This window comes from Mirounga angustirostris, unplaced genomic scaffold (genome assembly GCF_029215605.1).
Source record: "Mirounga angustirostris isolate CCGP_5_RB_7025 unplaced genomic scaffold, mMirAng1.0.hap1 SCAF_7, whole genome shotgun sequence".
NCBI classification, from domain to species: Eukaryota; Metazoa; Chordata; class Mammalia; order Carnivora; family Phocidae; genus Mirounga; species Mirounga angustirostris.
In genome coordinates, this window is record NW_026991715.1 from 950,068 (window position 1) to 1,021,692 (window position 71,625).

General features: G+C 48.8%; 1 protein-coding gene and 2 long non-coding RNA genes across 3 annotated transcripts; 1 reads left to right on the forward strand and 2 right to left on the reverse strand.

Moving 5' to 3' along the window:
- Positions 1–30,366: 30,366 nt before the first annotated feature.
- Positions 30,367–36,486, reverse strand: LOC135365317 (uncharacterized). Its single transcript, XR_010412923.1, has 3 exons — positions 36,221–36,486; positions 32,530–32,617; positions 30,367–31,713 (listed from the first exon to the last, which is right to left on the reverse strand). It is a non-coding gene; the product is annotated as an uncharacterized LOC135365317 (long non-coding RNA).
- LOC135365316 (olfactory receptor 2AJ1-like) lies at positions 34,383–35,171 on the forward strand. The gene has a single exon (XM_064595653.1). The coding sequence runs from the start codon at positions 34,383–34,385 to the stop codon at positions 35,169–35,171; it is 789 nt and encodes a 262-aa protein (XP_064451723.1).
- An 8,884-nt stretch (positions 36,487–45,370) lies between the features above and the next one.
- On the reverse strand, positions 45,371–52,307 carry LOC135365228 (uncharacterized). The gene is made up of 4 exons (XR_010412865.1): positions 52,068–52,307; positions 47,667–47,836; positions 47,113–47,332; positions 45,371–46,189 (listed from the first exon to the last, which is right to left on the reverse strand). It is a non-coding gene; the product is annotated as an uncharacterized LOC135365228 (long non-coding RNA).
- Positions 52,308–71,625: the final 19,318 nt, after the last annotated feature.

Below are 71,625 nucleotides of genomic sequence, written 5' to 3' on the forward strand. Positions count from 1 at the left end.
TGTGTCTCTTCTCATAAGCATGCTAATCCCATCATGAGAGCCCTAACCTTGTGACCTAACTCAACCTATGTTCCTCCCAAGGTGCCAGGTCCAGTTTCATAGGGTTAGAACTGAAACATGGGAGTGGGATGGGGGATCAAATTTAGTCTATATCATGTGTCTTGACAGATGTCTTGGGGTTCCCTCTGGGTTTTGTTCATTTTCTTCAATTTTAGGCTCATGTTTTATGTCAAATTTGGGAGATGATCAGCCATGTTTTCTTGAAATATTCCCCCCTTTTTTTTTCCCTTTACATTTCCTTGAAATACTTTTTAATCCCTCCTTTTCTTTTTTTCTCATTCTGGGATTCTTGTGACATGAATAGATTTTTGTTTTTGTAGATTTTTTTTCTCTCCATTGTTCATATGAGATACTTTCTGTTGTTCTACCTTCAAGGTACTGACTCTTTCCTCTGTCATCTACATTGTCCTACTGAGCCAATTTACTGCGTTGCAAAAATTTTAGTTATATTTGTTTCAATTCTAATTGTTAATTATGTTCTTTTTATATCTTTCTGTCCTGAGACTTACTTTCATTTGATTCAATCCCAACTGCAATAGATTATTGAAGCATTTTTATAATGGTTCCTTCCAAACCCATTGGAAATCCCAACATCTAGGTCATCATTGATCTTGGCGATCTTTGGATTGTGTGACATATTCAAGTTGACATTTTTCTGGACTTTGGCATGGTGAATGTTCTTAATTATCCATCTTGCATATTTGGGGTGTTATGTCATGTGACTCTGGATCTTCTTCATTCTGGTGTGTGAGCAGGTGGTGGGTCTACAAGAGTGTGGCTAGTATGGGAAGCCCCAGTTATGTGCTCAAACCAGAAGAAGCAAACTGAAGGCTGGCCAAACATAGCCATGAGTTTACAGTGTACCTGTGGGGAATGTCACATCTTCCTGTCATTCTTACCAGAAGCCAGAGATGAGGGCACATGACAGCTAAAAACATGTTGTTTGCTGAATTAATTTCTGTGCATGGATGAGGCCTTTGTAAGGACCCAAAGTCTACTTGGGAGGGGGAGATTTTAGGAAAAGTGTGTTCCGTGTATGGACGTCATTTGAGAAATTTTGTTTATGTTGGTGGAAGAAGGATGGGCTTACTGAGATGGCTGGCATTGCTGTTGGGCTTGTTCAAAACTCAAGTCAAGGTGGCCCCTCTTACGAGTGTCCTCATCCTAGATATCGTCCTCCCAGGACCTGCTGAGGGAGCTCAGGCCTCATCAAAAAGGTGAGCCCGAGCTGGTGGGCAGCCTGGTGTGAAATGAGACACAAGTTCCCCTCCCTACTCACTTTTGCAAATGCCAGCTTGGGAATGACCTTTACCCTCATCCAAGCCATCACAGTGGAGTCACAAAGGGAGCATAGCCTGGTAGTCAGCTCACCCGGAAGGCCCAAAGGCTAGTCTCTCCCTCTCTCTTCATCAGCCTGGGGCAGCTGTGGGGTCCTCTCACATCCACTCTGGCACTCTCTAGGGGAAGCAGACCACTCACCACTGAACAGAGGACCAGGGGTCTCATGAAGTATTCTCCTTTCAGGCCTACCCCCAGGACCATTCCCAGGCCTGGTCCAGCCTCCTCTGGGCTGCAAGCCCCAGGTGCTTGCTTCCTGACTGGCAACCTCTTGCTCTGTTTAGCCAAAGCGAGCCTCTCCTCTTGCACTGGGGAACCCACATCACACAGAACTGCTGGAGTAGGGTGACTTTTCAGATCATCGCAATAAGACAGGATGAAGAGAATATCCTTGAACCCCCCAAAGTACGGATCAGGCATGTCAAACCATCTCTGCTTCTTCCAGAACAGCTCTCTCTACAGTCCATCATGACTGACCCCACAGATGGGGGAGTCCATTCATTCAGGGCAAATTAAGACATCTCTTTGGGAAACTCTGTTGCCAAAATTAACCCTGAACATTTCCTTCAAGGTGTGGGTTTCCTGAAATGGAAGTGAGCTCCTGAAACCACACTCTGAAATTCAGCATTTCAATTCCACAGGGGAAAACTGAAGACGGTTTAAACTTGCTCATACTGCACCCCTCAGTTTGGCAGCAGTGGGAGGACCTGACTGCAGGGTGGTGAGCTGGAGGGGCTGTTCCAGGTGCAGCTGCAGCCATGCCCTAAGTAGACTCGCCTGAAACAGGGTTCTCAGGGTGTCACAACACACAGTGAGTCTCAAGGGACTATGGTTGTGCTGCAACTTGTAGAAACCTCAGTAGACCTCTGCTTCCCACAGTGAAAAGGAAGAAAACCCTGTGGGACAATGCTACACAAATCCAGGAATGGTCTCCCCAGTTCAGCTTCATAAATGGCCCCACTCTCCTACTCGCTCATGCCCCAAACCAAAAGGCCCTCCTGGACTCCCTTCCGGTAAACACCCATCTGCCCGGGTTGCTCTTCTCTGCCCATTTAGCTGATGTCCCTGTGGAGGACTGAGTGAAAACTCCGCAATCCCCTGTATCCCACACTGGTCCTGCTCAGACCTCCTGTGGATTCCAGGACACATGTTCCTCGGTCGACTGCACCCTCTAGCCCCCCATGTCTGCACGTCACCACCTTTCACTACCTATGTCCGCTGGAGTGCTGCTCCCATACGCTATGCTCCTTGCCACTTAGGGTTGCCGCAGGAACTCCTCAGAGAACACCTCCCTCTACAAACTAGTCCATCGCCCAGTCCCCTCTGTCCATCCCCTGCGCTCACACACTGGTCCCAGGAGTCACCGACATTGCTTCACTGCACTGCGTTCTTTCTCTCAGAATGCTACCTCCATGAGCCCAGGGGCGGATCCCCTCCATCTGTTTAGTGTCCAGTAGGCCTTAGGCACTAGTGAATGCTCTGCTCTTGAGGGAAGTCACATGGGAAGAAACAATCCAACTCAATGTAGTGGTATGCAATATGAACAGGCAGCTATTTTATCTACTCTACTGCCTGTTTTACATAAGCTAAACGTTCCCTGCTTGTCACCATCTTGGATCCCAGGTTTCTTCAACTGCATGATCATGTGGGAAAGTTCTTGGACACTCTGTGACCTTTCAGGCTTCAGCAGGCCTAAGCTCAAGTGGCTGTTAGCAGCTGTGGGGGTGAAGAGCTTGCTGGGCAGGGCAGCCAGCTCACATCCTGGGGGATCCACTGCCAAACCTGACCCCTGCTGAGCCCTGCTTCTGGAGGGAAGGGATCTCACAGCACTGAGACCCAAAGACAGAAGCTCACATTCCCAGAGCCAGGGTGGCCCCCGGCTCTCCTCATTCCTCACCTACACGTCCCCTAAGAGAGCCAGCCACGACCCCACGGGAGATCCAGCACCAGCAGCATCAGTAGGAGGAGAGTCAACTCCTGAATGAAAACTCTAGTCCCTTTCTCTCCACATCTGGAAAAGCAAACACCGAACCTGGGGTTATCGTGCAGTGGGCAGCGGGCAGAGGGTGCAGGTGGACTGCAGCTGAGACAGAATGAGCTGGATTTCTTAACACTGCCATTTTCCTTGTCTCTGGAGAAAAAGAGAGGTGATTAACTGAGGTTTTAGCATTTCTCATTTCAGCAGATATAATCAAAAAAATAGTTGGAAATGGTCTTTTATGTGCACAAAGCTTTCCACATTTCTAGAAAGGAAAATGCTCAATTGACAGGGACTGGCAGAGCAGAACTGGATAGAGCCCAGGGGTCCTCAGGCCTGACATGCAGTCTGGATACGACAGAGCTTGGAACTGCTATGGAGTGACGTTGGAGACCTTTAAACTGTATTTCCAGGTGATAAATTAAGAGAGAAAGTTATGTTTCACAACATAAGTTTGTGGGTATTATACTCTAACCCTGTTCACTAACCCCCTTTTTTTCAGTTTTAGAGGTAGAATTTACTGATTCATCAGTTGCATATAACACCAGTGCTCATTACATCACCTGCCTCCTTAATGTCCATCACCCAGTTACTGCATCCCCACACCCACCTCCCCTCCAGCAACCCTCAGTTGCTTTCTAGAGTTAAGACTCTCTTATGGTTTTTCTCCCTCCAATTCATTTCTCTCCCTTCACCTATATTCAATTTTTTTGTTTCTTAATTTCTATATATGAGTGAAATCATATGATAATTGTCTTTCTCTCATTGACTTATTTCACTTAGCATAAAAACCTCTAGTTCCATCCCCCTGGTTGCAAATGGCAAGATGTCTTCATTTTTGATGGCTGAGTAGTACTCCAAGTGTATATAGAGCAGATCTTCTTTATCCATTCATCTGTCAATGGACACCTGGGCTCTTCCCATATTTGAGCTATTGTGGACATCTCTGCTATATACATTCAGGGGGTGCAAGTGCCCTTTGAATCACTGTATCCTTTGGATAAACACCTACTAGTGCGATCCTGGGATTTGGGTAGCTCTATTTTCATTTTTGAGGAACCTCCATGCTGTTCTCCAGAGGGGCTGCACCAGCTTTCGTTCCCACCCACAGTGCAGAAGGATCCCTTTCCTCCGCATCCTCACCAGCACCTGTTGCCTCCTGTGTTGTTAATGTCAGCCATTCTGACAGGTGTGCGGTCGCCGCTCACCGTGGTTTGGATTCGGATTTCCCTGATGATGAGTGACATTCAGCATATTTCCACGTGTCTGCTGGTCGTCTGGAAGTCTTCTTTAGAGAAATGTCGCTCGTGTCTATTTAACGTGCCTCTCAGGGAAACTCATCCTGGTTTTGATTTCAGCACAGCAGCTTCCCGGGCAGTGACTGTCCTCGCCCTTGACTCCGTTGCTTCAGCATCACAGGGTCGACTGTGCCCTAAGGCCCGAGAGTTCATTTCCCCTCTTTCTGCACCGGGCAAGCTCCTGACTTGAGCTCGATGGCTGACGTCTCCAGTAACCACCCTGCGGGCCAGACCACAAGACCTGCAGGCCCCTCCCCACTCAGAGGCGCCTCTGTTTGGGAGGATCTGGGTGGGTTTGCACACCTGCCCACTGTGCCCCTTGCCTTTTCTCTTCCTGTGCTCGGAGTTCTCGCACTGACGTTTAAGTTCATCAGTGAAGGAGGAACCCTAACCCCCGCCCCCACCCACGGCCCCAGCAACAGCAGAGGCCCAGCCCCAGGCGCTGTCAAGTCCAGGACCTGCAAGCAGCGCACCGTGGCTTCCCGCACGTTCTTGGGGAGCTGCAGCTACAGGGGCCCGGAGACCCCAGCAGCAACCCAGGGTGAGAGGGGCGGGGCCAGCTGCCTGCTGATTGGACAGGAGGAGAGGGGCGGGGCCAGCTGCCTGGCGAATGGCCAGAATGAGAGGGGCGGGGACAGCTGCGTGGTGACTGGCCAGGATGGGAGGGGCGGAGACAGCTGCGTGGTGACTGGCCAGGGTGAGAGGGGCGGGGCAAGCTGCCTGGTGAATGGCCAGAATGAGAGGGGCGGGGACAGCTGCCTGGTGATTGGCCAGGGTGAGAGGGGCGGGGACAGCTGCCTTGTGACTGGCCTGGATGAGAGGGGCGGGGACAGCTGCCTGCTGATTGCCCAGGGTGAGAGGGGCGGGGACAGCTGCCTGGTGACTGGCCTGGATGAGAGGGGCGGGGACAGCTGCCTGGTGATTGGCCATGATGAGAGGGGCGGGGCCAGCTGCCTGATGATAGGCCAGGATGAGAGGGGCGGGGCCAGCTGCCTGGTGACTGGAAAGGGTGAGAGGGGTGGGGACAGCTACTTGGTGACTGGACAGGGTGAGAGGGGCAGGGACAGCTGCCTGCTGATTGGCCAGGATGAGAGGGGCGGGGACAGCTGCCTGGTGACTGGTCAGGATGGGAGGGGCGGGGACAGCTGCCTGGAGAGGGGTCAGGATGGGAGGGGCGGGGACAGCTGCCTGGTAACTGGCCAGGTTGACAGTGGCTGGGACAGCCGCCTGGTGATTGGTCAGGATGAGAGGGGCGGGGACAGCTGCCTGCTGACTGGCCAGGATGGGAGGGGCGGGGACAGCCGCCTGGTGACTGGCCAGGATGAGAAGGACGGGGACAGCCGCCTGCTGATTGGCCAGGAAGGGAGAGGCAGGGACAGCCGCCTGGTGACCGGCCAGCATGAGAGGGCCGGGGACAGCAGCCTGGTGACTGGCCAGGGTGAGAGGGGCGGGGACACCTGCCTACTGATTGGCCACGGTGAGAGGGGCGGGGACAGCTGCCTAGAGACGGGCCAGGATGAGAGGGGCGGGGCCAGGTGCCTGGTGACTGGCAAGGGAGAGAGGGGCGGGGACAGCTGCCTGCTGACTGGCCATGGTTAGGGGGGCGGGGATAGCTGCCTGGTAATTGGCTAGGCTGAGAGGGGCGGGGACAGCTGCGGGCTGATTGGCCAGGATGAGAGGGGCGGGACAGCTGCGGGCTGATTGGACAGGATGAGAGGGGAGGGGACAGCTGCCTGCTGATTGGCCAGGGTGAGAGGGGCGGGGCCAGCTGCCTGGTTATTTGTCAGGATGAGAGGGGCGGAGACAGCTGCCTGGAGATTGGGAAGATGAGAGGGGCGTGAACAGCCACCTGGTGTTTGGCCAGGATGAGAGGGGTGGGGACAGCCGCTGGTGATTGGCCAGGTTGAGAGGGGCGGCGACAGCTGCCTGGTGATTGGCAAGGATGAAAGGGGCGGGGACAGCCGCCTGGTGACTGGCCAGGGTGAGAGGGGCGGGGACAGCTCCCTGCTGATTGGCCAGGATGAGAGTCACAGGGACAGCTGCCTGGTGATTGGCAAGGAAGAGCCGGACAGAGAAAGCTGCCTGCTGATTGGTGAGGGAGAGCGGGGTGGCGACAGCCGAATGGTGATTGGCCAGCGAAAGCGGGGAGAGGACAACTGCCCGGCTCCTGCCAGTGGGTGAGGGCGGGGACAGCCGCCTGCTCTTCGGGCAGGGACCACAGGTGAAGAAGGCTGCCTGGCGACAGGCCAGGGATTGGGGGGCGGGGACATCGCCTCCTGCTCCGCCAGGGCCTGGTGGTGACTTAGGGGTCCTGGTGCAAGCAGTCACCAAACCCAGGACCCCAGCGCTCCGGGGGGAGCGAGGACTCCACCTCTGCGCCCCGCCCATTCCCCCGGGCGCCCGAACGCACACACGCAGCCAGGAGCAGCCCGGCCTCCCTCACTGCGCCGTGCATGCGGGCCCACGTCCCTGCTCCAACCCATGTTTGCAGAACAGAGCCCACGCTCGTTAACGGGACACCGTGACCCACACGGAGAGCCGCCGACCCCCCTGCGCCCCTGCAGACGCTCCCCAGGCGGAGGCCGCCTGCCCAGCCCACTCCCCTCCCTCTGACACCCGCCCACACGCATCGTTGGTGCCCAGCCCCACGCTCTCCCTCGCTACTCCCAGAGGCCGCTTCTGCCTGTCCACTCAGCATCGCTGCCTGGTCCAGACGAGCTGGCTGCAAGCTTTGTGCACCAGGCCCCGAGCACCGCACCCCATACTGCCTTCCGAGAATGTGAGCCCGGAGGATGCACACCGTGCACGGGACGCAGAAACCTCCCCCTGCCTCCTGGCAACGCACCGTGACCACGTACTTGGCTCCCAAGTGGTGCCCCCATCGCCAAACAGGGAAGAAGTGGCCGCATGGACCCTCCCACCCCAACACAGGCAGTGACTCTGGAAGACACTTGGAAGATCAGGCCACGGAGCACAAAGAACCACCCAAACCAGAAAAGTAGGGCATCTGTACCCAGACGTGGGAAATTTGAGGCTACTACCCAGGCGCAAATCCCCCACTCCGGTAGAGGATCCAGGTGTGGGGTGTCTGTGAAGGGAAATGCCGTTCCCTCTCTTGGGGTCTTACTCCCTAATGTCAGTGATTCAGGGCTGGATGCCAAGACCTGGCTGGTGCTTGCCGCCATCCAGAGTGCCGTACCCATATTGGGTCACTGTGCCCAGATGCTGGTGCTTCCATGGCCTGCAGGCCTCTGGCCTGGGCTGGCTTCAGCCTGATGTCTTGGCTACACACCGCCTGGGCAGCCTTTTATCATTTGGGGTATTTTCTCCTGAGTGAGCCAAGGATGCCAAGGCTAAAGACAAGAGGAAGACCAGCAGCCGGGAGAGCTCACCTTCTCCAGATACACCAATCTCCACCTATGTGTACAGCAGATCCCCCCAAAGAACAACTGAGGGCAGTCGGAACAGCTTCTGCACAACAGGAGAGAAACAGAGACATCGTAGCAGAGGACCCCAGCCTAGCAGCCTGCCAACTGCCGTGGGGAGGGTTAGTTCTGGGGCCCGTAAGCTGATTTGTCTGCCTGGGGCCCAGAAATGAAGCTGCATTTTAATGCACAACTAGAATGTAAAAGATCCACCGCAAAAGCTCCCCGAAATGGGGAGGGGTAGTGCTGGATGTCTCTCTCTGCCAAGGTCCTGGCAAACACCATGGTCACATTCCACTCCACCTTGAGAACGTGGACAGAAGCAGGGTCTGAGCACCCCAGGCAGGGTACTACCTTGCTGAGCCCTTGGTCCCCAGCCCACTCTAGACCCAGCTGTGCCAACAAGGCAAACCCAGCTGGCACACACTGGGGCACCCTGGTCAGCATTCAACACAGCGCGAGACCTCACACCGAGGGGACACAGGTGCTCGGCACCCCAGAACACTCCAGGCCTACACGACTCGGCTTCCTAGGGCACCCCTGCAAGGAGGGCTACGGGACCTCCTGGGTCACTACTGCTTCAGCTCCAGGAGCCCTGCCAAGGAGCTCCCTATGTGGACAGCCCAGGACCACCCAGCCCAAATGCTGTCGAGGCTCTCGTAGGGCTGAAGACCCCAGGACACCCCAGCTTTCGCCCACTTGGCTTCAGCCATCTTTCTAGGAGATCCTGTGCACAGAGAACCCCCCCAATCCTGAATTCACTTCTGCTATAGCTACCATCCCAAAGTGCCTTCCCTGCAGAGAGCACTGGGACACTCCAGCACACACCCACCTCAGCTACAGCTGTTTGACCAGGCTACCCACTGTGCAGAGCACCCCAGAAAACCTCAGCTCCTGATCCATCTCCACTCCAGCCACCCTCTGCACAGAGAGCCCTGTGATGGCAGTCGTATCCAATTCAGCGTCAGCTCAACAGCGTGGGTGCCCTCGGTGTGAAGCTAAAGCACCTCTACGCTTCTTGTAGCAGGACTCCCAATAGACAAGGTATGGAAACAACCCAGGTATCCATCCAGAGGTGAATGAATGAGGGCTACCTTTCAGCCTAACAACCACCTCCCTGCTTGCCTAGCCTGGAGTCCCTGCCTGCACTCCCAGGTCCCGCACTATGCCCGCACACCCCAGGGTCGCAGGCCACACCCTGGTACCCCCACTCCCCTATGCCAATGAAGCCCCTGGAAGTACCTGCAGACCCTGGTCCTCCTCCTCCTTGGCAGCAGCTGACTCAGGACTTGGTCCAGGAAGCCAACATGCGGGAGAAATTCCACCTGGAAGAAGATGCACAAGACTCAGAATGTGGGTTTTCATGTGCTTCGTGAGGTCACACAAAGATCACCACATCGTCCCAACCCCTTCAAAGCTTGCTGTCTCTGATACTACAAGTTAGAAACGCTTCTTTGCCTTAGCAGCCCAATCGTGGTCCAGCAGCACCACTGTGGGAGAGCACAAAACAAACTTTGTAGGAAAGCTAGGAATTACAGAGTTCATAAATACACCACAGAGATAGGATACGTCACCCCTGGTACATATTTCTGAATTAGAGGCACATAAGATTGAAACAGGGAATGAGCTTTATCCTCAAGAAACAGGTCAGCCTTTAGTGATTATAGCTCCAGAGGCAAGGCTCTTCCACGCTGTACACTCATGGATCAAAACTAAAATCCACACAGAGCCAGTTATTGATCCTATCCGTGGAATGCACTTTATACACTTACCCACAAAAGAATCCTCAAGGTCCTCCAGAGAGGTGCTGTCTGAAGCCAGGGGATAGATGGTTCTCCCCATGAGGATCCTGAGGAGAAGAGCATGAACACCAAGTGAAGGGGCGCACAGGAAAAAGCTGGCAAAGGAAGCTGAAGCAGAAATCAGCAAAGAAGGGAATTGGAAGTAAGTTATGCAGAACTGGAGAGTGGAGTGTCCCCAAGAGACCAGAGTTACCTTCAGCCCTTAGACAGGCTGAGGGAGCCTAATTCCAGCTGGATTGCATTTGGGTTCCTGTCACTCCCAGACAAACTCAGTTCTCTTTTATATATATACTTTCGGACTCATTTTTTTTTTTTTAATTGAAGCATAGTTGACACGAAATATCATGTTAGCTTCAGGTGGACATGATAGTGATTGGACAAGATTTGCCTTATGCTACACTCACTACAAGTGTAGTTACCTCCATCACCAGAGATACAATTAAAATATCATTGACCATATTCACTACGCTGTGCCTTTCATCCCCGTGACATGTTCATCCCATAACAGGAACACCTCTCTGCTCTTTCCTCTTCTCTCCCCTAAGTTCCAGACCCTATGTATCTGCTCTGGGAGGAGACAGCTCCATCTGAGCTCACTCTTTCAACAAGTACTCAGTGGAAGCTTGCTGTGTGCCAGGTGGGAACAAATATGGAAGGTTCAGGAACACATTGCATTTTTGTTTTTTTTTTTAGTTTCAGAGGCTAAATTTAGGGATGCATCAGTTGTATAGAAAACCCAGTGCTCATTCCATCAAATACCATCCTTAATGCCCATCAACCAATCAACCCATGTCCCAGCCACCTCCCCTCCAGCAACCCTCAGTTTGGTCCCAACACTTAAGAGTCTCTTATGTTTTGCATCCCTCTGTGTTTTCATCTTATTTTATTTGCTCTTCCCTTCCTCTATTGTCATCACTTGTTTCTTAAATTGCACATATGAGAGAAATCATATGATATTTGCCTTTGGCTGATTTATTTCACTTAGCATAATACCCTCTAGTCCTATCCACATTTTTGCTAAGGGCAAGATGCCATTCTTTTTGGTGGCTGAGTAATATTTGATTGTATGTTTATACCTCATTTTCTTTATCCAGAGTTTCAAAAGTTCTGATTTTGCAAACCAATGCTTATACTACTTTGCAGTACTCTCCTCAAGCAAGCCCCCTCTCCTCCCCTGTATCCTCAGCTATGTCACACCAGATTCACGTCTCCACACCTCCTACCTTCTAAATGGTGGTCACTTTTCTACTTGTAGACTGGTAGCATCTGTTTTCTCAGATCTCTGACTCATTTCTTGGGTGTTCTGAATGATTTGATAAGTATGTAGTTGGATTTGAGGGAGGAGTTCCCCCCATAACTTTCTGATTGGACGCAGGACACGAGGACTGTGAACCTGGTGATAGGCTGGATTTTGTTGTCCCTTTCTAGGAGAGCTGAATGCTGTTTTGTCAAGCAGGTAATGAATTGTGATACGCCTTCATCTTTTCGAGGTTTAGGTGTATTGTGAGAAGATGTACCAAACATAACGCCTACCATTCTCTAAAATTCTATTTCAGCTTTGATGGGTTACTTGACAGTAGGATTTCCCTAGTGCCATGTTGTCCCCCTTACCCCACAGCAGTGATGTGTCATGGGGTCTAATGTCCCATGTCTTCACTAACATCGGTGTCAGCGTTTTAGGGAAAGGTGACTCTGTGTGACACATTGAGCTTTCTACTAGTTGAGTCTTTCAGCCTCACCATGACCTTCACTATGAATTCATCCCAAATAGGAATTTTTCATCTTGAAGGAAAGCTTATCTATTTTCCTTTAAAACAAGGTTTCTAGGCAATGATGTCAGGAAGGTCAATGAGATAGCCATCAGTCATTGGCCAGCCAAACTGCATGGTGATTGGCCACCCGAAGGAAGCCAACGTGACAGCGCCCTGGTGATTGGCCAGGGCATGGTGGTGACATCACAAGAAGGCATTCTAATGCCCCAGACCTGTTTTAAAAGCTCGGCAACAGCCACGGCTGCACAGAGGAGAGAGATGGCGCTTCAGCTACAGCTCTTCCTGCTATTCCTAGCATTCTCTGACCTTTTTCTGCCCTGCCCATGGCAAGCCCTCTGCCCACTGCCTGCCCTGGGCCGTTCACCAATACTCTGCAGTCCACCTTCATGTTTGCACCTACCTTTGCACCCCTGTGTGGTCCTGAGGTCCCCAAACCTTCATCTGGCGACTCCTGAACCCTCTTCCCACTATGAGGATGGCCCAGCTGCTCAGGAACACATCTCATTTGGCACATGGGAGTGAGACACTGGAAATCAGGTCACCATGGATTCTCAGCCAGCTGGTTCCCACACCTCTGGGTTCCCAACAGGGCTCAGCACAGGAAAGCTGAGTCCACATCCTGAGGGAGCACTGGGCACATTACTACTCTGGAGCCCTCCAAACCAGCTCAGCACAGGGACCATGAATGATTTGAACGTCCATACGTCCCTGATGTCGACAATGTTTAGAACGCCTACAGACACCAGGGAGAGCGGGACTTTTACAAAACAAGTAAGTACTGGGGGAAGGAATCACCACATCATTGGACACAGTGCAAGTCCTTGGACCACAAGTCCTGAGACCACAAGCTGGCTGAACCAGCTCAGCAGTAGACAAAGTAACCCCCCAGACACCTGGCTGACCAGGAGCCAACAGACCACAAACCCTCCAACAAAGTATAACAAGCAGAAAGTCAGTCCCCGTAAGAGAGCACCAACCAGGAACCCAAAGACTGGGAGTCTTCTGAACCAATTTAATACTACTGGGCAGATGAGTCCCACAGACACTGGGTGGACAAGGAGTCCTACCACAAACAGGCCACTCCAGTGTAGCACAAGGCAAGTAAATCCAGAAAATACCAGGCTTGCCAAGGGTCAAGAAACCACGAGTCCTGCATCCCAGCTCAGTATTGGGGAAAAGATTCACCTGAATAACACCATCACCATGTGCCCTTGGAACTGGAGTCCAAAAACTCAGCTCTCTACTAGGACAGGCAGGCCCCTGGAGAGTGGGCTTATCACATGCCCTTGGATCTGGAAACCAACACCTCAGCTCTATCCTGGGCCTAGCAGGCACCTGAACAGCAGGCTCACCATGTGCCCTTGGACCTGGAGACCAAGAAAGGAGCCCTGGGCTAGGCCAAGCAGACAACTTGACAGTGGGATCACCATGTACCCTTGGACCTGGAGACCAAAAACACAGCTCTGTACTAGGCCAGGAGTGTACCTAGAGAGCAGGTTCAACATGTGTCCTTCGATGCCAATAACAACAACTCAGCTTTACACTTGGCCAAGCAGACAGCTAGAGAATGGGCTCATCATGCTCCCTTGGACCCGGAAACCAACAACTCAGCTCTATCCTGGGCCAAGCAGAAACATTGATAGCAGGCTCACCGCGTGCCCTTGGATCTGGAGACCAAGAAATCAGCTCTCTATTAGGCCAAGCAGGCACCTGGACAGTAGGCTCATCATGTGCTCTTGGAGCTGGAGAACAACAATGCAGCTCTGCACTAGGCCAAGCAGGAACGTGGACAGCAGGGGCACCAGGTGCCTTTGGGCCCGGAGATCAACAACACAGCTCGCAATTAGGCCAAACAGGAACCTGGACAACAGGGTTAACATGTGCCCTTGGACCTGGCAAACAATAACAGAGCCCTGGGCTAGGCCAAGCAGATACCTTGACAGCGGGCTCACCATGTGCCCTTGGACCTGGAGACCAACAATGCAGCTCTACACCAAGCCAAGTAGGCACCTGGACAGCAGTCACACCATGTGCCCTTGGACCTCAAGACCAACAACTCGGCTCTTTGCCTGGCCAAGCAGGCAACTGGGCAGTAGGCTCACCATGTGCCCTTGGACCTGGAGAGCAACTACCAAGCTATCTGATAGGCCAAGCTCGTGCCTGGTAAGCAGGCTCACCTTGTGCCCTTGGATATTAAGACCAACAACTCAGCTCTGTGCTAGGCCAAGCAGACCCCTTGCGAGTGGGCTCACCATGTACCCTTGGACCTGGAGACCAACAGTGCAGCTCTGTGCTAGGCCAAGCCAGCAACTAGACAGTGAGTTCACCATGCAATCTTGGATTTGGATTCTTCATTTCCCCCAGAGCATAGAGCACCCAAACAATGGGCTTGCCACTTGGTCTCTCATTATGAGACCTCCAAACCTGCTCAGCCTTGCACCGATGTGTCCACTGGATCCATGGAAACCTGGGAGTCTTCAAACTGTGATTCCTCCATTCCAACCTATCACTGCGCTACAGAGACAAAGGGACACCAGCCTAACCCAAATTCCTCTGAATGGGTGCCTTTCCACTATGCAGACAAGGGGACATTGGAGTCCCTTCTCACCTTGGATTTACTTCAGCTTGATGTCCATGTGGCCTGCTATCTGTGCATTATTCATTTTGGGGGGAGTTCTCAGAAGAAGAAGAAAATGGCACCATGCCGTGGGAGATGAGATAGTCCAGTGGTTTGAAGACTTTGTATTAAAACTCAGGGCAGGAAAGGAGAAGGGGGGATGGGAGGGCATTGGGGAGACCCAGGCCTGGAGAACTATGGAGACATTGTCTGAGATCCTCCAGTTGAAGGAGAGGTGCTCCATCCTCAAGGGAGAGGTGGAGGTCTTAAAACAAGAGGCCAAGCAGTGCAGTGAGAGGCAGGCACAGCTCCATGAGGTGGAGAGGTTCTTCATTCAAATGAAAGTCTTCCTGGAAGTTTCTGCCTTACAAAGGGTGACGCCTGTGCACCCACCCAGGATAGCATAGAAGGGGAGTTGGGAAAAGTGTGGTCATGTCCAGGATTGGGGGTTGGTACAAATGTGAATATTAGTTTAATTAATAATAAAAATAGTTATTTTTAAAAAACAATTAAAAATGATCATTTCTAAATGAGCAATTTATGAGAACCATCCTTGGGGGATTGTAATGTGCAGCCTGGCTTGCAGTCACTTCTGTCCCTTCTGAGTCATCACATTCTCCTGATGCTGGGCAGGGGTCTCCATGGCTCTGAGAAAGGGTTGGTGAATCATGCCCAGCTGACACAGCATACCCTGCCTGCCCCGTCAAAACATTCAGACATACTTATTTCTGGATCTCAAGCACAGCTGTTGAGGTCAGCACCGTTCTTATTGGAAGAAAAGGAGAAGCAGTATGTCTATATCCAGGTATTTTTGCATGAAGCGTTTCTAGCTGAGACCCAGCCCATTGTTGCTAAACTTGAGGTTGGACACTGATGTTATGGCTTCAAACTGTGGCCATGACAGCAGGTGTTTCTCCGCAACAGGTTCCTGTGTGATACAGGCCTTTGAAGAGCAAATGTTACAAGGCCAGGGAACCAGGGTGAGGGAGTCCAGAGGCATGGGACCATTCCCTGTCTCTCGGTGAGAAGGTGTGGGGTCTGGACGGTAGGCAGAGTGGTGTGAGGGGCCAGGATGGTGGGCTCTGTTCTGTCCAAAGAAAGACCGCAGGAATTGGGGGAGACATGCGGGATTCACATTGGGTGCTTTAGGTGCCTGGCTGTTTGCACAGAGTAAGGCACAGTGCGAGAGAGGTGGGGATAGGTGCACCTTGCAGACTGTAGGGTCTGCTTGGGTATGAAGGAAAGGGACCACTTCCAAGAGGCAGAGCCAAGGTTTTATGATAAAGTGGACACTGGGGGTCAGAAGGGAGTAGGAAGGTGAGATTCTAGGGTGGCCCATCCTGGGAAATGTTGTTCCTCCTTAGCTCCAGGGATGTGCGCTGGGATGTGCGCTCAGTCAAGGCAGTGTGCTCATAGCAGCTGGGCATAAATTTATGGAGCCATGCAGAAGCGCCCTCTGGCTCCAGACCCCAGGTCTCTGGTTGGGGGGGGGGGCGGGGAATGATGATGTCCCTCTGGGGGGGACAAGGGGTTGGGAGGGGTTTCTGTGGTCGTCAAAAGCTGTGGGCGGTCCCCGCCCTGAAGGCCTGGTTTTAATCACTGTCCAGGCAAGTCACAGCCTGACTTTAACATACGAAAGGAAGGAAGAGGGAAAATGCTCCTTGCTGGGGCCAGGGTTTCTCCTTGGGTCCCGAGCCGGTTCCTGACCCTCCAGGACCCCTGGCAGTTCGTTTTGAATCCTCAAGTTAACAAGCAGGGTTTACCTGAGCAAACACACATGGGCCTGGAGGTGAAGCTTCCTGCCTCTCGGGGCAGGCTCATGAGGCGCTCTCGGGGGCGTCACCGCGAAGGGCCAGGAGGCAGCGGACGCCAGCACCCAGGTGTCCCCCCAGCAGGCGCGCCCCCGCCGCTGCGCGGCTGCAGGAAGGGCGGCACCTGCGCCCTGGGCACCTGCTGCGTAGGCCCCGCCCACCGCGCCGGCCGTTACTGCGAGCACGACCGGAGGCAGAGGTGTGTGCCTGCGGGAGCCGGCTGAGCGTTGGGCGGGGGGCGCAGCGGGGCTTGACCTTGCGGAGGGGAGCGGGCGCGGGCGGAGGGCGCGGGGTAGGGGTTGGGGGCCTGGAGGGTCGTGGAGGGGCGGGGCGGGGCGTGGGGGGCGGGGCGGGCGTGGAGGGGCGCGGACACGAAGGGCGGGGCTTGGCGGGGCGCGGACAGCGCATGCGCTCCGACCCCGCTGATGCCGCCTCTCTGTCTGGGGGCCGGGCGGGGCGGGGCGTGGAGGGGCGGGGCGGGGCATGCAGGGGCGGGGCGGGGCGTGGAGGGACGCGGGCGTGGACGGAGGGCGCGGAGTAGGGGTTGGGGGCGTGGAGGGGTGCGGACACAAAGGGCGGGGCTTGGAGGGGCGCAGATAGCGCATGCGCGCCCACCCCGCTGATGCCGCCTCTCTGTCCGGGGGCCGGGCAGGGCGGGGCGTGGAGGGGCGCGGACACGGAGGGCGGGGCGTGGAGGGGCGCGGACACGAAGGGCTGGGGGCGGGGCGGGGCGTGGAGGGGCGCGGGCACAAAGGGCGGGGCGTGGAGTGGCGCAGGTAGCGCATGCGCGCCGACCCCGCTGATGCTGCCGCTCTGTCTGGGGGCCTGGCGGGGCGGGGCGTGGAGGGGCGTGGAGTGGCGGGGCGCGGCGCGGAGGGGCGCGGGTAGCGCATGCGCGCCGACCCCGCTGATGCTTCCTCTCTGTCTGGGGGCCGGGCGGGGCGGGGCGTGGATGGGTGTGGACACAAAGGGCGGGGCGTGGAGGGGCGTACAGGGGCGGGGCGGGGCGTGGAGGGGCGGGGTTGGAGGGGCGCGGACACGAAGGGCGGGGCGTGGAGGAGCGCGGGCACGAAGGGCGGGGCGTGGAGGGGCGTACAGGGGCGGGGCCTGGCGTGGAGGGGCGGGGTTGGCGTGGAGGGGCGCGGACACGAAGGGCGGGGCGTGGAGGGGCGCGGGCACAAAGGGCGGGGCGTGGAGGGGCGCGGGCACAAAGGGCGGGGCGTGGAGGGGCGTACAGGGGCGGGGCGGGGCGTGGAGGGGCACGGGCACAAGGAGCGGGGCGTGGAGGGGCGCGGAGGGGCGGGCAGGGGCAGGGCGTGGAGGGGCGCGGACACGAAGGGCGGGGCGTGGAGGGGCACGGGGAGCGCATGCGCATCCATCCCGCTGGTGCCGCCTCTCTGTCCACTCAGGGAACGCGGCGCCCTGATACACGGAGCCTGGACCTGCAGCCGCTGCCGCCTTTGCAGGTGTGTGTTCGCAGCTCTGCACTGTCTCCCCCGGCAGACGCCGGGCAGCTGCGGTAAGAGGAGCGCGTCCTGTGCGCACAGTCCCCGCTCGCAGGGCATTGCTCCTTGGTGCCCTCCAATGCGCAGAGATGTAGCTGGGCCAGGCGACACGGAAATGAGAAGCTGGGTTGATCGACCACTTAGGAAAGTCACACTGGTTGGGAATCACATAGCATATTATCATTATTATTTAAGGTGGTTCCTAGGTTTACTCGGCCCCGACTGCTGGGTTTAAGTGTGTTTTCCAAACGGTGTCCTTGGAGGGCGCAGACTTGGGGGAGCTCAGCAGCTGGTAAGCAGAGCCAAGCCTGGCAGAGAGGTTGCCCACTCGATCTCCAGAGACTGCCCGACACCACGCCAACACCATCTCCTTAACTTTGAAAGGAGGAGGGCACCGGAGCAGGACGGGGACAGGCGTGGATGGCCAGGTGCCACCCTTTAGAGCCACCCAGGCAGTGCTCCCAGAGAAGGAAGGCACCTGGTAACCACCCTCAGACCTGCCAGGCATACGAAAAGCCAGGAGGGTGTGGAGAGCACATGGGGTGAACACTCATCTGTGAGAATTCTGAGCAGGGAGCAAACTCAAGGCACATGTTTCCCTTGTTAAACTCAGGAACACGAATTTCCTGGGTCAGAAAACAGACTTAGGAAAAGGAGGCACAGCATTTCCATCCCACATCCTGCGCCCTCTTCCGTCTTCCGCATGCTCTGCCTGGACTCCAGTGAGAAGCACAGTGAATGAAGGCACACCCCTTCAGCCTCTTCATCAGCCCTGGGGGCCTTGGCTGTGCAGGGAGCAGTCAAAGCTCCCAGACCCCCTTTTCTGTTCCTCCGTCCACCTTCTTCGACTCTGGCTGAATCCCACAGTTGAAGGGGATTTACTTCCTCATATCACAGCCCTTCAGCAGCACTCCCCACGCCTCTGTCCACGGTCAGGACTGCAGGGGAGGGGCGGCACCACGGGGGTGGACCCTCCAAAGCAGCGTCCTGCCCCTGCCTTCCTGGTGGGCCCAGGAGTGGAGGAGCGCACTTAAGGACTGCTCAGCTTCCAGCCCACCTTCCTGCCCCTCCCTCCCTGTGCTGCAGCCTTGGGGAGGATGAGCTGTCAAGAGATGCTGAATGAAGGTACAGCCCATCAGATATTACATCAAAGAGAATATGCAGATGGAAAATTAGCACAAGAAAAAATGTACAAACTCACTAGCCATGAGGGAAATGCAAATGAAACCCTGAGAGTTATCATGACTACCCACCTGTTAGGACAGCTGGTTAATATAAAATACAGTACTACATTTCGGGTGGGAATGTAAATGGAACAGCAACGCTGGTAGGACAGTGTGATAGGTTCTATAGAAGTGAAACATAAACCCTATAACCTCGCAAGCACTCTCCTGGACCTTCATCCCAGAAATGAAAATTTAAGATCCCGTGACTCACTCTGCACAATGGTTCACTGCAGGTTTATTTGTAATAGATGAAAGACTAGAAACAAACAAAGGGGTGAAGAGTGCCTCTGTGAAGGGACGTTTCTGAACTACCGGCAGCTTTCTGTGAATCTATAAATCGACCCCTCTACCTCCCTACCTCTCTGTAGCAGGTGCTCCACCTGTCAGCACACCTCAGAATAGTCCCTAAGACTAGCAGTCCCACCCTGGCTCTCTGGATCTCCAAGTATCCCTAACAGCCCCAGAACCCTAAGATGTGGGTGTCAGGCAGCAGTGAAAGAAGCAGGTAATTGTTCTCTGTTTTGTAGTTTGTTCCTGTCTTCTTCTTTTGCTGTCTCCTTTGTGATTTCCTGATGTTTTCTACTTATGCTTAGGTTCCTTTTTCTTTCTCTTTACTATAACTACTGGAGGTTTTAGCTTTGTGAATGCTACCAAGTGTACATAAAACATCTTAGAGTTATAACACTTCATTTTAGGTGATCAAAATTAAATTCAATAGTATATAAAACCTCTACAATTTTCCTACTCCTGCCCCACATGTTTTATTCTATTGATGCCAGACTTTATGTTCTTTTATATTGTGTATCCATTAACACCTTATTGTAGTTTGGATATTTTTAATAATTTTCTTGAAGGGCCTGTTACTAAGGACATTGCTGGGCTTGGATCCTACCTGGTCCCTGGGTGAAGTCATGTCCTCCAGGACCAGAGTCAATAAGAATGAAACTGGGACAAGGTTCTACTCCAAGGTACACAGTTGAGTCCACAGAAAGTGAACTATAACCAGGTTTGTGAATAAAGGATCCTTCCACAAGTTCCTGGGAGGTTCTTGTCAGGTAGGTGGACAGGTCCTAGTTCAGGCAATATTGGCCCCATACCATGGCTTAGCAAGGCAAGAATTGAGTCATGATGTTGCTTCAGAAACCAGAACTGGGACCAGTGTCTGCAACTTGTATCTGGGGGTACAGATAATTGTGCCCCCTGCCATGTTCTTGGGTAGGCAGGACTGTCCCTTGACAACAGAGCAGTGGGTAGGGAGCTAGGTCGTAGGGCTGATCAGAATACTCTGATCAAGGTCAAGGGGCCTGCCTATGGGGACAAGGATGGGTGTGGTTCCTCCCAAATCCCTTGGTGGATGATGCTGGTATAAGGACAAAGTCCATATACAACTGTAGCTGAGTCTACAGGGAGACTGGGTGTCTACAGAGGTCCTTCTCAGTCTATAACCAGGACCGTGGCAGGAGAATGTGACACATGGTTGTACATATGCCTTCTCAAAAAGGTCATTCTCAGGCTTGGACTCCATCTGTTTTACACAACATCATACCTGGATTCCAAAGGTCACTTAAATACAAGTTCATCAGTGGATGGCTGCACATTGGTGTTGCTGGGGACTATGAATGGGGAAGCCTCCTATTACACTATCTTCTTCAGCCATATATTCCTGATGAAATTAAAATTTTTTCTGATGGGGCATCTACGTGGCTCAGTTGGTTAGGGCATTGGCTCTTCATTTTGGCTCAGGTCATGAAATCAGGCTCTTGGTATAGAGCCCCATATCAGGCTCCATGCTCAACACTGAGTCTGTTTGAGGATTCTCTCTCTGCCTGCCCTCCCCCTCTTTAAATCCATAAATAAATCTTTAAAAAAATGTTTGCTTATGGAAGAAAGAAATTTATAAATGAGAATAATTTTGGAGAGGAGAGAGGTTATGTGGAGCCTCAAAGGCTGAGAATATCTACAATTTTGAGAAACTGCCTACATTCCATGATCACTTCCTGTCTCTCATGGGGATTTTATTGAAGAGGGGCATAGTCAACACAAGTTAAAAGCCTAGTTTATTTTGATAGACTCTGTCTATTTTGAAAAGCTGAAAAGAAAAAATTTGTTTACACTTCAAAGCAACAGTGTTAAAACTAATATGCAGCACATGGACAGAAACCTTAAAGAAAATTATGATTTTGGGGGCACCTGGGTGGCTCAGTCAGTTAAGCAGATGCCTTTGGCTCAGGTCATGATCCCAGGGTCCTGGGATCCAACCCCGTGTTGGGATCCCTGCTCAGCAGAGAGCTTCTTCTCACTCTCCCTCTGTTGCTCCCCCTGCTTGTGCTCTCTCTGTCAAATAAATAAATACAATATTTTTTAAAAGCCTACATCAATAAAAAAAATAAATATTTCAAATAAATAAATTTATATACCTCAAAAACTAACAAAAGAAGAACATACTAACCCCAAGTTACCAGAAGAAAGAAGAAATAAAAATTACCTCAGAAATAAATGCAATCTGGGTGCCTGGGTGGCTCAGTCGTTAAGCGTCTGCCTTTAGCTCAGGTCATGACCCCAGGGTCCTGGGATCCAGCCTCGCATTGGGCTCCCTGCTCAGCGGGAAGCCTGCTTCTCCCTCTCCCACTCCCCCTGCTTGTGTTCCCTCTCTTACTGTGTCTCTCTCTGTCAAATAAATAAAAAATCTTACAAAAAAAAAAAAAGAAAGAAAGAAATGCAATCAAGAACACAAATGCAATAGAAAACATCAGTAAACTAACAGCTGGTTTTGAAAAGATAAAGTTATTTTTTTTTGTTGTTAGATACACAAGGACAAAAATCAAATAAACAAAATTACAAATGAAAGAGGAGACATAGCAACAGATAATACAAAATTATAAGGAATCATAAGAAACTTCTATTAACAGTTACTCTACAAAAATTTGTATAACAGAAACAGAAAAAAAAATTCCTAGAAATAGCCAAGCTACAAAGATTGAATCATAAAGAAATAAAAAATCTAAATGAAGAAAGAACAGGAAGACTGAAACAGTAATCAAAGAAGAGCAGGGAACACTTGCAAATAATCTTACCAATCTTACCAGGGAAGCCTTACTGTTAAACCAAGGCCAGAAAATGACACCACAAAAACAAAACTACAGGCAAATATCCCTAATGAAGATAGTTGCAAAAAAGCCTCAATTAAATACTAGCAAACCCAATTCAAGAGCACATTAAAAAGAATCATACACAATGACCAAGTGGGATTTATCCCTGGGATATAAACATGATTTCATATGATCATCTCAATAGGTGCAGGAAAAAACATTTGATAAAATGCAACATATTGTCTTGATAAAAACTCTCCACACATTAGTTATAGAAAAAAAAAAAAAACACATAATAAATCAATACTAAAAATGCTGAAAACTTTGTTTCTCTAAGATCAGAAACAACACAAGAATGATCATCTTAAAATTTCTATTCCGTATAGTACTGAGAGTTCTAGCCAGAACAATTAAGCAAGGAAAAAATAAAAGATATTCAAATCAGAAATAAATAATCTAACTTACTTCTTTTTACAGATTATATCATCTTATATCCAGAAAACCATAGAAGAGTCTATCAAATAATTGTTAGAACTAATAAACAAACTCAGTAAACTTGCAGGATATAAAATCAATATACAATAATACACTAATGATGAAGTATCAGAAAGAGAAATTAAGAAAATAATCCATTTACAATAATATCTAATGAATGAATATATATATATATATATATAAACAAACAAAGGAAAGTTAGTTGAAGGAAATAAATAATGAGGATCTGATTGGAAATAAATACAATAGATAATAAAAAGAAAATAAAGGTCACCTGGCTGGCTAAGTCAGCAGAATGTGTAACTTTTGATCCCAGGTTTGTGCCGCATGTTTGAACCCCATGTTGGGTGACCCCATGTTGGAGCCCGATGTTGGGTGTAGACATTACTTAAAAATAAAATATTTTTTTAATAAGAGAAAATACAAAAAAATCAATGAAGCTAAGAGCTGCTTCTTTTATAAGGTAAACAAAATTAACAAACTTTTACCTAGACTCAAGAAGAATAAAAGCATTCCAATAATTAACATCAGGAATGCAAAAGAAAGCATAAATGATGCCACAGAAATACAAAGTACCATAAGAGACTACCAAGAAGATTTATATACCAATAAATTAGACAACCTAGAAAGATGGATAAATCCCTATAAATTTACAATCTTCCCTGAATGAATCATGAAGAAATAGAAAATCTGAATTTGCATTTTACTAATAAGGAGATTGAATTAGTAATCAAAAACCTCCCCACAAACAAAAGTTCAACAGATGGCTTTACTAGTGAATTCTATGAACATTCAAGAATATCTAATAGTTATACTTCTCAAAATCTTCCAAAAACTCAGAGCAGTTGGAATGTTTCCAAGCTCATTTTACAAGGCTAGCATTACCCAGATACCAAAACCAGGCAAGGACACCATAGGAGAAAAAAAAAAAAAAAAGAAAAGAAAAGAAAAAAATACATGTGAACTATTATTTTATATTATATCATATATGATATATATCATGTATGATATATTTTATATATATTATATATATTATTTATATATTTTATATTATATATCACAGATGAACATAGATGCAAATATCCTCAACAAAATACTAGCAAACTGAATTCAAGAGTACGTTAAAAGAGTCATATACCATGTTCAAGTGGTATTTATTACAGGGAGGCAAGGATGATTCAACATATATAAATCAGTCAGTGTGATAGATCACAGTTACAAAATTAAAGATAAAAACCATTGATTATCTCAATTAACTTAGAAAAAAAATCAGAAAAAAATTTGACATCTATTTATTATAATTCTCAACAAAGTGTGTATAGAGGAGAAGTACATCAACATGATAGAGGCCATTTATGACAAACCAACTGCTAAAATATAATGGTGAAGAGCTGAGAGTTTTTACTCTCATATTAGGAACAAGACAAGAATACCCGCAATCCCCACTGTTAGTCAACATAGCATTAGAAGCCCTAGCTGAAGCAATTAGATTTAAAAAAAAAAAAAAAAGGTAATATAAAAGGCATTGGCAAATCAGCAAGGAGGAAGCAGTGCTATCATTTGCAGATGATATGATAGTATATATATAGAAACTGTGAATGGCTACCAGACACTGTTAGAACTAATAAATAAGTTCAGTAATGTTACAAGGTATAAAATTAATATATAAAAATCTATTCTGCTTTTTTCAAAGATTTATTTATTTGAGAGCAATTGAATGAGCAAGAGATAGAGCCCAAGCCAGGGGAGGGGCAGAGAAGTAGACTCCCTGCTGAGCAGGGAACCTGATGTGGGACTCAATCCCAAGACTCCAGGATCATGACCTGAGCTGAAGGCAAACCCTTAATCCACTGAGCCACCCAGGCGACCTTTATTCTGTTTTTATACAATAATAATGAGCTTTTAGAAAGAGAAATCAAGAAAATCCCATTTGTAATCATATCAAAATGAATATCAAGAAATAATTTTTCAAGGAATAAATTTAAGCAAGGAGGTAAAAGACTTGTACATTGGAAACTATAAGATATTGAGGTAAGTAGATAAATGACAAATGAATGGAAAGAAATTTCATGTTCATAGATTGGTAGAATTGATATTGTTAAAATGCCCATACTACTCAAAGAAATCTACAGGTTAGTACCTCTGGTGAGGCAACAACAAGATTCAGTAAAATCCCTACCAATATGCCAATCACATTTTTCACAGAAAAGTAAAACAAATAATTCTAAAATTTGCATGGAAACACAAAAGACCTCAAATAGGCAAAACAATCTTGAGAAAAAGAAAAAAGTGAGACATATGCTCCCTGATTTCAATGTCTAATACAAACTATACCGTTCAAATCAGTATGGTATTGACATGAAAACAGACACATAGATCAATGGGACAGAATAGACAACCCAGAAATAAACTCACACATATATGTTTGATTAATTTACACAAAGAGGGCAAGAATATACATTAAGGAAAGGACTGTCTCTTCAGTAAATCATGGTGGGAAAACTGGTCAACTATATGCAAAGTACTAAAACGAGATTGCTCATTTATATCACATACAAAAATCAAACTAAAATGTATTAAAGACCTAAATGTAAGACCTTTTTTGTTTTGTTTTATTTAAAACTTATAGAAGAAAACATAGGTAGAATTCTCCTTGACATTGGTCCTAGAGATGCTATTTTGGATATGATTTCAAACGCAAGGGAAACAAAATAAAATATAAACATATGGGGCTGCATCAAACTAAGAAGCTTTCCTGCACAGCAAAAGAAAGCATTAACAAAATGGAAAGCAACCTAAGGAATGGAAGGAGATAGTCTCAAAAATATATCTGATGAGGGGTTAATATTCAATGTGTACAAAGAACTCATACAAATTATTAACAAAACAATCTGATTTAAAAATGGTCAAAAGAGAGGCACCCGGGTGGCTCAGTTGGTTAAGCATCTACCTTTGGTTCAGGCATAATCTTGGGGTCCTGGGATTGAACCCTGTGCTGGGCTCCCCATTCAGCGGGGAGTCTGCTTGTCCTCCTTCTGCCCTTCCCTCCCTTGTGTGCATGACAAATGTAATAAAATTTCTATTATAGGAGTCCCAGAAGAAGAGGAGAGAGAAAGGGGGGCAGAAAATTCATCTGAAGAAATAATAGCTGAAAACTTCCTTAAAGTCGGAAAGGATACAGACATCTAGATTCAGGAGGCAGAGAGAACTCCCACCAAAATCAACAAAACATATTCTAATCAAGACATATTGTGAATAAATTTGCAAAACCTAGCAATTAAAAAAATCTTAAAAGCAGCAAGACAAAAGAGGTCATTGACTTACAAAGGAAGACCCATAACCCTAGCTGCAGATTTTTCAACAGAAACAAGGCAAGCCAAAAGGAAGTGGTATGATATATTCAAAGTACTGAATGGGAAAAATCTGCAGCGAAGAATACTGTACACAGGAGGGCAGTCATTCAGACTAGAAAGACAAATAAAGAGTTTCCAAGACAAACAAAAACTAAAGAAGTACCTGACAACTAAACCAGCCCTTCAAGAAATAGTAAAGGGGACTCTGAGTGGACAGGAGAGACCAAAAGTGTCAAAGACAATAATAGATCAGAGAAAACCTCCAGAAAAAAAAATTACAAAAGAAGTAATGAAATGGCTATAAATACATATCAATAATTACTTTGAATGTAAATGGAATAAAGGCTCCAATCAAAAGACATAGGTTGTCAGAATGGATAATAAAACAAGACCCATGTATATGCTGACTACAAAAGACTGATGTTAGATCCAAAGACACCTGCAGATAGAGAATGAAAAGATAGAGAAATACTTACCAAGCACCTGGATATCAGAAGAAAGCCAGAGTAGTAACACAGATATTGGACAATTAGAATTTATATCAAAGAATGTAACCAGAGATAAAGAAGCGTACTATATCATAATAAAGGGGACAATCAACAAGAAGACCTAACAATTGTAAATATTTATGCACTCAACATGGGAGCAACAAATATATAAAATAATTAGTAACATACTTAAGGAACTAATTTAATAATAACAAAATAATAGTAGGGATTATAACACCTAATTTATATTGTGGAGAGATCAGCCACAGATAGATAATAAATAGATGATAGATGATAGGTAGATATAGATAGATAATAGATAGATGATAATCAGCCATAAAAAAGAATTATTCAGCCATAAATAAAAAATACAATTTTGTCATTTGCAACAACATGGATGGAGCCAGAGAGTATTTTGCTAAATGAAGTAAGTCAAAGACAAACACCATATGATTTCACTTATATGTGGAATTTAATAAACAAAACAAATAAGCAAAGGGAAAAAATAGAGAAAAAAAAAAGAAACAGACTCTTAACTCTAGAGGAACAAACTGATGGTTCCTAGAGTGAGGTTGGAGGGGCAATGGATAAAATAGGTGACAGGGATTAAGGAGTGCACTTGAGATGAGCATTGGGTGATGTATGGAAATGTTGAATCACTATGCTGTATATCTGACACTAAGATAACACTCTGTGTCAATTATATTACCTCATTAACATATAGCTGTCATAACAATGATGTGTAAGAACAGTAAATTAACTATGCTTTGTTACATTTACTTTTTTTAAGATTGCTTGATTTATTTATTTATTTATTTATTTATTTATTTATTTATTTATTTATTTATTTATTTGAGAGAGAGTCAGAGAGCATGAGCGGGGGAAGAGCAGAGGAAGAGGGACAAGCAGATTCCAAGCTGAGCATGGAGCCTGATAGGGGGCTGATCCCATGACCCTGAGATCATGACCTGAGCTGAAATCAAGAGTCAGAAGCTCAACCTGCTGCCACTCAGGTGCCCCTTGTTACTTTTACTTTCATATTTAGTTTATCAATAATCATTTAATTGACTTATGAACCTATCAGGAATAAAAATAAGCATAATCGCTCATATAAAACAATTCCATCTTCTTATCTGCCTCTCTGTAGTAGGCTGTCTGTGGGATAAGAAGGTTCATTCGTTGACTCCACAAACACCCAGGAGACTCTCCATGCTGCAGCAAGTGAGGTCAGCCTAGTGGCCTTCTCTAACGCTGGGATCTAATGTAAGAGGCAGACCACACACAGTTCCCTGAACAGACAATATGCTCTCAGGCTTTGAAAAATGGGAATAAAATATGCTAAGAACAGAAGGTATAATGGGGAAGGGCTCAGAAAGGCGGGGTTTTTTTTCTTTAACAAATGTTTCATCTCACTTTATTTAATCCATCTGAAATAGACTATCTCCCTTCTGTCTCTGACACCAGGATTTTTTCTGCTCTATCCTGAGGAATGCCTGTCTGTCTCAATGCTCCCACCCCTCTCCACACAAACAGTTTCCTCCTGTTCCCTTCATTTCCCTCCCCAGCTGTCCTCTGGGAATATGGCAGCCCATGTCACCCATCAAAGAGTAGCTATTTTCTCCTCCAGAAGCTACATGGCACAGGATTCCAATGGGGTAGGTGTCCTCCCTGCTTTTCCTTGGTCCTCCCAAATCATTTATCCCCCTTGTCCTTGCAAACTCTCAGCTACTTTAAAGCAAATTTCTGGATTGGGGCATCACACCATGCCTCTGTCATTCTGGAAGCAGTGACATTGAGGCCGATATGCGAATGGTGTGGGCAATGGCTAGGCACCAATGAGGAGGGGCCTCTGGGGAGCAAGTGAGCCCAGTGTGTTAGGTGTGAAGTAATCCATCAACAAGGCTCTGTCCTCGGTGGTATGAAATTGGTAACATTAATGAAGTGAGAGAAGAGGGCCCTTGGGAGACATTAGGGGCTAGGGAAGGAAGAGATGAGTAGGTCACATTCAGGGTGCATAGAGCAAACATAAACTCAGACAGTGCAGCTGTAGATGAAAGCAGATGCTCTGACAGAGCTGCCCAGTTCTACACAAGAAAGAGAAGCAAGGAAGCGTGGTCTAAAGAGAGCACGGAAGTCTCCATGGAAGGATATGTTTACATCAACCCCTAGATTTTGGGAGACTTTGAAGGGGTTAGAAATGGTGGGGAAGACTGTTTATGTGGAAGAAAGAATATGAGTGTGGCAAAGATGCAAGAAAGACAATGTCATGTAAATATAATTAGTTTCAATGGAAATGGGAACTAGAGATAGGGAGATTTTATGTTGTCGCTTGTTTGTCTGATTATTATGTTTAACGTGTATAGAATGGAATGTGCATACAGTGTAATCTAGCAGATTTTCTGCATGCTCAAAACAGTGTTCCGGATAGAATAAACTAGACTAGACAAAAAGTGTACTCATAGGGGGAGAAATTGGAGGCAGACATTTACTTGAATTATCTTTACACTATTATAATTCTTTGAAATTCTATGTCATAAAAGGATGTGTTATGCCTTTTGAATAAAACACACTGGAATTATCCTAGATCCATTATCCAAAAAAATGTATGACCCGATACGAATGCTAAGGAGAGCAAGAACACACCACGGAAATGTCTTGCCTTTTCCCTTCCCAAATTATTTTTCTAACAATTTGGTGAGTTACTTTTCATTAGTATTCACACATTATTGTGAATAATAAATTGGCTCCTAAGCTCCCGGGTTTTATTTCCTGTACAGATCTTCCAGAAAGAATGCAGGACCACACATCATCACCTGTAGATGTAACTCACAGGCCAAAGGAGTGAGAAAAGTGTGCTTCCAGTCCCAAAACTCTGCCATTGTCATTGTCTGAAACTGACTTCATCGGCCACACTCTTCTGACTTCAAAAAGAGCTGTGAAGTGTGTGATCGTATGTGGACAGTACTGAACCCATACAGATCTAGACATTCTACTAACAAAGGATAGAAGAGATGCTTTAGAGTCACCATGACGACCATGGACTGTAGCACCATGAGGAGGAATAACCATGGGAGACATTTATGTCAGGAGAGTTGGTAAGAGATGGTGATTTTTATATGGAGGAGCGCAGAGATAAAGAAAAGTTGGGATAACTTTTTTTTTTTTTTTTCTGATTTCTGGCTCGGGCTGTTGTAAATGGTGGTACCAATGGTGATACATGCTTCAGGAGACTTTGGCAGTTCATTGTTAGGCACGGTGAATTTGATGTCACTGTGAGAGACTACTCACAGGACTCCCTTAAACTGGCATGGCAGCAACAACGAATAGATACAAGTTGGCCATGCAACAGTTCCTTGGTGTATGATTCGGTGTCCCGAAAAGTCAAAAGGACAAACAAACAAAAAAAAAGTTAATTATAATGTCAATTAGCTAGTATAGAATGAAATTCTGAGCAGCTCAGCGGATTGGTTTCATAATAAGGAGCACTGCTTAGCTCTCCACACATGCCTGTGTTTGTGTATATGGGTGGGAAACAAACCACACGCTGTCATTCAGCAAACTGCAATTCCACTTCCCCCAGAGAACCTCATGGACCAATTTCACCAGGCAGAGTACACAATCTGCTTCTTTCTCACAACATCGAATTCTATTTCTTTACTCGGTTATATGCTCTCATATCCTGAATACTACTCTCTCTTTCTAGAATATAGTAGTTTAAATGCTTATTTAAAATATAAAGTATGTTGGCTAACTGAACATAATGAAAAATTAATAAAAAAATAAACCAAAATAATTATAGAAATACTAATACTGCAATTTTAGAAACAATAATAAAAACAACAGTAATAATCCTTGTCCCTATGTAACGACTAAGTGCTAAGCTCTGTTCTGCGTGTGCATGTATGTACCTGCGTATGTGCATGCATCTCTGTCATATACTGTGTTGTCTCTTAGTCTAGAAAAAAAAACTTTGATAAAAATTCATTTGATAAAAAATTCATTTGATAAAAATTCATTTCAGATAAAATTTCATGTCTGATTGATGTGTTGTATAATAAGACAATATAAAATATTTCAAAGATACTGTATTTGCATTGTATTTTCTTGTTTATCTCTTCAAATCTTGGAAATTTTTCACTTATATTACTACTCTCTTAATATAATCATTTGGTCAGTAGCATACCCATTCCTAGGGAAAGTCACACTATCATACATTTATGGTATGCATTTTTCATGTCAACTCCTTTAAATAAGCAATGATTTTATTCCATCCATATTTAGGGAAATCCATTGTTAGACCTCTGCCTCTTCTATGAAATTCCATTACAGTCAATTATCAGCAAAGACCACTTAACTGGAATCAATTGCACACCAACCATGTAAGTCTGGAATTTAAGACAGTGCTTATAATAGCTATATCATTTTGGTCATTGATATCATACATTTTTAGAATACATCCAAAAATAAAAGTAGCATTATCTTTTAGTATAAATAGAAGCATGTATATCAATCAGACTTAATATTCCCAGGATTTCTACATTAAACACCTGAAGATAAATATTACTCAGGAAGTAATGATCTATTATTTTTGTCCTTCATCTTACAGTCAAAATTTTAATATAAAGATGTAATGTAGGAACATACAAATAATTGAATAGATGTGTAGTCTTACTAATTTTATTGAATAGTTTCCTTCTATTTAAATGTAATTTCCCTTCTGTTTAAATTTAAGGAGATATTCTGAATGTTTTATTCATGTACTGAGAGATGTGACAGAAAAATGAAAAGAATATTTTTCAAACTAGTTAAGTCAAATTAGTGCTGCATAATGAATTTTCAAAATGTTGACAAATGTAAAATGGTAAAAAATATTTGAGCATATTGCATTCACTAGGTAAAGTGCATGGGAGCCTTTCTTTTACCTGGGAGGCAAGTTTGGGATATGACTGTGTTTATAGCTAAAGACTTGGTATCTAATGATGACAGCATCTTCTATAATTAGTCTCCAAACTTCTAGAGGTTAGCATGGTGTAAACTGCATGTTACGTTTCTTTACTTACATTTAGTATTATTAGACAGAGAATATTTAATGTCATATAGAGAGAAAGAGACTATAACTTTATAACGGTAGCACAGATTTGGAAGATTTTACAGGATATGTAACATTTGTCTTCCCACTTTTAAACATAGTGTTAGGAAGCTCACCATTAGAGTATACCTCTTTGGATTCAAGAACAGATTTCATTCAACATTCTGGATGGCATAGAAGGTATCATTTTATCTATCATTCTAGCATCATGGAAGGATATTCCAGATGCCCGATTGACCAGTTAGGCAAAGATTCTTAAAAGATGGTTGTACACCTGGGGGCCTTAGTTGGTTAAGCAGTGGACTCCATCTCAGCTCAGCTCTTGAACTTCAGGTGCCCCATGGAAGTGGAAAGAAAGTAGCAGAACCTAGAAGATGAAGTAGTTGTTGAATTTATTATGGAGTACTTCTAAAATCTGAAGACAAAATGTAGACAAAATATTCTTGTAGAGGCAGCACAAACTCTTTAAAAATGTAAATATAATTGATATATTGTGGATAACTTTGGATATCAGAGTCCATAGTCAAAAATACCTTGAACAAACATTTACTGAGAACCTACAATAGGCCAGGGACTACTATGTGATGGGGTTCTGCAGAAAATAGACATTACATATACTTTTTTTTCTTTTTTTTTTTTTTTTAAGATTTATTTATTTTAGAGAAAGAGAGACAGGGAAAGGGAGGGAAAGTGTTAAGCAGACTCTGTACCTGTGTGCACAGCCTGACCTGGGGCTTGATCTCATGACCCTGATATGACAACCTGAGACAAAACCAAGAGGTGGGCATTTAACTGACTGTGTCTCTCAGATGCCCCCACACTTCTCAACACTAAAATCGAGTATGGATTTTTAATGAGAATGAGCATAACAATTGAAATCATTAATGGAAAATGGAAAACCAGAATGACAAAATTATTTTTGGCAGTGAGAAAAAGTCAACAACTTTGGATAATGATATATTGAATTTGAGTTGTCAATAATATTCATTGATTTTTTTTATTCATAGATTTTAAAGACTAACTTATGATCCACCAGTTCATGGAAGGCATCGATGTCCTTAAATCTCAATCCATGTCCTTACCAAATTTTACTGAGCTGTTGGTCAAACCAGTCAAAACAGCAAGACCTACTTAAACATGTATATATCTGCAACGTCATTCAAAGGTTAATCTTTTCATATACCTAACGTTATAGCAAAACAGTGGTCACATTCCAGGCCATCAAAATAGAGTGTAGAGGTTGATTTCATAATGAAGAATCTCAATAATCACTAAAATAAAACAGAAAAATACACATTATTTATATTTTATCAGGGACATATTTGTACATTTGCTTCCCAAAGGGAAAACCAAAACACATTTCATTCAAACTTAAAAGAGTTTTTTTGTTGTTGTTTTTAAGATTCATGGTGCTTGAACTTACAACCCTGAGATCAAGAGTCACATGCTCTACTGACTAAGCCAGACAGGAACCCCAAACTTATGAATAGTTCTTAAAGAAGGCAAATAACTTGTTTTATATGTTATTTATTTTTCATGATTTGCAGCAGTGTTTTCTTAAATTCTCTCTGTGTGTATAAGTATGTATGCATGTATATCTATTTATTGAGGGATAGATCATACATAGTGAATTTGTGCACATATAGTAAAGGGAACACATCTAAACAATTTCATTATTTAGGAAACAATATGATTCTCTATATAAAGAATTAATGAAATATAATTCAATTTTGAGGCGTTAATAAAACTGGCCCAATCAAAATATATTCTTATTTTAACTGAATAAAATTTTCATTTTTTACATTTAAATGCTGATATTTACAAATTACAGATTAAATTATAAATACAGATTAAGCTAGTTTTTATAGTATATCATTACTTATTATTTTAGAAAGATGTATAAATAATACATTACATTTCATTTCCTTTAAGCTTTATCCAAATAAAAAATGAGACAGAAAATTGAGTGCCAAATGCTATTCATTTATTCAGGTATTTAAAGGATATTATTGAGCAACTACTATATACCAGGCATTGTGTAGCCATTCAGTTTATACAGAGGGCAAAACAACGATTTCACATTGGGAAGTTTAAGTTCTGATGAGTTAGAATGACCATAAAAAATAAATGTAGTTCATAAGTTTATTGAATATGTAAAAGATGAAAAGTGATTTGCAAAATACATCAAAGGACAGCACAGTAAGGAGAAATAGGCAAGTCGGGGGTTACTGAGATTTTAAGTACACTGTTCAGGGTAGGTCTCATTTAAAAAGTGACATTTGACAAAAGATTGAACTGCATTTAAGAATACGGAATTAAGACTACATGGAGCTAACAGCTTTCTCAATAGACCAATATCATCAGTTGATTCAAGCAAATAAATGGCCATCTTGTAAACCAAGCCCACTTCCAAAGCTGGTTGAGAGTCTGTTGACTTGAACTGCAAAATCTGCATCACTCTCATTTTATTATGCTTCTAAATGTAAATGAGTTTGAGATTTATGCCGCTGCATTTTAGCTCTATTTTTTTCTATTTTAGGAAGAGTGGAGTTCATGATGGGGCATGAGAATCACAGTTTCACCAGTGACTTCTTTCTTTCTTTCTTTTTCTTTCTCTTTGTTTCTTTCTTTCTTTCTTTCTTTCTTTCTTTCTTTCTTTCTTTCTTTCTCTCTCTCTCTCTCTCTCTCTCTCTCTCTCTCTTTCTTCCTTCCTTCCTTCCTTCCTTCTTTCTTTCTTTCTTTCTTTTATTTCCTTTCCTTATTTTTTAAAGATTTTATTTATTTATTTGACACAGAGAGAGACAGCGAGAGAGGGAACACAAGCAGGGGGAGTGGGAGAGGGAGAAGCAGGCTCCCCACTGAGCAGGGAGCCCGATGCGGGGCTCGATCCCAGAACCCTGGGATCATGACCTGAGCCGAAGGCGGACGCTTAACGACTGAGCCACCCAGGCGCCCAGTGATTTCATTCATTTAGGACTCTTTTCTTCCTCTCAATCAAGTCTAGTTTTCATCTCCTTTATATTCATCATTTTTATTATGACTATAACAGAAAACACAATCATGATCCTCCTTATCCTCAGGGACTCAAGACTCCATACTCCAATGTATTTCCTGCTCAGCCACCTGTCTTTCATGGACATCTTGCATATTTCCAACATTGTTCCCAAAATGGTCACTGGCTTTCTGTCAGGCAGCAGAACTATTTCATTCGCAGGTTGTGGCTTCCAGATATTTCTATCCCTCACCCTCCTGGGTGGTGAGTGCCTTCTCCTGGCGGCAATGTCTTATGATCACTATGTAGCCATCTGTCACGCACTGCACTATCCCATTCTTATGAATGACTATGTCCGCATTCTCATGGCTAGAGGGTCCTGGATTGCTGGGACCGTCAACTTCATAGTCCACACAGCTTATGCACTCCAGTTTCCCTTCTGTGGCCCAAGAGCCATTGATCACTTTTTCTGTGAAGTCCCTGCCATGTTGAAGTTGTCCTGTGTGGACACAACACTCTATGAACGAGGAGTTTATGTAAGTGGCTTAATTTTTCTCCTTGTCCCTTCCTCCCTAATCCTTGCTTCTTATGTCCAAATTCTCCTTACTGTTCTTCAAATGAAATCATCAGAAGCACGGAAAAAGTCATTTTCTACCTGTTCCTTCCACATGATTGTGGTCACAATGTACTATGGGCCATTTATTTTCACATACATGAGACCCAAATCATACCACACTCCGGGCCAGGACAAATATTTGGCAATATTCTATACCATCCTCACACCCACACTGAACCCTATCATCTACAGTTTTAGGAATAAAGAGATGTTCTGAAGGCAATGAAAAATATGCTCAAAGTCACTTTCTCCATTAAAGATAGTAATAAAAATGCTTGAAGCATGTGTTTTCTATATCAATATTCAATGCTTAGAGATTATCCATTAGTCATATCTTTAGAAAGAAAATCAAAGTTTCTATCCATCAAGAGTGGAAAGTGGATTTTTCCAAACCTCCAATGAAAATAAAAAAAGTTTTACAGGTATTTGTTTTATAAATACATACATCCAGAAATGTACTGTTCCCTCCCATGAAAAATTCTAAGAACTTATAAAAATTGACTTTTATAATACAATCACGTTATATGGGATCTATCCATATAACTTTTGTATTTCATGAAACAGTAAAATTATAATTCCAAGGTTACAAGCACTTATCAAAAATTCATAAAAAAATTATAGGGAAAAAGGGTGCAGGTGTTCAAGAGGTAAAAATTCTAGTTATATGATACATAAGTTAAAAATAAGTAAGTCCTGGAGGAAGGGGCGGAGCAAGATGGCGGAGGAGTAGGAGACCTGGATTTCGTCTCCTCTCAGGAATTCAGCTGGATAGGGATCAAACCAATCTGAACACCTACAAACTCAACAGGAGATCGAAGAAAAGAAGAGCAACAACTTTCTGATCAGAAAAGCGACCACTTTCTGGAAGGTAGGACGTGCGGAGAAGTGAATCCGAGGCGATATTCGGGAGGATAGACAGTGGGGGAGGGGCCTCCATCGGCCGGTTCTGGCAAGTGATAGAACCACGGAGCACAAAATCGGAACTTTTAAAAGTCTGCTCCGCTGAGGGACATCACTCTGGTGGCTAAGCGGGGGGTGGAACCCTCCGGGACAGTGTGGTCTCAGGACCCTTGTGGTCACAGAAAGACCGGGGGGTGCCTGAGTGTGGCAGAGCTCCCAGGTAACGGAGCAGGGAAGCCGGCTGCAGAGGCGGAGCCCAGGCGCAGGCTCTCAGCTCGGGGTCGCCATAAACTGGGATCCGCGGCACAGTCGGGTGCCTGCTCCTCCAGCAGGGACCCAACAAGCGGCAGATCCGGGGAGACTCACCTTCCTCCCCCGGGAGGAGCCGCGCGGGAGTGCACCGCAGGGATCTGCTGGGTTTGGAGACTCCACCCAGGGTTGGGTGCCAGAGACAGAAACGTGCGGTCACAGGCCGGTTGAGCACGGAGTGCAGCTGCAGACCGGGGAGACGAGAGTGACTGACGGCTTTTCTCTGGGGGCTCACTGAGGAGCGGGGCCCGAGTTCTCGGCTCCTCCAGGGCGGAGATTGGGAGGCCGCCATTTTCACTCTCCGCCTCCAAAGCTGTACGGAAAGCTCGTAGGGAACAAAAGCCCCGGAGAGCAAACCCAAGCAGATTACTTCGCCGGGAGGGGGCAAGGGCGGGGCAATTCCGCCTCCGGCAGAGACATTTGAGAATCAATGCAACAGGCCCCTCCCCCAGAAGATCAGCGAGAACAGCCAGCCAAGACCAAGTTTACCAATCAATAAGAACGGCAGGACTCCAGCGCTAGGGGACTACTGCACATAGAATTCACGGCTTTTTTACCATGATTCTTTAGTCTTTTAAAGTTAATTTTTTTTAACTTTTTGTCTTTTTATTTCTTTTTGAATTTTTCTTTTTCCCTTTTTCAACCAACATCTTATCAATCCCTTTAAAAAAAATTTATTTTTCATTTTTAGAGCCATATTCTATCCCTTCATAGTAGTTACCCATATTTTTGGCTTATATATGTAAGTTGTTCTCTCTTTACAATTTTGAGATAGTTTCTTCTAACAGATTAAAATATACCCTAAATCTCTAGTATATGGTGTTTTCTATTCCCCTGCCTGATCACATCCTCTCCCTTTTTTTTTCTTTTTTCTTTTTTTAAATCCTCTTCTTTCTTTTTTCAAACAACTTCTTATCAATTCCTTTTATAAAATTTTTTATAATTTCCATTTTTACAGTCATATTCCATCCCTTCATCATATCAACCCTTATTTTTGTACATATATAAGTTTTTCTTTCTTTAAAATTTTGGGAGGCACTTTCTTCTAAAAGACCAAAATACACCCCAAATCTAGTGTGTGGCACTAATCTATATACTATATAGATCATATTTGATCACATTCTGGTTTTTCTTTTGTTGTTGTTTTGTTTTGTTTGTTTTTGTTTTTATTTTTATCTTTTTCTTTTTTTTTTTTTTTCTTTTTCTTTTTTCTCTCTTTCCCTTTCTTATCCCACTGCTTCAGGTCTTTTCTGATTAGTTTAGAGTATATTTTCTGGGGACGTGGTTACTCTGCTAGCATTTTGTTCTCTCATTAATCTATTCTCCTCTGCACAAAATGACAAGACGGAAAAAATCACCTCAACAAAAAGAACAAGAGGTAGTACCGACTGCCAGGGACCTACTCAATACGGACATTAGTACGATGTCAGATCTAGAGTTCAGAATCATGACTTTAAAGATACTAGCTGGGCTTGAAAAAAATACAGAAGTTATTAGAGAAACCCTTTCTGGAGAAGTAAAAGAGCTAAAATCCAACCAAGTAGAAATCAAAAAAGGCTATTAATGAAGTGCAATCAAAAATGGGGGCGCTAACTGCCAGAATAAATGAGGCAGAAGAGAGAATCAGTAATATAGAAGATGAAATGATGGAAAATAAAGAAGCTGAGAAAAAGAGAGATAAACAACTACTGGATCACAAGGCCAGAATTCGAGAGATTAACGATACCATAAGACGAAACAACATTACAATAATTGGGATCCCAGAAGAAGAAGAAAGAGAGAGAGGGGCATAAGGTATAATGGAGCAAATTATAGCAGAGAACTTCCCTAATTTGGGGAAAGAAACAGGCATGAAAATCCAGGAAGCACAGAGAACCCCTCTCAAAATCAATAAAAATAGGTCAACTCCCTGGCATCTAATAGTAAAACTTACGAGTCTCATAGACAAAGAGAAAATCCTGAAAGCAGCTCGGGAGAAGAGATCTGTAACCTACAAGGGTAGAAACATTAGATTGGCAACAGACCTATCCACAGAGACCTGGCAGGCCAGAAAGGACTGGCAGGATATATTCAGAGCACAAAATGAGAAAAATATGCAGCCAAGAATACTCTATCCAGCTAGGCTGTCATTGAAAATTGAAGGAGAGATAAAAAGCTTCCAGGATAAACAAAAACTAAAGGAATTTGAAAACACAAAACCAGCCCTACAGGAAATCTTGAAAGGGGTCCTCTAAGCAAAGAGAGACCCTAAAAGCAACATAGACCAGAAAGGAGCACAGACAATATACGGTAACAGTCACCTTACAGGCAATACAATGGCACTAAATTCCTATCTTTCCATAGTTACCCTGAATGTAAATGGGCTAAATGCCCCAATCAAAAGACACAGGCTAACAGACTGGATTAAAAAACAAGATCCATTGATAGGCTGTCTGCCAGAGACTCATTTTAGAACCAAAGACACCCCCAGATTGAAAGTGAGGGGGTGGAAAACAATTTACCAGATCTATGATTCATTTCTTGGGTGTTCTGAATGAATTGATAAGTATGTAGTTGGATTTGAGGGAGGAGTTCCCCCCATAACTTTCTGATTGGACGCAGGACACGAGGACTGTGAACCTGGTGATAGGCTGGATTTCGTTATCGCCCTTCTAGGAGAGCTGAATGCTGTTTTGACAAGCAGGTAATGAATTGTGATACACCTTCATCCTTTCGAGGTTCAGGTGTATTGTGAGAAGATGTACCAAACATAACGCCTACCATTCTCTAAACTTCTATTTCAACTTTGATGGGTGACTTGACAGTAGGATTTCCCTAGTGCCATGTTGTCCCCCTTACCCCAAAACAGTGATGTGTCATAGGGTCTAATGTCCCATGTCTTCACTAACATCGGTGTCAGCGTTTTAGGGAAAGGTGACTCTGTGACACATTGAGCTTTCTACTGGTTGAGTCTCTCAGCCTCACCATGACCTTCACTATGGATTCATCCCAAATACAAATTCTTCATCTTGAAAGAAAGCTTATCTATTTTCCTTTAAAACATTTCTAGACAATGATGTCAGGAAGGTCACTGAGATAGCCATCAGTCATTGGCCAGCCAAACTGCATGGTGATTTGCCACCCGAAGGAAGCCAACGTGACAGCGCCCTGGTGATTGGCCAGGGCATGGTGGTGACATCACAAGAAGGAATTCTCATGCCCCAGAGCTGTTTTAAAAGCTCGGCAACAGCCACGGCTGCACAGAGGAGAGAGATGGAGCTTCAGCTACAGCTCTTCCTGCTATTCCTAGCATTCTCTGACCTTTTTTCTGCCCTGCCCATGGCAAGCCCCCTGCCCACTCCTCCGGCCCTGGGCCGTTCACCAACACTCTGCAGTCCACCTTCATGTTTGCACCTACCTTTGCACCCCTGTGTGGTCCTGAGGTCCTCAAACCTTCATCCGGCAACTCCTGGACACTTTTCCCACTATGCGGATGGCCCAGCTGCTCAGGAACACATCTCATTTGGCCCATGGCAGTGGGACACTGGAAATCAGGTCACCATGGATTCTCAGCCAGCTGGTTCCCACACCTTTGGGTTCACAACAGGGCTCAGCACAGGAAAGCTGATTCCACAACCTGAGGGAGCACTGGGCACATTACTATTCTGGAGCCCTCCAAACCAGCTCAGCACAGGGACCATGAATGAATTGAATGACCATCCGTCCCTGATGTCGACAGTGTTTAGAATGCCTACAGACACCAGGGAGAGCGGGACTTTTACAAAACAAGTAGGTATTGGGGGAAGGAATCACCACATCATTGGACACAGTGGAAGTCCCTGGACCACAAATCCTGAGACCACGAGCTGGCTGAACCAGCTCAGCAGTGGACAAAGTAACCCCCCAGACACCTGGCTGACCAGGAGCCCACAGACCACAAACCCTCCAACAAAGTATAACAAGCAGAAAGTCAGTCCCCATAAGAGAGCACCAACCAGGAACCCAAAGACTGGGAGTCTTCTGAACCAATTTGACACTACTGGGCAGATGAGTCCCACAGACACTGGGTGGACAAGGAGTCCTACCACAAACAGGCCACTCCAGTGTAGCACAAGGCAAGTAATTCCAGAGAATACCAGCCTTGCCAACGGTCAGGAAACCACGAGTCCTGCATCCCAGCTCAGTATTGGGAAAAGGATTCACCTGAATAACACCATCAGCATATGCCCTTGGAACTGGAGTCTAAAAACTCAGCTCTCTACTAGGACAGGCAGGCCCCTGGAGAGTGGGCTTATCACATGCCCTTGGATCTGGAAACCAACACCTCAGGTCTATCCTGGGCCTAGCAGGCACCTGAACAGCAGGCTCACCATGTGCCCTTGGACCTGGAGACCAAGAAAGGAGCCCTGGGCTAGGCCAAGCAGACAACTTGACAGTAGGATCACCATGTGCCCATGGACCAGAAGACCAACAACTCAGCACTTTACTAGGCCAAGCAGGCACCTGGACAGTAGGCTCACCATGTGCTCTTGGAGCTGGAGAACAACAATGCAGCTCTGCACTAGGCCAAGCAGGAACGTGGACAGCAGGGGCACCAGGTGCGTTTGGGCCCGGAGATCAACAACACAGCTCGCAATTAGGCCAAACAGGAACCTGGACAACAGGGTTAACACGTGCCCTTGGACCTGGCAACCAATAACAGAGCCCTGGGCTAGGCCAAGCAGATACCTTGACAGCGGGCACACCATGTGCCCTTGGACCTGGAGAGCAACTACCAAGCTATCTGATAGGCCAAGCTGGTGCCTGGTAAGCAGGCTCACCTTGTGCCCTTGGATATCAAGACCAACAACTCAGCTCTGGGCTAGGCCAAGCAGGCCCCTTGAGAGTGGGCTCACCATGTACCCTTGGACCTGGAGACCGATAATGCAGCTCTGTGCTAGGCCAAGCAAGCAAGGCCAAGCAAGCGTGCGACCTTGGATTTGGATTCTTCCTTTCCCCCAGAGCATAGAGCACACAAACAATGGGCTTGCCACTTGGTCTCTCATTATGAGACCTCCAAACCTGCTCAGCCTTGCACCGATGTGTCCACTGGATCCCTGGAAACCTGGGAGTCTTCAAACTGTGATTCCTCCATTCCAACCTATCACTGCGCTACAGAGACGCAGGGACACCAGCCTAACCCAAATTCCTCTGAATGGGTGCCTTTCAACTCTGCAGACAAGGGGACATTGGAGTCCCTTCTCACCTTGGATTTACTTCAGCTTGATGTCCATGTGGCCTGCTATCTGTGCATTATTCATTTTGGGGGCAGTACTCCTCCTCCTCAGAAGAAAATGGCACGATGCTGTGGGAGATGAAACAGTCCAGTGGTTTGAAGACTTTGTATTAAAACTCAGGGCAGGAAAGGAGAAGGGGGGATGGGAGGGCATTGGGGAGGCCCAGGCCTGGAGAACTATGGAGACATTGTCTGAGATCCTCCAGTTGAAGGAGAGGTGCTCCATCCTCAAGGGAGAGGTGGAGGTCTTAAAACAAGAGGCCAAGCAGTGCAGTGCGAGGCAGGCACAGCTCCATGAGGTGGAGAGGTTCTTCATCCAAATGAAAGTCTTCCTGGAAGTTTCTGCCTTACAAAGGGTGACGCCTGTGCACCCACCCAGGATAGCATAGAAGGGGAGTTGGGAAAAGTGTGGTCATCTCCAGGATTGGGGGTTGGTACAAATGTGAATATCAGTTTAATTAATAATAAAAATAGTTATTTTTAAAAAACAATTTAAAAAATGATCATTTCTGAATGAGTAATTTATGAGAACCATCCTTGGGGGATTGTAATGTGCAGCCTGGCTTGCAGTCACTCCTGTCCCTTATGAGTCATCACATTCTCCTGATGCTGGGCAGGGGTCTCCATGGCTCTGAGAAAGTGTTGGTGAATCATGCCCAGCTGACACAGTATAACCTGCCAGCCCCGTCAAAACATTCAGACATACTTATTTCTGGATCTCAAGCACAGCTGTTGAGGTCAGCACCGTTCTTATTGGAAGAAAAGGAGAAGCAGTATGTCTATATCCAGGTATTTCTGCATAAAACGTTTCTGGCTGAGACCTCCCAGCACATTGTTGCTAAACTTGAGGTTGGACACTGATGTTATGGCTTCAAACTGTGGCCATGACAGCAGGTGTTTCTCCGCAACAGGTTCCTGTGTGATAGAGGCCTTTGAAGAGCAAATGTTACAAGGCCAGGGAACCAGGGTGAGGGAGTCCAGAGGCATGGGACCATTCCCTGTCTCTCAGTGAGAAGGTGTGGGGTCTGGACGGTAGGCAGAGTGGTGTGAGGGGCCAGGATGGTGGGCTCTGTTCTGTCCAAAGAAAGACCGCAGGAACTGGGGGAGACATGCGGGATTCACATTGGGTGATTTAGGTGCCTGGCTGTTTGCACAGAGTAAGGCACAGTGCGAGAGAGGTGGGGATAGGTGCACCTTGCAGACTGTAGGATCTGCTTGGGTATGAAGGAAAGGGACCACTTCCAAGAGGCAGAGCCGAGATTCTATAATAAAGTGGACACTGGGGGTCAGAAGGGAGTAGGAAGGTGAGATTCTAGGATGGCCCATCCTGAGAAATGTTGTTCCTTCTTAGCTCCAAGGATGTGGGCTGGAAGCTCAGGTGAGTTGCAAATCCCTGTGAGCTGGGGCCCACCTGTGGCTCCTGCTGAAGTTGCATGGGAAGAGCCTAGAGCTGTGGCCCCTGGGCTGAGCTCAGTCAAGGCAGTGTGCTCATAGCAGCTGGGCATAAATGGATGGAGCCATGCAGAAGCTCCTTCTGGGGTTGGGAAGTGAACATCAGGGGGCCTTAGGAAGTGGGAGGCTTGACTTCTAAGATGGATGGTGTCTGAGCTAATTTGACAGCACTGCTTTCAAAGTATATAATGGGCCACTCCTCGTGACCCCAGTGCAGCTCTTCCTGAGCTTTCATAAAACCGCCTTTTTGCACCAAAGAGGTCTCAAGAATTCTTTCTTGGCCATTGGATTTGACCCCTAACATTCTTTCCTACATCAGTCCCACCTCCCAGAACTTCCCCATCCTCCCACCTTGAGAGTGGACTTCCACTTTAATTAGGTGTTTGGTGCTTGCTACATCCCTGCTGACTGCCTCGATTCAAGCACGGATCAGATCCCTGCATGAATCTTCTTCTGGAGGATCCAGGAACTGAGACCTCGCTTCACACAATGCAGACTCAGGGGTAACAGCTTCAGCTGATGCCTGAGGACCACCAATTGGCACCTGCTGCCTCAGAATGATTGGGAGTGGGGGGCTCTCCCATCCTCTACACTGTGCAAGCATCTGGGGACAAGCACTAACTCCCCAGGCCTGGAGGGCCCCAGTGCCCACGGTCTGCAGAAGGACTACATGCTGTGCATGTGCAGCTGGGCAGACCAGTATCGGGAGGGATCTGGAACTGGCAAGGGTCTGGGAGTCCTGATCACAGGATTCAGCTCTTGCAGGACCAAGTTTGTGCCTAATTGGAAGCTCTACTCGGCACAAGTGGGCATGGTCCCCCTGAAGGCCGAGATGGAGGAAATGGTAGTGCCCTGCCTGCATCAGCCCAGCCCCCTGGCTAGGGTCTCCTTCACTGAGAGACTTGCTTACTGGTCAGCCCAGGCCACTATCAGGCAGTCAGTCCAAACAGGGACTGGTAGCCCCCCGTTTAAAGCTGCCCTCAGGAAGATTTGGGGGGCACTGGGCACTGTCCCCTCTGGAGGCTATGCAGCTTTGGGGGACCAGCCTGAGCCTAACAGGCCCCAAGAGCCAAAGGCCAGCTAACAGAGTACACACTGCACATGTGTGGGAGACACAGGTCAGGGGAGCCTGGAATCTGAACCAGGGCATCTGTAGGGACAGGCTGAGTTCGAGTAGTGAGCTACTGGGGGACCAGGACACGGCCTAATTGCAAGTGCTAGTCTGCCCAAATGTGCCAATTCTTCCCCCTGAAGACACACCTGGACGAATCTGGACTGCCCTGTCAGGCAAGGCAGTGCAGGACGGGTTGATATTTCCTCCAGTAAGAGACACCCAAGAGCCTTGATTATGGTCGCCCGGGACCCCCTCAGGCAGCCAGTCTAAGTGGGGAGTGACTGAGCCAGATTGAAGCTGCTACCTCAGGAAGAGTTTTGGGGAGTGAGCTCTGTCCACCCCGGGAACGCTGCCGGTTCAGGGCACCCGACTAAGCCCAGCGGGCCTGGTGAACCGGGGCAGCCCAACACTGCTGGCCGACAGTGTAGACACTCTTGGCTCACACTACTTGTCTCTCCTGGTTGAGCACCCCATATCCTCTCCTGTCTTTACCTGCTAGACCTAACCGGCTATCACCTGCATGTCTCCATACCGATTGTCTGCATCATATTATGCATACATCTTGGATTTCTTTCCTGTCCTTCCCTTTCCTTTGCTTCCCCTCCCTCCCTCCCTCCCTCCCTCTCTTCCTTCTTCTTTCCTCCTTTCTTTCTTTCATTCTTTGTTTCTTTCTTCTTTTTCTCTCTTTCTCCCTCCCTTCTCTCTCTCCTACCTCCCACCCACGCCCCTCCCTCCCGTCCTTCCTCTTTCTTTCCTTTCTTTCCTTCGTTCTTCCCTTCCTTCCTTTCTCTCTCTCTTTCTCCCTCCCTTCTCTCTCTCCTACCTCCCACCCACGCCCCTTCCTTCCTTCCTTCCTTCCTTCCTTCCTTCCTTCCTTCCTTCCTTCCTTCCTCCCTTCCTTCGTTCCTTCCTTCCTCCCTTCCATTTGTTTATGCTAACTGGGACACATTAATTTGTCCAAAGCTTTTATCCCCTTGCTTGGCACAGTATCCAAATAAGCTGTGGCCCTAAGAGTAGTTTTTCTAAGTATGTCACAGCCACACCTTTCAGGTGGTGAAATTCATGCAGCTCAAGACTGAAACCAGTTCCGGACAGTTAACAGATGCTGTCGGACGTTGCTAACCATGCTGGAGAAGGTCATCCTTGGACACCTGCGCCACTGTGGATGAGAGAGAGGGGAAATAGTGGCCTTCCTCCTCCTCAAGGATGTGCCTGGAGGCGTGGATTGGATAGGAGAACGGCTGCCTCCCTTCTGTCACCCGCTCAGTGTCCACGTGCCCTGCACCCACCAGAAGTGGGATTGTCTGTTTGCCCGAGTTGCAGTGGCCTGAAAATAGTCCTTTCATTTTCAGGGGAATGGACACATTCTGAAGAAAAGGGAGCTTTTAATACGTTCTGCAGTTACGCTTAAGCACTACTCACTGGGGTCTCTCTTTATACGTCAAGTAAAAGGATCCCTCCCCACAGTATGCAATGAGACAGAGGTCCTGTCTGCACAACAGCTTTGTGTCCTTACACAGAATTACATCCACGTGGGGAGCACGGTGCCTCAGCAGGAAGTCCAGAGCAGCACGGTGACCCCTCAGACAGTCCTTCCGCTGCCTACCTCTGGGGCCTCCCCCTGGCCTCCTGGATGACAGGGGCCACTGCTGCCCCACCTCTGCCCTGTGCACCAGTTGCCCAGGTGCGAAAGCAAATGCAACCTCACGAGTCTGGAGCCGCATTGGGCTGGCAGCTCCCTTTCCCCTACTAGTGGTACCCGGCATAGCCGGAGCTCTGCTGTTGTAGAGCTAAAGACAATCAGCTCAAGGCCGTCTGGGTTGGTTAGACTGCCACTGCCCGGCGTGAACGTGGGGCCTTGCGTTTCTGAACACGAAGGCAGTGATTGTGTTCGGAGGGTGCCGACCGGGTTCATGGTATTACAAGGAAGGGAAAGCTATGTTGGACGATGGGAGACCCAGGGATTCAGAGTATAGGGCGTCTTTACACTGTTGGCCCCAGATATAGTGAGCAAGTTCCCTTCGATTCCTTATAGACAAGAAAAGTCACCTGCCTTTCTCATGTGGATTATAGCATTGTAGTTCTCTTGGTTGAACTACTCAACAGAAGTCCCACTAGTAAGGGGGACTGGTTGGCTCAGTCTGTAGAGCATGTGACTCTTGATCTTGGGGTCCTGAGTTCAGCCCCATGTTAGGTGTAGAGTTTCCTTAAAAAAAAAAAAAAGAGAGAGAGAGAGAGAGATTTTACTTAATACCTTAGAAAAAGGGTGGTGGACCTGAGTGGCTCAGTTGGTTAAGCGTCTGACTCTTGATCTCACCTCAGGTTTGATCTCAAGGTTGTGAGTTCAAACCCTGCTTTGGGCATGCAGCCTACCAAAAAAATAGTTTACTTAAAAAAAGAATTACTTCTCTTTTTTCACTATATATTCATTTTCTTATGTTTTTGATTTTCCCTGCTATTATACATGCTTATTGACATAATTTGTATGAGTCTATGATAGTCCATTTAGAGGTTTGCACTATGTGAACTATTCCTTACATCCTATGTGAGAACTTGGTGGACCCAGGTCCTCTGGGGTCCTTGGTCTGTGTTCTCATCTCATTATGTCTTTTTCTCTTATCTCTACTAAGGAAATCATAGGAAACAGAAATTTGCACCTACCCTAGAGCTATGGTTCTGAGGAACAGGTGAGAAACCTGTGTTTCTCTCTAGCATGCTCCTCCTCAGGGTAACACATTTGCTGGCCAGCTCTCATCTCTTAGTCTCTCATTTCCTGCCCCTCCCCATGGCCACCTGTGATTGTCAGTCTCTGACCTTTCTTTGCCCAAATGGTGGTTGCTAAGGGCTCCCTCAGAGCACCATCAGCACGTAAACAGAAAGAGAAGGAAGGTCACCCATGAAATCCAAAAGGCTGGGTGCTTCTTCAGAAGGAAGATGTACAGCCCATCACCTGGCCCATCCCCCAGGGAGGCAGGAGGTATTTGGAGGGATGGGAGAGCAAACCAAGGCTGCCCTTTTCCATGTGGTATCCCAGGCCTTGGACCACAGAGTTTTCTCTGTGCCCCTCCGTGTTGCTTTGTGCACATATCAGTAGCCTCGGCAATGGTGATGCCCACTGGCTGTGCTTACCAGACCTCGCTCCTCTGGGAGACTTCTGAGCCAAGTGACCTGGCAGTGCGACCTCCTATTGACCATTTTCATCTGCAGAGTGAGCTCTGCTGCAGAAGCTGTGTGGCCAACAGGAGAATGGGTGTCCCAGGGTAGCAGAGAAGTTTTGCTCATGGATCATTGCCATGGGTCTTCTACTTCCTTTCAGTGACCGCTTCCGAATGTCCAATCAAGTTCAGCTCTGTTGGGGTAAGAAAGAGAATTCACTTCTATCTATGAGGGAGGTTATACTCAAAATAGCGACTGGGGTGCGTGGCTGCCCAGGCACACGATAATTTAAAACCAACAGGTGATGCAGGTAATTCTCCCCTCAGCCACTCACCAGCTCAGTATGTCTGTGTGTCTGCTGTCTTTTGTGGCTAGGATATTTTTCAGTATATTTACCAAATCTCCTTTCTTAAGAGATGGCCCATCTTGACAGTTGTCTAGTCTGCTTTCATCACTGATGACCTAATGTGGCTCTAAGTTTGTATTGTTGACTTTGCTGGTCATAGACCTTCCTTCAGAAGCAGTACCTCAGGGTAAAAGGTTTGTTCCCAGTGGGCTGCAGGGTTCCACCTGGCAGTTTGCCTCCACAGGGCAATCCAGAGACAGAATCACAGATGCAGTTGCGTCTTCATCTCATGAAGTTTGTGAAAGTCAGTGTGAGTCTCCGTGACCCATCTGGTATCCACAGTAGACCAGCCTAGTAAAATGAACAGTGGTTGGAATAACCCACTCTGCCTCTCTGCAGAGCGTCACAATTTTACTAATCTCTCCCATCCCTCCACGGATGTTGCATGGCCTCTGATTTAGTCTGAGGAAGGGCATGGTCCCAAAGGCCTCTCTTCGGTCTCCTCTTTCCTAATAAACATCAGACCAAGGTTCAGAAACCAAAGTGGGAATTCCACCAGTGCTAATATGAGTATTTCCATTCCACATTCTTGACCTGGGGAAATGAGCATAGGATTACTCTCTGGTCTCAGTGAACAAACTGTTAAATGTAGGACAAGGCTTCTTCTATTTCCACACCTTCCAAAGCCCCTACTCAAACTTTTGGGCAGGTCATGTAACAGTCCTGGTCTTTGGGCATCAACCTATGTTCGGAATCATTCTATAAAAGTTCCCAGAAAAGGTAGTGTTTCCCTTTTTTCCAGAGTTGGTCCCACCAGTGAATATCTGTGTCTTGGGGGACATTTGGGGAAAGTTGGGGGTGGGAGATGAGATGCATGGCACACATGTAGAAGGTGGTAGGGTCATTTCCCAAAGGGCTCCAGTCTCTCCCTCACTCTAGGGGCTCAGAGGCCCACACTGGCTTAGGGCTCATAGCTGGAGAAGAGACCATGACTCTTCACTATAGTAACTACTCAATCTAGATATTTATTTTTTCTGCCACATTGCCCAACAATTTCAATCTGGACAGACCTGATCAACTGTCCAACAGCACACACCCTTGAGGTTCCCGTCCTCTGGTTACCATTCTGGCTCCGTGGCTCCTGGGTGACTGCACACACCTTGACTCTGCTGGTTGAAGCATGCTCTCCTGCCACTCCTCACCTCCCATCTTCTGCAGTGTAGGACAGCTCCCCCAGAGCTCCTCAAGGACACTGGTACCTCCCGTACCCATGCCTCTGTAAGTGTGTTGATGAAGGTAGTGTATGGATGGCTGTGTCTTTCAGCAAGCATGATTAGGGATGGCTGAGCACACGGCACATCACAGAACCATTTCAACATGCCTGATTCTTATGCTTCCTGACTTCTTCCTGCCTTCCTCAACGGTATACCCAAGGAAATCCCAACATTTGGCCCTTATTGACCCAATATAGCGTCCAGAATATCAACACCGTGTGCAAGTGGTCAGGGTCGTCCTTTAAATACCAACTCTTAACTGAGCATATTTCTATCAATGAATTCAGTCCAATCCATATCTTTATTTTGTCCCTTTGGTCTACCACTCTCACAACATATTCCAGCCCTGCCACTCAGGCTTTGGCCAACACAGAAGGGCTAGGTTCTCTAAGCTGTCAATGTATCGTCTCTCCTTCAGGAAAGGCCTCGGAACTTTCTAAATGGCTAATTTTCAAAATTTTTTCTTTTATTTATTTATTTATTATTTTTTTTTTTTTCGAGAGATAGAGAGTGACCATGAGCGGGGGCATGGGGGAAGGGTGGGGTGGGCGAGAATCCCAAGTAGGCTCCATGCTCAGCATGGAACCCAATGCAAGGCTCAATCTCCCAAGCCTAAGTTCGTGATATGAGCCAAAATCAAGAGTCAGACACTCAACCAACTGAGCCACTCAGTCGCCCACAATTTTATCTTTAGATCAACTTCTATTATGAGCTCCTATCAATACAGAGCAATGAAGTCAAGCAATTCTTTCATCCTATAGAAAAACTTCTCCCTGAGGAAAGAGTGACTCTGCAGGGACCAACAGAAATTACACATCAAGCTAATCATGGACTATAAAACAAGGGGGAAAATCATTTTAGGGTGATGGATACATGTACATCACCTTCATTACAGTGATTGTTTTACTGGTATGTACATAAATCAAGAGTCTTGAAATTATACACTTAGATCTATGGAAGTTTTGGTTACATAATTATACTTCAAAAGGCTATAAAAATATCCAAAGACTCACACACCTAGGAAGGTAAATACTCTGTACTTACTGATCTGAAATAGTTACGGAAATAGACAACTCATCTCAAAAGATCCAACCACATCATAATGAGGAATTCTGGTAGGTCAGAAGAATGGAAGGAAATAGAATAAATTCACTAAGGTACTTGAACTATAGGAAGCTAGAAGGTAATATATCGATGTCCTATATGCTCTCCAATTTCCCTCTTGACATACACTTTCCTTCTTAAAAATTTTGTCTATTTCTTTGAGAGAAAGAGAGTGGGAGCACACAGAGAGGCAGGGGCGAGAGGGGCAGAGGGAGAGGCAGAAACAGACTCCCTGCTGAGCCCGATGTGGGGCTCCATCCCAGCACCCTGAGGTCATGACCTGACCTGAAGGCAGCCGCCCAACTGACTGAGCCAACCAGGTGCCCTAATATTCCCTTTTTTTTGGTTAGTTTCTACCTTCTTACCTATTTTATCCACTTCTTGCCCCTCACCTTGGCAAATCATGTATATGTTCTCTGTATCTATGAGTGAGAGTTACTGTGTTTTTTGTTTCCTGGTTTGCTTTAGATTCCACATATATGTGAACTCATGGTATTTGTCTTTCTCTTTCTGATTTATTTCACTTAGTACGTCCCCTTGGCTGTTATGAATTATGTGGCAACGAATGCAGTTGCGCACGTATCTTTATGAGTTAGCGATTTCACTTTCCTTGATTTTAACACCTAGGAGGGGAATTGTTGGATGATATGGTTATCCTATTTTGAAATTAGTTTCCCTGAAGTAATCTGTATCCCCAACGTGAGTCTCGAACTCACGACCCGCAATCAAGAGTCACACACTCTTCTGACTGAGCCAGCCAGGAGCCCCTCACATTGAATTTTTTGAGAAAACTTGATACCATTTTCCATAGTGGCTGCACCCATGGACAATCCCAACAACAGAGCTTTCCTCCACATTTTGGTCGACCCGTGTGGTTTCTGGTCTTTTTACCACTAATATTTCTGACGGGTGTCAGGTGTCATCTCTTTGGGTTTTGATTTGCATTTCCATGGTGACACATGGTGTTGAACCTCTCTTTATGTATTTGTTCGCCATCTGCATGTTTTCTTTGGAAAAATGTCTATTCTGAACTCTGCCAATTTTGTAACTTCCATTTGTTTTTGTGTTATTGAGTTGTATGAGTCTCTAATAATTTGGATATTAAGCCTTTATCAGTTAGGCAGTTTGCAAATATTTTCTCCCATTCAGTACGTTGTCTTTTCACTGCGTTGATAATCGGTGACCCTCACGAGTGTCTGCAGTTGGCCCTGTCTGTTCTTCTAGGTCACAGTGCCCTACATGCTGAAAGGAGACCCCAACTACAAAACACATTCTTCTCTAGCCTGACCACACCCCACATCTGGGTCAGAGCACCTCGAAAACCTGTCACCTGCTGCTCTACCTGGCCAAGAATCAGCCCCTCCCCTCACCCCCATGGGCACGGCTGCAACCCTCTCACAACCTTCAACACCCCTCAAAAGGCCCAGCCTGACAGAAACTCGGGGCTCACATGTCTCTTGGTGTCTGGCCCCTCTCTTCCCGGGGAGAGTGAACCCACTCTGTCCTGCTTGTGGCTCTACTCTTTGTGCAATTCCTTTTTTAAAATTTATTCTTACTTATTTTTAATTTTTTTAAAAATATTTTATTTTTTTATTTGAGAGAGAGTGAGATAGTGAGAGCAGGAACAGAAGCAGGGGGAGTGGGAGAGGGGGAAGGAGGCTTCCCGCTGCTCAGGGAGCCCGAAGCGGGGCTCCATCCCAGGACCCTGGGATCATGACCTGAGCCAAAGGCAGACACTTAATGACTCAGCCACCCAGGTGCCCCTCTTTGTGCAATTCTTTGCCGCCCGCGGCACCGGCCACCCTGACCCTAACATCAGAATACATTACATCTTCCAAAATTAGAGAAAAATTATACTGGTCATTAAGTCTGTTTAGAGTTTATTCTTTTCTCTTAAACCCCACTTGATCCCTACCGGGGTCTTCATGACTTCCTGCATAAGCATTCAAGAGCTTCCCCAGGGTCTGGCCTTTCTATGCCATAGTTCCTCCTGCATCACCTGGTTCCACCAACGGCTCCTCCTCCTGCCCTCCACCTCTCCTAAGGACCCTGGTGGTCCTGCTTGTCATTCCCACAAGACCTCCCTCCCTCTAGCAGGCAGTGCTCTCAACACTGCCCCCCAGAGCCCACGTCCTGTAACTTTGCCCTGTAACTGCCCCGTGGGGGTAAATCAATACTTCCTGCTCTAGAAAGCCCTGCCTTACCTGCAGAACTGGGGCAGTGACTCTCCACCCAGTCTTTTCCATTGTGCCCACGCAGAAGCCCTGAGCCCCCAGCAGGGGTCCGCAGCGCACTGTCCTGGTTGCAAGGGGTAGCTCAGCTTTCACCGCCTGGGCCAAGGCTGTGAGGCACACTGTCCAAGCCCTCAACTCTTGAAACTTCAATTTTCTCACCTACAAAATGGAGAAATCAATGTCTGTGTCATAAGAATGGATGCCACTAAAATAGAACAATCTGTGTGACTCAGTGAGAATAGTATGCCTGGTCCACATTAAACAATAAAATAAAGCAACTTGAATCAAACCAGAGTGTAGATCAGATGAGCCTGGGTTCAAGCCTCCACACAGCCAATAGTCACACATCCCCAGGCCAGTTTCTTAACTTCGCACGTCTCAATTCCCTCACTGAAAGATGGGTGTAGGTGTGATAATCCACTTATTCCTCTATCATAAGAACACCACCAGATTGTGTGGTACCATACATCAGGCCCTGGGCCACAAGGTAGGAATGCAAGGACAAGAAAGGATCACTCCCAGCCCTGGGGGCACAGAGCCACCTAGAACACAGACCGCAGAATCACAGTACTGGCTAAACACTGGAGTCCCCCGAGCGGTAAACAATCCTGATGCTGGGCTCTGCCCAGGGATTCTGAGCAGGAGGCCTTGAGGTGTGGCTTTAGGAGGGATTCAGAGCTTCCCCTCAGACCCCAATAGGCAGTACACATTGAAAACTACTGCTTTCGCACTCTCAGACAATTCCTTTACACCTGATTTGTTGCAGAACATTTCCCCCAGAGCTTGTTTGAAGTACTGAGGACATAGAGGTGGGGTGGTCTTCAGTCCTGGGACAGGGTGTCCCACTTCCCACACATGTTGTGTCAGCTCAAAGGGAGTCAGGAGCTCCACTGGAGGTCTGGTGGGTGGGTTGGCTCCAATCTTATCTGTTTACAGCTGATAACAAGGAAGAACCTTCCCCAGAGCCAGGGATCCGCTGCCCCACACCAGGCTTCCAGCCCTTCTCAGGCAGCTGCTTCCAGCTGGGCCTTGCTCACCAAGGGAACCTGGGCTTCTCTGCCCTGAAATGCAAAGCACTTTTGACAATACCTGTGGGTAAATGAGAGCACGTGACAGCCCTTTCCCTTCCTGGAGCTGCCTTAGGCAAACAGCCAGAGACAGGACATTCCATCCTTCTTTCTGGCTTCTCAATCCTGTTTTGCTGGCAAGACATTTCCTTTGCTTTTCCTACAGGTTCCTTGTAAAGTGTATATTTTCAGAACCTTATTTGACACAGAAGTTATCATGATTTCCGAGATTTGGTTTCAAAGACTCCAGAAAAAAAAAATGGGGGGTGGGTGCTGAATAAATGAGATTGGCAAAGGTTGACACTTAATCTCTGAACCCCAGTTCAGTGAATCATTATCCTGCTTCTTGGGTATATTCAAAAGCGACCACAAACAAAATATAATGAAAGGCAGTATGGGAGGAAATACAATATTGGATACTAGTCTTAGAACGTGAATGTCATAAGAATGGTTTGAATTCGTTCGATATTATCATGTAAACTGAAGTTTTAAAATTTCTTATTCAAAGAAATATAGCCCTTTAGACTACACATGGTTTTATTTTAGCGTACAACCCATTTTGCTCAAAAGAGTTGAGGATTTGCCCAGGTCCTGGCAGCTCACAGAACTAGTCCTTGGGAGGCCCACAGGTGCACCTTGCAGACTGTAGGGTCTGCTTGGGTATGAAGGAAAGGGACCCCTTCTAAGAGGCAGAGCCGAGATTCTATGATAAAGCGGACACTGGGGGTCAGAAGGGAGTAGGAAGGTGAGATTCTAGGATGGCCCATCCTGAGAAATGTTCCTTCTTAGCTCCAGGGATGTGGGCTGGAAGCTCAGGTGAGTTGCAAATCCCTGTGAGCTGGGACCCACCTGTGGCTCCTGCTGAAGTTGCATTGGAAGAGCCGAGAGCTGTGGCCCCTGGGCTGAGCTCAGTCAAGGCAGTGTGCTCATAGCAGCTGGGCATAAATGGATGGAGCCATGCAGAAGCTCCCTCCGGCTCCAGACCCCAGGTCTCTGGTTGGGGGGGGGATGATGATGTCCCTCTGGGGGGGACAAGGGGTTGGGAGGGTTTTCTGTCCTCATGGAAAGCTGTGGGCGGTCCCCGCCCTGAAGGCCTGGTTTTAATCACTGTCCAGGCAAGTCACAGCCTGACTTTAACATACGAAAGGAAGGAAGAGGGAAAATGCTCCTTGCTGGGGCCAGGGTTTCTCCTTGGGTCCCGAGCCGGTTCCTGACCCTCCAGGACCCCTGGCAGTTCGTTTTGAATCCTTAAGTTAACAAGCAGGGTTTACCTGAGCAAACACACATGGGCCTGGAGGTGAAGCTTTCTGCCTCTCGGGGCAGGCTCATGAGGCGCTCTCGGGGCGTCACCGCGAAGGGCGAGGAGGCAGCGGACGCCAGCACCCAGGTGTCCCCCCAGCAGGCGCGCCCCCGCCGCTGCGCGGCTGCAGGAAGGGCGGCGCCTGCGCCCTGGGCACCTGCTGCGTAGGCCCCGCCCACCGCGCCGGCCGTTACTGCGAGCACGACCGGAGGCAGAGGTGTGTGCCTGCGGGAGCGGGCTGAGCGTTGGGCGCGGGGAGCAGCGGCGCTTGACCTTGCGGAGGGGAGCGGGCGCGGGCGGAGGGCGCGGGGTAGGGGTTGGGGGCGTGGAGAGGCGTGGAGGGGCGTGGGTTGGAGGGGCGCGGACACGAAGGGCGGGGCTTGGCGGGGCGCGGACTTGAAGGGCGGGGCGTGGAGGGGCGGGGCGGGGCGTGGAGGGGCGCGGACACGAAGGGCGGGGCGTGGAGGGGCGTACAGGGTCGGGGCCGGGCGTGGAGGGGCGGGGCGGGGCGTGGAGGGGCGCGGATACAAACGGCGGGGCGTGGAGGGGCGTACAGGGGCGGGGCGGGGCGTGGAGGGGCGCGGACACGAAGGGCGGGGCGTGGCTGGGCGGGGCGTGGAGGGGCGCGGACACAAAGGGCGGGGCGTTGAGGGGCGTGGGTAGCGCATGCGCGCCGACCCCGCTGATGCTGCATCTCTGTCTGGGGACCGGGCGGGGCGGGGCTTGGAGGGGCGCGGGCAGCGCATGCGCGCCCACCCCGCTGATGCTGCCTCTGTCTGGGGGCCGCGTGGGGCGGGGCTTGGAGGGGCGCCGGTAGCGCATGCGCGCCGACCCTGCTGATGCTGCCTCTCTGTCTGGGGGCCGGGCGGGGCGGGGCGTGGAGGGGCCTGGAGCGGCGGGGCGGGGCGTGGAGGGGCGCGGGATAGGGGTTGGTGGCGTGGAGGAGCGTGGAGGGGCGTGGAGGGGCCTGGAGGGGCGGGGCGTGGAGGAGCGTGGACACGAAGGGCTGGGGGCCGGGCGGGGCGTGGAGTGGCGGGGCGGGCGTGGAGGGGCGCGGACACAAAGGGCGGGGCGTGGAGGGGCGCGGGTAGCGCATGCGCGACCACCCCGCTGATGCCGCCTGTCCGGGGGCCGGGCGGGGCGGGGCGTGGGAGGGCGTGGACACGAGGGGCTGGGGGCCGGGCGGGGCGTGGAGGTGCGGGGCGGGGCGTGGAGGGGCGCGGGCAAAAGGGCGGGGCGTGGAGGGGCGTACAAGGGCGGGGCCGGGCGTGGAGGGGCGGGGCGGGGCATGGAGGGGCGCGGACAGGAAGGGCGGGGCGTGGAGGGGCGCGGGTAGCGCATGCGCGCCCACCCCGCTGGTGCCGCCTTTCTGTTTGGGGGCGGGGCCGGGCGTGGAGGGGCGGGGCGTGGAGGGGCGGGGCGGGGCGTGGAGCGGCGCGGCCACAAAGGGCGGGGCGAACAGGGTCAGGACGGGCCGTGGAGGGGCGGGCCGGGCGTGCAGGGGCGCGGGCACAAAGGGCGGGGCGTGGAGGGGCATACAGGGGCGGGGCGCGGGGTGGAGGGGCGGGGCGGGCGTGGAGGGGCGCGGACACGAAGGGCGCGGCGTGGAGGGGCGTGGCGGCGCGGGGCGGGGCGTGGAGGGGCGTACAGGGGCGGGGCTGGCCGTGGAGGCGCTGGGCGGGGCGTGGAGAGGCGCGGGCACGAAGGGCGGGGCGTGGAGGGGCGTGGACACGAAGGGCGGGGCGTGGAGGGGCGCGGGTAGCGCATGCGCGCCCACCCCGCTGCTGCCGCCGCTCTGTCCACTCAGGGAACGCGGCGCCCTGATACCCGGAGCCTGGACCTGCCGCCGCTGCCGCCTTTGCAGGTGTGTGTTCGCAGCTCTGCACTGTCTCCCCCGGCAGACGCCGGGCAGCTGCGGTAAGAGGAGCGCGTCCTGTGCGCACAGTCCCCGCTCGCAGGGCATTGCTCCTTGGTGCCCTCCAATCCGCAGAGATGTAGCTGGGCCAGGCGACACGGAAATGAGAAGCTGGGTTGATTGATCACTTAGGAAAGTCACACTGGTTGGGAATCACATAGCATATTATCATTATTATTTAAGGTGGTTCCTAGGTTTACTCGGCCCCGACTGCTGGGTTTAAGTGTGTTTTCCAAACGGTGTCCTTGGAGGGCGCAGACTTGGGGGAGCTCAGCAGCTGGTAAGCAGATCCAAGCCTGGCAGAGAGGTTGCCCACTCGATCTCCAGTGACTGCCCGACACCACGCCAACACCGTCTCCTTAACTTTAAAATGAGGAGGGCACCGGAGCAGGACGGGACAGGCGTGGATGGCCAGGCGCCGCCCTTTAGAGCCACCCAGGCAGTGCTCCCAGAGAAGGAAGGCACCTGGTAACCACCCTCAGACCTGCCAGGCATACGAAAAGCCAGGGGGTGTGGAGAGCACATGGCGTGAACACTCATCTGTGAGAATTCTGAGCAGGGAGCAGACTCAAGGCACGTGTTTCCCTTGTTAAACTCAGGAACACGAATTTCCTGGGTCAGAAAACAGACTTAGGAAAAGGAGGCACAGCATTTCCATCCCACATCCTGCGCCCTCTCCCGTCTTCCGCACGCTCTGCCTGGACTCCAGTGAGAAGCCCAGTGAATGAAGGCACACCCCTTCAGCCTCTTCATCAGCCCTGGGGGCCTTGGCTGTGCAGGGAGCAGTCAAAGCTCCCAGACCCCCTTTTCTGTTCCTCCGTCCACCTCTTCGACTCTGGCCAAATCCCACAGTTGAAGGGCATTTACTTCCTCATATCACAGCCCTTCAGCAGCACTCCCCACCCCTCTGTCCACGGTCAGGACTGCAGGGGAGGGGCGGCACCACGGGGGGTGGACCCTCCAAACCAGCGTCCTGCCCCTGCCTTCCTGGTGGGCCCAGGAGTGGAGGAGCACACTTAAGGACTGCTCAGCTTCCAGCCCACCTTCCTGCCCCTCCCTCCCTGTGCTGCAACCTTGGGGAGGATGAGCTGTCAAGAGATGCTGAATGAAGGTACAGCCCATCAGATATCACATCAAAGAGAACATGCAGACGGAAAATTAGCACAAGAAAAAATGGACAAACTCACTAGCCATGAGGGAAATGCAAATGAAACCCTGAGAGTTATCATGACTACCCACCTGTTAGGACAGCTGGTTAATATAAAATACAGTACTACATTTCGGGTGGGAATGTAAATGGAACAGCAACGCTGGTAGGACAGTTTGATAGGTTCTATAGAAGTGAAACATAAACTCTATAACCTCGCAAGCACTCTCCTGGACCTTATCCCAGAAATGAAAAGTTAAGATCCCATGACTCACTATGCACAATAGTTCACTGCAGGTTTATTTGTAATAGACGAAAGACTAGAAACTAACAAAGGAGTGAAGAGTGCCTCTGTGAAGGGACGTTTCTGAACCAGCAGCTTTCTGTGAATCTATAAATCGACCGCTCTACCTCCCTACCTCTCTGTAGCAGGTGCTCCACCTGTCAGCACACCTCAGAATAGTCCCTAAGACTAGCAGTCCCACCCTGGCTCTCTGGATCTCCAAGTATCCCTAAGAGCCCCAGAACCCTCAGATGTGGGTGTCAGGCAGCAGTGAAAGGAGCAGGAGGGGTCTGGGGCTGGTCTGTTACTGGGCAGGTGCTGGGCTGTGATGCGCTGTGACCCTCAGGGGCAGAAAAGGCCAGGTGTGGGACAGAGACAGCATGCAGAATGTTGTCCTCCCAGAGCTGATGTTTTGCCTTGGGAGAGGAAAGGCCGGCACAAGGACCTGGCTCAGAGTCTCCTCCCCTTCTTCTCTCCCTCCCCTTGGCTGCATCTATCCCCTGTCCTTGAGGATCACCTCCCCAACCCCACCTTCTCTGGCCTCCTGCTAAAAAACCACCACCCCAACCAAGTTGCCCCCATTTTAGTGATGAAGGAAAGGGGATTCAAGAGGCGAGCAACTCTGGGGTACCAGCCACCCAGGAGCCTGATGTTTGTGGAAACCAGGGTATATTGAGCAGGGTGTGAGCAGCAAAGCACAGGAACTTCCAAGTGCTGGGATCACATAAGCGACCCATATTCCTCTTACATTGAAGTGACCTGGACTCCACCAGCCTCCACACTGGCTCCTGAAAGCAGCGCTCTCAAATTAGCTCAGACACCATCCATCTTAGAAGTCAAGCCTCCCACTTCCTAAGGCCCCCTGATGTTCACTTCCCAACCCCAGAAGGAGCTTCTGCATGACTCCATCCATTTATGCCCAGCTGCTATAAGCACACTGCCTTGACTGAGCTCAGCCCAGGGGCCACAGCTCTAGGCTCTTCACCAGGAGCCACAGGTGGGCCCCAGCTCACAGGGATTTGCAACTCACCTGAGCTTCCAGCCCACATCCCTGGAGCTAAGAAGGAACAACATTTCTCACGATGGGCCATCCTAGAATCTCACCTTCCTACTCCCTTCTGACCCCCAGTGTCCACTTTATCATAAAATCATAGAATCTGCCTCTTGGAAGTGGTCCCTTTCCTTCATACCCAAGCAGACCCTACAGTCTGCAAGGTGCACCTATTCCCACCTCTCTCGCACTGTGCCTTACTCTGTGCAAACAGCCAGGCACCTAAAGCACCCAATGTGAATCCCGCATGTCTCCCCCAATTCCTGCGGTGTTTCTTTGGACACAACAGAGCCCACCATCCTGGCCCCTCACACCACTCTGCCTACCGTCCAGACCCCACACCTTCTCACCGAGAGACAGGGAATGGTCCCATGCCTCTGGACTGCCTCACCCTGGTTCCCTGGCCTTGTAACATTTGCTCTTCAAAGGCCTGTATCACACAGGAACCTGTTGCGGAGAAACACCTGCTGTCATGGCCACAGTTGGAAGCCATAACATCAGTGTCCAATCTCAAGTTCAGCAACAATGTGCTGGGAGGTCTCAGCCAGAAATGCTTTATGCAGAAATACCTGGATATAGACATACTGCTTCTCCTTTTCTTCCAATAAGAACGGTGCTGACCTCAACAGCTGTGCTTGAGATCCAGAAATAAGTATGTCTGAATGTTTTGACAGGGCAGGCGGGTCATGCTGTGTCAGCTGGGCATGATTCACCAACACTTTCTCAGAGCCATGGAGACCCCTGCCCAGCATCAGGAGAATGTGATGACTCATAAGGGACACTAGTGACTACAAGCCAGGCTGCACATTACAATCCCCCAAGGATGGTGCTCATAAATTACTCATTCAGAAATGATCATGTTTTAAATTGTTTTTTTTTTTTTAAATAACTTTTTATTATTAATTAAACTAATATTCACATTTGTACCAACCCCCAATCCTGGACATGACCACACTTTTCCCAACTCCCCTTCTATGCTATCCTGGGTGGGTGCACAGGCGTCACCCTTTGTAAGGCAGAAACTTCCAGGAAGACTTTCATTTGAATGAAAAACCTCTCCACCTCATGGAGCTGTGCCTGCCTCTCACTGCACTGCTTGGCCTCTTGTTTTAAGACCTCCACCTCTCCCTTGAGGATGGAGCACCTCTCCTTCAACTGGAGGATCTCAGACAATGTCTCCATAGTTCTCCAGGCCTGGGTCTCCCCAATGCCCTCCCATCCCCCCTTCTCCTTTCCTGCCCTGAGTTTTAATACAAAGTCTTCAAACCACTGCACTGTTTCATCTCCCACGGCATGGTGCCATTTTCTTCTGAGGAGGAGAACTCCCCCCAAAATGAATAATGCACAGATAGCAGGCCACATGGACATGAAGCTGAAGTAAATCCAAGGTGAGAAGGGACTCCAATGTCCCCTTGTCTGCAGAGTTGAAAGATACCCATTCAGAGGAATTTGGGTTAGGCTGGTGTCCCTTTGTCTCTGTAGCGCAGTGATAGGTTGGAATGGAGGAATCACAGTTTGAAGACTCCCAGGTTTCCATGGATCCAGTGGACCCATCGGTGCAAGGCTGAGCAGGTTTGGAGGTCTCATAATGAGAGACCAAGTGGCAAGCTCATTGTTTGTGTGCTCTATGCTCTGGGGAAAAGGAAGAATCCAAATCCAAGGTCGCATGGTGAACTCACTGTCTAGTTGCTGCCTTGGCCTAGCACAGAGCTGCATTGTTGGTCTCCAGGTCCAACGGTACATGGCAAGCCCACTCTCAAGGGGCCTGCTTGGCCTAGCACAGAGCTGAGTTGTTGGTCTTGATATCCAAGGGCACAAGGTGAGCCTGCTTACCAGGCACCAGCTTGGCCTATCAGATAGCTTGGCAGTTGCTCTCCAGTTCCAAGGGCGCATGGTGAGCCTACTGTCCAGTTTAGCCCAGGGCTCTGTTATTGGTTGCCAGGTCCAAGGGCACATGTTAACCCTGTTGTCCAGGTTCCTGTTTGGCCTAATTGAGAGCTGTGTTGTTGATCTCTGGGCCCAAAGGCACCTGGTGCCCCTGCTGCCCACGTTCCTGCTTGGCCTAGTGCAGAGCTGCATTATTGGTCTCCGGGTCCAAGAGCACGTGGTGAGCCTACTGTCCAGGTGCCTGCTTGGCCTAATAGAGAGATGATTTCTTGGTCTCCAGGTCCAAGGGCACACAGTGAGCCCACTGCCGATGTTTCTGCTTGGCCCAGGATAGAGCTGAGTTGTTGGTTTCTGGGTCCAAGGGCGCACGATGAGCCCATTCTCCAGGTGCCTGCTTGACGAAGTGTAATGCTGAGTTGTTGTTATTGACATCGAAGGACACATGTTGAGCCTGCTGTCTAGGTACCCTCCAGGCCTAGTACAGAGCTGTGTTTTTGGTCTCCAGGCCCAAGGGTACATGGTGATCCCACTGTCAAAGTGTCTGCTTGGCCTATCCCAGGGTTCCTTTTTTGGGCTCCAGGTCCAGGGGCACATGGCAAGCATGCTGTCCAGGTTCACGCTTGGCCTAATAGAGAGTTGGGTTGTTGTTCTCCAGTCCCAAGTGCACCTGGTAAACCTGCTGTCCGGGTACCTACTTGGCTTCATGAAGAGCTGCATTGGTCTCCAGTCCCAAGTGCACATGGTAAGCCTGATGTCCAGGTGCCTGCTTGGCCTAGTAAACTGCTGAGTTGTTGGTCTCCAGGTCCATGGACACATGCTAAGTTGGCTCCTCAGGTACCTGTTTGGCCTAGCAGAGAGCTGAGTTGTTGGTCTTCTGGTCCATGGGCACATGGGGATCCTACTGTCAAGTTGTCTGCTTGGCCTAGCCCAGGGCTCCTTTCTTGGTCTCCAGGTCCAAGGGCACATGGTGAGCCTGCTGTTCAGGTGCCTGCTAGGCCCAGGATAGAGCTGAGGTGTTGGTTTCCAGATCCAAGGGCACGTGAGAAGCCCACTCTCCAGGTGCCTGCCTGTCCTAGTAGAGAGCTGAGTTTTTGGACTCCAGTTCCAAGGGCATATGCTGATGGTGTTATTCAGGTGAATCCTTTTCCCAATACTGAGCTGGGATGCAGGACTCGTGGTTTCTTGACCCCTGGCAAGGCTGGTATTCTCTGGACTTACTTGCCTTGTGCTACACTGGAGTGGCCTGGTTGTGGTAGGACTCCTTGTCCACCCGGTGTCTGTGTGACTCATCTGCCCACTAATATCAAATTGGTTCAGAAGACTCCCAGTCTTTGGGTTCCTGGTTGGTGCTCTCTTAAGGGGACTGACTTTCTGCTTGTTATATTTTGTTGGAGGGTTTGTGGTCTGTGGGCTCCTGCTCAGCCAGGTGTCTAGGGGGTTACTTTGTCCACTGCTGAGCTGGTTCAGCCAGCTCGTGGTCTCAGGACTTGTGGTCCAAGGACTTGCACTGTGTCCAATGATGTGGTGATTCCTTCCCCCAGTACTTACTTGTTTTGTAAAAGTCCCGCTCTCCCTGGTGTCTGTAGGCGTTCTAAACATTGTCGACATCAGGGACGGATGGACGTTCAATTCATTCATGGTCCCTGTGCTGAGCTGGTTTGGAGGGCTCCAGAGTAGTAATTTGCCCAGTGCTCCCTCAGGATGTGGACTCAGCTTTCCTGTGCTGAGCCCTGTTGTGAACCCAGAGGTGTGGGAACCAGCTGGCTGAGAATCCATGGTGACCTGATTTCCAGTGTCCCACTGCCATGGGCCAAATGAGATGTGTTCCTGAGCAGCTGGGCCATCCTCATAGTGGGAAAAGGGTCCTGGAGTCGCCGGATGAAGGTTTGAGAACCTCAGGACCACACAGGGCTGCAAAGGTAGGTGCAAACATGAAGGTGGACTGCAGAGTGTTGGTGAACGGCCCAGGGCAGGAGGAGTGGGCAGAGGGCTTGCCATGGGCAGGGCCGAAAAAAGGTCAGAGAATGCTAGGAATAGCAGGAGGAGCTGTAGCTGAAGCGCCATCTCTCTCCTCTGTGCAGCCGTGGCTGTTGCCGAGCTTTTAAAACAGCTCTGGGGCATGAGAATGCCTTCTTGTGATGTCACCACCATGCCCTGGCCAATCACCAGGGTGCTGTCACGTTGGCTTCCTTCGGGTGGCCAATCACCATGCAGTTTGGCTGGCCAATGACTGATGGCTATCTCAGTGACCTTCCTGACATCATTGCCTAGAAACCTTGTTTTAAAGGAAAATAGATAAGCTTTCCTTCAAGATGAAAAATTCCTATTTGGGATGAATTCATAGTGAAGGTCATGGTGAGGCTGAAAGACTCAACCAGTAGAAAGCTCAATGTGTCACACAGAGTCACCTTTCCCTAAAACACTGACACCGATGCTAGTGAAGACATGGGACATTAGACCCCATGACACATCACTGTTGTGGGGTAAGAGGGACAACATGGCACTAGGGAAATCCTACTGTCAAGTCACCCATCAAAGCTGAAATAGAAGTTTAGAGAATGGTAGGCGTTATGTTTGGTCCATCTTCTCACAATACACCTAAACCTCGAAAGGATGAAGGTGTATCACAATTCATTACCTGCTTGTCAAAACAGCATTCAGCTCTCCTAGAAGGGCGACAACGAAATCCAGCCTATCACCAGATTCACAGTCCTCGTGTCCTGCGTCCAATCAGAAAGTTATGGGGGGAACTCCTCCATCAAATCCAACTACATACTTATCAAATCATTCAGAACACCCAAGAAATAAATCAGAGATCTTAGAAGACAAATGCTACAAGCCTCCAAGTAGAAAAGTGACCACCATTTAGAAGGTAGGAGGTGTGGAGATGTGAATCTGGTGTGACATAGCTGAGGATACAGGGGAGGAGAGGGGGCTTGCTTGAGGAGGCTACTGCAAAGTAGTATAAGCATTGGTTTGCAAAATCAGAACTTTTGAAAGTCTGGATAAAGAAAATGAGGTATATACATACAATCAAATATTACTCAGCCACCAAAAAGAATGGCATCTTGCCCTTAGCAAAAATGTGGATAGGACTAGAGGGTATTATGCTAAGTGAAATAAATCAGCCAAAGACAAATATCATATGATTTCTCTCATATGTGCAATTTAAGAAACAAGTGATGACAATAGAAGAAGGGAAGAGCAAATAAAATAAGATGAAAACAGAGAGGGATGCAAAACATAAGAGACTCTTAATTGTAGGGACCAAACTGAGGGTTGCTGGAGGGGAGGTGGCTGGGACATGGGTTGACTGGTTGATGGGCATTAAGGATGGTATTTGATGGAATGAGCACTGGGTGTTCTATGCAACTGATGCATCCCTAAATTTAGCCTCTGAAACTAAAAAAAAAAAAAAAAAAAAAAAATGCAGTGTGTTCCTGAACCTTCCGTATTTGTTCCCACCTGGCACACAGCAAGCTGCCACTGAGTACTTGTTGAAAGAGTGAGCTCAGGGGCGCCTGGGTGGCTCAGTCGGTTAAGCGACTGCCTTCGGCTCCGGTTGTGATCCTGGAGTCCCGGGATCGAGTCCCGCATCGGGCTCCCTGCTCGGCAGAGAGTCTGCTTCTCCCTCTGACCCTAACCCCTCTCATGTGCTCTCTCTCATTCTCTGTCTTAAATGAGTGAATAAAATCTTAAAAAAAAAAAAGAAAAGAAAGAGTGAGCTCAGATGGAGCTGTCTCCTCCCAGAGCAGATACAAAGGGTCTGGAACTTAGGGGAGAGAAGAGGAAAGAGCAGAGAGGTTTTCCTGTTATGGGATGAACATGTCACGGGGATGAAAGGCACAGCATAGGGAATATGGTCAATGATATTTTAATTGTATCTCTGGTGATGGAGGTAACTACACTTGTAGTGAGTGTAGCATAAAGCAAATCTTGTCCAATCACTATGATGTCCACCTGAAGCTAACATGATATTTCGTGTCAACTATGCTTCAATTTAAAAGAAAAATGAGTCCGAAAGTATATATATAAAAGAGAACTGAGTTTGTCTGGGAGTGACAGGAAACCAAATGCAATCCAGCTGGAATTAGGCTCATTCAGCCTGTCTAAGGGCTGAAGGTAACTCTGGTCTCTTGGGGACACTCCGCTCTCCACTTCTGCATAACTTACTTCCAGTTCCCTTCTTTGCTGATTTCTGCTTCAGCTTCCTTTGCCAGCTTTTTCCTGTGCGCCCCTTCGCTTGGTGTTCATGCTCTTCTCCTCGGGATCCTCATGGGGAGAACCATCTATTCCCTGGCTTCAGACAGCACCTCTCTGGAGGACCTTGAGGATTCTTTTGTGGGTAAGTGTATAAAGTGCATTCCACGGATAGGATCAATAACTGGCTATGTGTGGATTTTAGTTTTGATCCATGAGTGTACAGCGTGGAAGAGCCTTGCCTCTGGAGCTATAATCACTAAAGGCTGACCTGTTTCTTGAGGATAAAGCTCATTCCCTGTTTCAATCTTATGTGCCTCTAATTCAGAAATATGTACCAGGGATGACGTATCCTATCTCTGGGGTGTATTTATGAACTCTGTAATTCCTAGCTTTCCTACAAAGTTTGTTTTGTGCTCTCCCACAGTGGTGCTGCTGGAACACGATTGGGCTGCTAAGGCAAAGAAGCATTTCTAACTTGTAGCATCAGAGACAGCAAGCTTTGAAGGGGTTGGGACGATGTGGTGATCTTTGTGTGACCTCACGAAGCACATGAAAACCCACGTTCTGAGTCTTGTGCATCTTCTTCCAAGTGGAATTTCTCCCGCATGTTGGCTTCCTGGACCAAGTCCTCAGCCAGCTGCTGCCAAGGAGGAGGAGGACCAGGGTCTGCAGGTACTTCCAGGGGCTTCATTGGCATGGGGGGTACCAGGGTGTGGCCTGCGACCCTGGGGTGTGCGGGCATAGTGCGGGACCTGGGAGTGCAGGCAGGGACTCCAGGCTAGGCAAGCAGGGAGGTGGTTGTTAGGCTGAAAGGTAGCCCTCATTTATTCACCTCTGGATGGATACCTGGGTTGTTTCCATACCTTGGCTATTGGGAGTCCTGCTACAAGAAACGTAGAGGTGCATTAGCTTCACGCCGAGGGCACCCAGGCTGTTGAGCTGAAGCTGAATTGGGTACGACTGCCGTCACCGGGCTCTCTGTGCAGAGGGTGGCTGGAGTGGAGATGGATCAGGAGCTGAGCTTTTCTGGGGTGCTCTGCACAGGGGGTACCCTGGTAAAACAGCTGTAGCTGAGGTGGGTGTGGGCTGGAGTGTCCCATTGCTCTCTGCAGGGAAGGCACTTAGGGATGGTAGCTATAGCAGAAGTGAATTCAGGATTGGGGGGGGGTTCTCTGTGCACAGGATCTCCTAGAAAGATGGCTGAAGCTCAGTGGGCGAAAGCTGGGGTGTCGCGGGGTCTTCAGCCCTACGAGAGTCTCGACAGCATTTGGGCTGGGTGGTCCTGGGCTGTCCACATAGGGGGCTCCTTGGCAGGGCTCCTGGAGCTGAAGCAGTAGTTACCCAGGAGGTCCCGTAGCCCTCCTTGCAGGGGTGCCCTAGGAAGCTGAGTTGTGTAGGCCTGGAGTGTTCTGGGGTGCCGAGCGCCTGTGTCCCCTCGGTGTGAGGTCTCGCGCTGTGTTGAATGCTGACCAGGGTGCCCCAGTGTGTGCCAGCTGGGTTTGCCTTGTTGGCACAGCTGGGTCTAGAGTGGTCTTGGGACCCAGGGCTCAGCAAGGTAGTACCCTGGCTGTGGTGCTCAGACCCTGCTTCTGTCCACGTTCTCAAGGTGGAGTGGAATGTGACCATGGTGCTTGCCAGGACCTTGGCAGAGAAAGACATCCAGCACTACCCCTCCCCATTTCGGGGAGCTTTTGGGGTGGATCTTTTACATTCTAGTTGCACATTAAAATGCAGCTTCATTCCTGTGCCCCAGGCAGACAAATCAGCTTACGGGCCCCAGAACTCTCTCTCCCCACGGCACTTGGCAGGCTGCTAGGCTGGGGTCCTCTGCTCCGATGTCTCTGTTTCTCTCCTGTTGTGCAGAAGCTGTTCCGACTGCCCTCAGTTGTTCTTCGAGAGGATCTGCTCTATACATAGGTGGAGATTGGTGTATCTGGAGGAGGTGAGTTCAGTTCTCACCTTAGGTCAACTGAGTTAGGTCCCCAACTTGGACTCCTATCTTTGTAAACTTGCTCAAGTTATTTCACTTCTCAGTGGCTCTATTTCCTGACTGTAGAATAGAATTTTTTTTTTCTTTCAGGATCCAATAGCCTTACTTGTCTAAATTGCCTGGCACTCTGTAGGTAGTCATTAAATATTTCTCCTACCTCTCGTCCAACAGTGCTTTCCAAAACCAATGGTCCTCGAGTTGGCAGACCAAATGCACCTCCCACCCTCAATGTCTGAAATTTCTGAGCAGTGTTGGGAAGAACCACCCTGCTCCTGGGCTTCGCACCTCACAGGTCACTCTGGCAACTTGCTTGCCACTTGCTTGTTTTCTCTCCACCTACTCAGCTGAGAGGTGAAAGGGCCTGGCTCAAGCCTCCTCCATAAATCCTCCTCCTTGGGGGGAGTTTAACCTCAGAATCCATCAAGTTTCATGAATACCTTAGCAGCCAAGGGAAATACTGAGCCACAGACAGTCTTCCCAGGGGTCTTAGATATCCATTGCTAATGGTTGGAATTTGCACAAAATTTCAGTGCAGGGCCTAGGAGGGTCTTAGTGGTTGAGTAGAGCAGTTTTAAGAAAGCTATAACTGTGGATTATGAGCATCACATCCTGAGGAAAGTTTCTATCAATCATTTAGCAGGAGTCTAATATGAAATGGAAAGAGTGGAAGGTTATAATCATTGCTGAGTGCCCTGAGTGCAAGCTTCAATCAGGCAATTGATATAGGACCTTTCTGTGAACGTGGTGATGATTCCAAACTGCCCATGCTCTTGTTTATCCCTATTTTGCAGATGAGAAAAGTGACATTGGTTGGACATACCTTAACATGTCGGGGTGTTAGAGCTTGGTGCAGGAAAGGAGGCTACGGAGCTTGGTGGGCCTGGGCTCACCTCACAACCCCATCTCCTCCCAGCTGTCTTTAGCCTTGGCATCCTTGGCTCACTCAGGAGAAAATACCCCAAATGATAAAAGGCTGCCCAGGTGGTGTGTAGCCAAGACATCAGGCTGAAGCCAGCCCAGGCCAGAGGCCTGCAGGCCATGGAAGCACCAGCACCTGGGCACAGTGACCCACCATGGGTACTGCACTCTGGATGGCGGCAAGCACCAGCCAGGTCTTGGCATCCAGCCCCAAACCACTGACATTAGGGAGTAAGCCCCCAACAGAGGGAACGGCATTTCCCTTCACAGACACCCCACACCTGGACCCTCTACCGGAGGGGGGATTTGCGCCTGGGTAGTAGCCTCAAATTTCCCACGTCTGGGTACAGATGCCGTACTTTTCTGGTTTGGGTGATTCTTTGTGCTCCGTGGCCTGATCTTCCCAGCGTCTTACAGAGTCACTGCCTGTGTTGGGGTGGGAGGGTCCATGCAGCCACTTCTTCCCTGTTTGGCAATGGGGGCACCGCTTGGGAGCCAAGTAGGTGGTCACGGTGCATTGCCAGGGGGCAGGGGGAGGTTTCTGCGTCCCATGCAAGGTCTGCATCCTCCGGGCTCACATTCTCGGAAGGCAGTATGGAGTGCGGTGCTCGGGGCCTGGTGCACAAAGCTTGCAGCCAGCTCGGCTGGACCAGGCAGGGATGCTGAGTGGACAGGCAGAGGCGGTCTCTGGGACCAGCGAGGGAGAGGGTGGGGCTGGGCGCCCACGATGCGTGTGGGCGGGTGTCAGAGGGCAGGGAGTGGGCTGGGCAAGCGGCCTCCGCCTGGGGAGCGTCTGCAGGGGCGCAGGGCGGTCGGCTGCTCTCCGTGTGGGTCACGGTGTCCCGTTAACGAGCGTGGGCTCTGTTCTGTAAACCGTGGGTTGGAGCAGGGAGGTGGGTCGGCATGCAGGGCGCCGTGAGGGAGGCCGGGCTGCTCCTGGCTGCGTGTGTGCGTTCGGGCGCCCGGGGGACGGGCGGGGCGCAGAGGTGGAGTCCTCGCTCCCCCCGGAGCGCTGGGGTCCTGGCTTTGGTGACTGCTTGCACGAGGACCCCTAAGTCACCACCAGGCCCTGGCGGAGCAGGAGGCGATGTCCCCGCCCCCCAATCCCTGGCCCGTCGCCAGGCAGCCTTCTTCACCTGCGGTCCCTGCCCAAAGAGCAGGCGGCTGTCCCTGCCCTCACCCACTGGCAGGAGCCGGGCAGTTGTCCTTGCCCCGCTTTCGCTGGCCAGTCACCATTTGGCTGTCGCTGCCCCGCTCTCCCTCACTAATCAGCAGGCAGCTTTCTCTGTCCCACTCTTCTTTGTCAATCACCAGGCAGCTGTCCCCGCCCCTTTCATCCTTGCCAATCACCAGGCAGCTGTCCCCGCCCCTCTCATCCTGGGCAATCACCAGGTGGCTGTCCCCTCCCCTCTCATCTTGGCCAATCTCCAGGCAGCTGGCCCCGCCCCTCTAATCCTGGCCTATCACCAGGCAGCTGGCCCCGCCCCTCTCATCCTGGCCAGTCACCAGGCAGCTGTCCCCTCCCCTCTCATCCTGGCCAGTCAGCAGGCAGCACTCCCTGCCCTTCTCAGCCTAGCCAATTACCAGGCAGCTGTCCCCGCCCCTCTCACCCTGGCCAATCACCAGACGCCTGTCCCCGCCCCTCTCACCCTGGCCTGTCACCAGGCAGCTGTCCCCGCGCCTCTCATCCTGACCAATCACAGGCGGCTGTCCCCGCCCCTCTCATCCTGGCCAAACACCAGGTAGCTGTCTCCGCCCCTCTCATCTTGGCCAATCTCCAGGCACCTGTCCCCGCCTCTCTCATCCTGGCCTATAACCAGGCAGCTGCCCCCGCCCCTCTCATGCTGGACAACCAGCAGGCAGCTGTCCCCGCCCCTCTCATCCTGGCCAATCAGCAGGCAGCTGTCCCCACCCTCTCATCCTGGCCAGTCACCAGACAGCAGTCCCCTCCCCTCTCATCCTGGCCAATCGCCAGGCAGCTGGCCACGCCCCTCTCATCCTGCCCAATCAGCAGGTGGCTGTCCCCACCCCTCTCATCCTGGGCAGTAACCAGGCAGCTGTCCCCGCCCCTCCCATCCTGGCCAATATCCAGGCAGCTGGCCACGCCCCTCTCATCCTGCCCAATCAGCAGGCGGCTGTCCCCACCCCTCCCATCCTGGCCAGTCACCAGGCGGCTGTCCCCGCCCCTCCCATCCTGGCCAATCCCCAGGCAGCTGTCCCTGCCCCTCCCATCCTGGCCAGTTAATACCTTAGAAAAAGGGTGGTGGACCTGAGTGGCTCAGTTGCTTAAGTGTCTGACTCTTGATCTCACCTCAGGTTTGATCTCAAGGTTGTGAGTTCAAACCCTGCTTTGGGCATGCAGCCTACCAAAAAAATAGTTTACTTAAAAAAAGAATTACTTCTCTTTTCACTCTATATTCATTTTCTTATGTTTTCGATTTTCCCTGGTATAATACATGCTTACTGACATAATTTTTATGAGTCTATGATAGTCCATTTAGAGGTTTGCACTATGTGAACTATTCCTCACATCCTATGTGAGAACTTGGTGGACCCAGGTCCTCTGGGGTCCTTGGTCTGTGTTCTCATCTCATTATGTCTTTTTCTCTTGTCTCTACTAAGGAAATCGTAGGAAACAGAAATTTGCACCTACCCTAGGGCTATGGTTCTGAGGAGCAGGTGAGAAACCTGTGTTTCTCTCTAGCATGCTCCTCCTCAGGGTAACACAGTTGCTGGCCAGCTCTCATCTCTTCTCAGTCTCTCATTTCCTGCCCCTCCCCATGGCCACCTGTGATTGTCAGTCTCTGACCTTTCTTTGCCCAAATGGTGGTTGCTAAGGGCTCCCTCAGAGCACCGTCAGCACGTAAACAGAAAGAGAAGGAAGGTCACCCATGAAATCCAAAATGCTGGGTGCTTCTTCTGAAGGAAGATGTACAGCCCATCACCTGGCCCATCCCCCAGGGAGGCAGGAGGTATTTGGAGGGATGGGAGAGCAAACCAAGGCTGCCCTTTTCCATGTGGTATCCCAGGCCTTGGACCACAGTTTTCTCTGTGCCCCTCCGTGTTGTTTTGTGCACATATCAGTGGCCTCGGCAATGGTGATGCCCACTGGCTGTGCTTACCAGACCTCGCTCCTCTGGGAGACTTCTGAGCCAAGTGACCTGCCAGTGCGACCTCCTATTGACCATTTTCTTCTGCAGAGTGAGCTCTGCTGCAGAAGCTGTGTGGCCAACAGGAGAATGGGTGTCCCGGGGTAGCAGAGAAGTTTTGCTCATGGATCATTGCCATGGGTCTTCTACTTCCTTTCAGTGACCGCTTCCGAATGTCCAATCAAGTTCAGCTCTGTTGGGGTAAGAAAGAGAATTCACTTCTATCTATGAGGGAGGTTATAGTCAAAATAGCGACTGGGGTGCGTGGCTCCCCAGGCACTCGATAATTTAAAACCAACAGGTGATGGAGGCAATTCTCCCCTCAGCCACTCACCAGCTCAGTATGTCTGTGTGTCTGCTGTCTTTTGTGGCTAGGATATTTTTCAGTATATTTACCAAATCTCCTTTGTTAAGAGATGGCCCATCTTGACAGTTGTCTAGTCTGCTTTCATCACTGATGACCTAATGTGGCTCTAAGCTTGTATTGTTGACTTTGCTGGTCATAGACCTTCCTTCAGAAGCAGTACCTCAGGGTAAAAGGTTTGTTCCCAGTGGGCTGCAGGGTTCCACCTGGCAGTTTGCCTCCACAGGGCAATCTAGAGACAGAATCACAGATGC

Coding starts and splice junctions, on each gene's coding strand:
- LOC135365316 (XM_064595653.1), top strand. CDS start 34,383: ATGACTATAACAGAAAACACAATCATGATCCTCCTTATCCTCAGGGAC.